The sequence below is a fragment of the Ambystoma mexicanum genome, chromosome 3q, assembly GCF_040938575.1.
Source record: "Ambystoma mexicanum isolate Mex_15411 chromosome 3q, UKY_AmexF1_1, whole genome shotgun sequence".
Lineage (NCBI taxonomy): Eukaryota > Metazoa > Chordata > Amphibia > Caudata > Ambystomatidae > Ambystoma > Ambystoma mexicanum.
In genome coordinates, this window is record NC_090926.1 from 386,242,572 (window position 1) to 386,314,660 (window position 72,089).

Genomic DNA, 72,089 nt, shown 5'->3' on the forward strand with positions numbered 1-72,089 from the left:
CACTAAGCAGGCATCTGCATCAAGGTGGTGTAAGTCCGTCTCAGGGGTGAGCTTCCTTGGTACGTGCTGTGTCTTTTCTGGGCTGTGGTATAACTAAAGTAAAGAAAAGGATGATGTTACTGCTAGACAAGTGTTGCAGGATTAAGAAAATGCACAATTTTTCTACTCATCACATTTTGTCACAAGTCTACAAGAACAAATACATGGCCCAGGACAACTGGATCATAAGATCAAGAAACTATGGCCTAAAAGGAACAAACTATGAGACTCTTTGGGACGCAGAAGTCCCATCACAGCCAGCGGGACTGAGATCCACTCATAAAATATTTCAGACACAGAACTCTATGGAGGGCAAGGCTAAAAGCAACCCTGGGGGCTGCTCCAGCAGGGACATCATGGCACAATGGAGGGGGTGGGGGAACATGGGAGAACATTGCAGGACAACAGTGGGGGTGGGGGTAAATGGCAGAACATTGCGGGACAACAGTGGGGGTGGGCGGGAATATGGGAGATCATCATGGGACAATTGAGGGGTGGGGGTAAATGGGAGTACATTGTGGGACAAATGTGGGGGTGGGGGAACATGGGAGAACATTGCGGGACAACAGTGGGGGTGGGGGTAAATGGCAGAACATTGCGGGACAACAGTGGGGGTGGGCGGGAACATGGAAGATCATCATGGGACAATTGAGGGGTGGGGGTAAATGGGAGTACATTGCGGGACAAATGTGGGGGTGGGGGAACATGGGAGAACATTGCAGGACAACAGTGGGGGTGGGGGTAAATGGCAGAACATTGCAGGACAACAGTTGGGGTGGGCGGGAACATGGGAGATCATCATGGGACAATTGAGGGGTCGGGGTAAATGGGAGTACATTGCTGGACAACTGTGGGGGTGGGGGGAACATTGTGGGTGGGGGGGGCACATGGCACCCCTGCTGCCTCACCGTGATGAGGGGGAACATTTCAAAGTGAGGCCGCCGGGGTGGCTTCAGGAACGGCCCCCCAATGCAAAATAAATGTCGGGCCACCGGCTTTGCACCGGTGGCCCGACCAGCCTACCTGCAATTACTGCGGTGAGACCGTGGGGGTGCAGGGCACCCCCGCGGCCTCACCGTGGTGAGGGAGCATGGGGGGCACATTAGAATTCGAGGCCGCCGGGGTCGGCAAAGTGCCCCGGCGGCCTCATAACTCTGGGGGGGCCGCGGCCCCCCTATGCAATACAATGTCGGGCCACCGGCTTTGGCCCGGTGGCCCGACAAACACAACCTTATTGCGGTGAGGCCGCAGGGGTTCCCTGTGGCCCCACGGCCTCACTGTGATCAAGGGGCGAGGGGAGGCACATTTCACAGCGAGGCCGCCGGGGTCGGCAAAGTGCCCCGGCGGCCTCATGAGTCTGGGGGGGCCGCTCCAGTAGGAGCAGCCCCCCAATGCAAAATAAATGTCGGGCCACCGGCATTGCACCGGTGGCCCGACCAGCATACCTGCAATTACTGCGGTGAGACCGTGGGGGTGCAGGGCACCCCCGCGGCCTCACCGTGGTGAGGGGGGATGGGGGGAACATTCGAAATCGAGGCTGCCGGGGTCGGCAAAGTGCCCCGGCGGCCTCATAACTCTGGGGGGGCCGCGGCCCCCCTATGCAATACAATGTCGGGCCACCGGCTTTGGCCCGCGGCCTCACCGTGGTGAGGGGTGATGGGGGCACATTCGAAATCGAGGCTGCCGGGGTCGGCAAAGTGCCCCGGCGGCCTCATAACTCTGGGGGGGGCCGCGGCCCCCCCTATGTAATACAATGTCGGGCACCCCCGCGGCCTCACCGTGGTGAGAGGGGATGGGGGGCACATTCGAAATCATGGCCACTGGGGTCGGCAAAGTGCCGCGGCCCCCCTATGCAATACAATGTCGGGCCTCCCGCTTTGGCCCGGTGGCCCGACAAACACAACATTATTGCGGTGAGGCCGCGGGGGTTCCCTGTGGCCTCGCGGCCTCACCGTGCTCAAGGGGCGAGGGGGGGCACATTTCACAGCGAGGCCGCCGGGGTCGGCAAAGTGCCCCGGCGGCCTCATGAGTCTGGGGGGGGCCGCTCCTTTAGGAGCGGCCCCCCAATGCAAAATAAATGTCGGGCCACCGGCTTTGCACTGGTGGCCCGACCAGCATACCTGCAATTACTGCCGTGATGAGGGGGAATGGTGGGGGGGGTCACTTACCTGGTGATTTCTCTGGGCCGGGTGCTGGCATCTGCTGGAGCCCGTCTGTTGGCATAGGAAGCGAGGTAAGGGAAGAACTGTTCCCTTCCCTCGCTTCCTATTTCAACACGTTAGGCTGGTTCCTCTGTGGTCAGACTGCAGAAGCCAATAGGCAAACAGCTTGTTTGGCTTCTGCAGCCTGAACACTGTCAAACTTTCTATGATTGGCTGTCGTCTCCCAAACAGGGAGAGGGCAGCTAATCATAGAAAGTGGACTTCGGCTTCGAGTCCCTAAACAGAAACTATTCTGCCGAAGCCGGATAGCTGTATTTCAGCCGAACTTCGGCAGAATAGGGACTCAAAGCCGAAGTTCGGTACAGCCCTAATCTTAACACATAGCCTTCATATATGCTGATATGAAGTTTGTTCCCCTTTCAGAAAAAAACTTACTTGGGGAATCCAACACGGGAGAATATCCAAATCAGAGCCTTGGCAACCACTGGGGCTTTGATGATCCTCAGAGGGATAGCCCCGTGGTACCCTGTGGTGTGGTCTACCACCACCAAGATGTATCTGTTCCCTGAGCTGGTTTGGGGATCCAAAGGATAAACAATGCCCATGCCTATTCTCTCGAAAGGCCACCCAACCACGAATAGTGGAATAAAGGGGGCCTTCATGGCACCACCTGACTTGCCAGAAGCCTGACACGTCTTGCAGGACTGGACACATTCCTTAACTTTTACGCCAAACTATGGCCAGTAAAAGTGCACAAACAACAGGGCCGATTTCTTAGTCACTCCTAAGTGACCCGTTAAAGGAATTTTGAGCTAAATCCAAAAGGTACTTTCTGTGGCATTGTGGATCAATGGCTGCAGAATGAACATTAGAACCAGGTAAATAAAGGGGAAAAGGGGAACATGGGCAGGGCTTCTGTGAGGCACTGCTCATAGCTCTGGAGTTCTGGTCTCAAATATACTGTAGCATGTTAGTTCTGCAGACGTTCATCTCCTGCTCAAAAACAATATTAGCTTCCTCCTTTGCATATGTAGCTCTTGGGTGGAAAGAGTGTCTGTCTTCCAGCTAGTGAAGTGCACTTTAGGGGTTGCCACTAATAGTTATCTTTTGCCATACCTTCTACAAAACTCCAAATGATACCGAGTGATGCAATGATGCTACACCTGTACCTGCCACTCTCCCTTCCTTTAGTCCCTTTCTCCCTAGTGCAGTGCTGTAATGGCCCCTCCGTGCATACCCTGGGCTCTGCTCTCCAAAGATCTCCTGAGGTCCACATATAAACCAAGTAATTCTAAAATAATGACTCCTACCAAACCCTAAGAGGTGAAAGAGATGACTAAGTGTGTCAGAAGGCCATCTGGTGAGGGTGGGATATCCTGATTTTTAATAATAAAATGATGCAGGTAAAACTGTTTCTGAAAGTGAGATCTGCTAATCAGATCACATTTTCAAAATTCTCCATGCCAAAAAGCATAATGCAGACATGTACCTACCTTGCTGTGACCGTTTCCTAATATCCCCAACAGTTAACTTGCAGTGCAGCATGGTAGGTTCAAAGGCCACGTGTGCGTTCCTGAACACAGCGGTTGGAATTAAAGTTCAAGCAAGCAGCTGTAGCTTTTTCATCATCTACACCTCTGGTTCAAAATAATTAAAATGCATACCCCAGAAGCGTGGTGGCAGCTATTAACATTTAACTATAAGTCTTTTCTAGTTATGACATGGTGGCTACTGAGATCACATAATTATGTTGCAACAAGCATTGGATGCAATATTGTTGTCAGCTTGGTGAGCAGTGAATCATGCATAACACGGCCTGGTGTGCATTAGCTGTCTGGCTTGGGTGTATCCACAACAACCACCATGTTGGGCACAGTTTAGGAAGCTTTTCTTCAATCTCCCTGCGGAGTGACAACATTCTCCTCCAAGGAACAGAACCCCCCCCCCCAGGAGATCCAATGGGAACTGGTGCTTCAAAACCAGTTCTGCCATAACCATCTCAACCAGGGTGCTGATTACTGGAGCCCTTTTGAAATAAAGAGATGAATGGGCCAAATTAGCCTGACCAAGAGGAGAGTTCAGCTCACGGAGGGGTGTCACCATCTTGGATACTTATAGGACTCCCAAACTCACTTCCCCCACTTTCCACTTCTTGCAGACAAGGCACACTGGGTATGACATCAGCAGGCAAAGACCACTTGCTACAGCAGCAAGAATTGAAAGCTTAACAACAGTCTTGCTGTGGACCAATCAACTTTAGCATTTTGCCTTCATAAGGGGGCAAAACCCTCTCCTTAGATGATTCATCTTTGGAACACTTTTGACGAAGGATTTATCTGGAAATCTTTGGGTACAGTATGCTCCAGAATTCTCTGACATAGAGATGAAAACAGAGAGCTTGAGGTAAGAAGAAAGCTCTTCTCCCTAACCAGTTCAAGAGGGATATACTTGTCTTCAACCCAAGCCTCCCTATCGCTGACACCCACATCTGCGCTTCCTCCAGACAGAATCTCACCAACATCCTCTTTGTCATTCCCTCTCCAGACCTATGGACCCCTCATATGGTCTCTATTCTCCCTCCTTTCTCCTCCTCTCCCATTAATGGTGACACCCATTCGGAGGTCCTTGTGCTCCCCTTCCAATCCTCCAAGACCATCATCAATGTCTATGTAAATGGTACTGTCATGGTCCAGGGTCCTCAGCCCAATCTCTTCCTTCTTGATAGGTGCCCCCTGCGTCACATCAACTTCCTCCCTTCTGCCACTACTTCTAAAACTTCTCTGGCCTGTATGCCACCTCCGCCTATTACCTCTGACCACTCTCGGGCCTTTCCACCACCTCCACTGGGTTTACCTCTCTTTTGTACCCCACCCCGGAAGTCTTTCAAATGTGGCCACCCGCTCCATCTAGCTACTCTTAACTCTCGCTCCGCTATCAAACATTCCTCTGACATCTGTCACCTCCTTGAGGACCTGTCCTATGCATGCCTGCTCCTCCTTTGAATGCCTAGTCTGCCGGCTCTCTACCTCTTCTGGCCTCTCTCTGACTGTGGCCACCATCTACATGCCACCTGGCCAGGTTACCTTCTTCCTCTCTGAATGGGCTGACATCTCTTCTTCTCTCCTTGTCTCAACCTCTCAACTCCTCCTTGGAGACCTCAACATCCACCTGGATTCTTCCAATCCCTCCTCTGAGCTTTTCCACAACCTATGCAATTCTCTCTCATTGGTCCAAGACACACTGCTGAACACACCTTAGATGTTCTTATCTCCTCAGACATCCCTCTCTATAACCCCCTCACCACTCCTCTCTCTTGGTCTGACCACTTTCTGCTCTCTCTGGACCTTCTTGTCCCTCAAGCAAAGCCCACCCAGCACTGCCACCTTCCTTCTCGGTCATTCGGCCCATGAAACAAGTGTCAGTGGACACCTGTGCCTCTATTTTCTCTGCTCCTCCTTCTCCTGCAGCTGCCTCACACTCTGACACAGCCTTCTCTTACTTTAATTTTCCTATCTCTACCACTCTGGACATCCTTGCCCCTGTCATGAGAATCCATCTGCAGCCTACCTCCGGGTACAACTCTTGGTATGACTCCAATCTCGCCGCCCTGAAACGTAAGTGCAGTGTGGCAGACAGGAAGTGGAGGGCTTCGGGTGCATCCTCTGACAAGCTGGCCTGCTGCCTGCTCCAAAGGCAAGACAGAGAAGAAGAGGGTCCATATCCAAGCCCACGTCTCTGCGGCCTCTAACAACAAAGCTGAACTCTTTAAAATCTACAAAGAGCTGGGCAATCCTACTGCAGTCTCCACCTCTACTGTTCCCTCCCAGGCGCTATGTATGGCCCCGGCCTCTCATTTCACCACTAAAACTCAGGACATCCTGTCCTCACGTTTCTCCTCCTCTCCCCCTACCTCTCTCAGGCCCCCTTTGGCCACCTCTCCCTCACCTCTTCCTTTTTCCTCCTTCGCTCCGACAACACCTTAAAATGTCTCTAGACAAGTCTGATCAATGAAAGTGTCATACAAACAGGTGCTCCCCTGCTCCTCCAGAACCATCAAGGAGCACATTGCCACCCTCGGTCCAGCCTTGTTTGATTTTGATTTTGTCAATCACTCTTTTGTCACTGGAGCTTTTCCTTCTCTCCTCAAGCACTCCCTTGTGCATCCCCTCCTAAAATAGCCATCTGCCGATCCTACCGGCAAACTATCGCCCAATTTCTATGACTTCTTTCTTGGACAAACTCCTGGAAAAGCTGGCCATCTCTGAGCTGGCCCTCCATGCTGAATCTGTTGGCTGTCTCCATGACTATCAGTCTGCTTCAGAGCAGCCAGAGGCACAGAAACTGCTCTCCTGAACACCTAGGAAGATATGCTCTCTAACCTTGATTCCAGCTCTCCCTCTGTGTTCATACTCCTTGACATTTCCTCTGTGTTCGACACGGTCAATCATGCCACCCTGATCAACGGACTCTGTGTAAACCTGGACATCACGGATCAGGCCCTGGAGTGGCTGACCTCCTTCCAACTGGACCATCCCTCCCAGGCCCAAATTGGGTGCTTTCTCTCCACCACCTCTCTCTCCACAAGTGGTGTCCCCCAGGGCTCTATCCTCACCCTGGCTCTTCAATGTCTATTTGGCCCCTCTGGGCCACCTGATCTCCACCTTCTCTTCTAACTTTCAATGTTATGCATATGACACTCAGCTCTATTTCAGGCGTCTAGCAGCCTCCTCTCCTCCAACGCTCATTAATAACTGTCTATCCGTGATTCAGGATTGGTGCTCCTTCAACGTTCTTTGCCTTAATGCTAGTAAGGCAGAGATCCTTCTCATTGGGGCCCCTGCTCCTGCTTTCCCTCTTTCACTCTGGCCGCCCTCCTTGGGCCCGTTACCCTCGCCTTCCTGTGAGGCAAAAACCTTGGTGTCATCTTCGACTCCACTCTTTCCTTCTCTCCTCACATCTCGGACCTTGCAAAAAAGGCCCGCTTCCAGCTGCCTCTCCTCAGAGGTATTCTACCTTTTCTCACTTTCCCCCAGAAGCTCATTGTCTCCAGAGCCCTGGTTCTCTCCAGGCTGGACTATTGCAACAGCCTCTTTCTCAATCTGCCTACCTCTACGCTTCGCCCCCTGCAACTAATCCAGAACAGGACTGCAAGACTTATCCTTAACCGCAAGCCCAGGGACCGTATCTCTCCAGCCCTGAAATCTCTCCTCTGGCTCCTGGTTGCTGCAAGGATCAAGTACAAGACCCTCTGCATCGTCCACAAGGCTTGCTGGGGCTGGGGCCGGCACTACATCCAACTCTCTCTTGCTAAATACCTTCCTTCTAGAGCCCTTCGCTCAGCTACCCCCAACTCTCTGAGGGTCAGACACTTCTCCAGGCAGAGAGTGGGTGGTAGATCTCTCGCCTCTGCAGGTACCTCCCTCTAGAACAGCCTCCCCCCTGCCCCTCTCAGACTTGAGCTGGACCACCTTAAATTCCAGAAGCAGCTCAAGACCCTCCTTTTCTCCTCTGCCTTCTCTCTCTCGCTCCCTTGCTAACTTACCTGTTCTGCTGCGATGACTGGTTGCTTGGTTCCCTCAAAGTCTCACTGGGTACCAGGCTCCTCCACGACCAGTGTTCCTTTGCACTGACTCCTGGCCTACCGCGCACTTCTGGGCTATGACTGTAACCCCTGCAGCCTGCTGTCTCCTGCACTTACCCAGAGATGCACTGCCTTGGCTGCACTTACCCACAGCCATGCTGCCACATTCACACTTCTGCCCTTTTCTCTCCCTTGCACTTCCCTCCTCTCCTTCCCCTTGCAATTCCTTTGCTGCACTTGCACGATCCGAATGACACAAGGCCTAGTAAGATCGTTAGTCTTCTCCTCCCAATGTCCTCCCTCCCTTGTCTTGTGGCACCTAGAAACACTTGTGTACAGGCACGTTATAAATGCCATATCATATCATATCCCCATGGCTTATTTGGGTTGATAAGGCCTACTGCAGCTGAGACCCAGGTACCTCAGACCCTTCTCACTGAAATGACAGAACAATGCAAGTGCTCTCTACAAATCTTCCTGGTTGAGAAGGACAGAAGAACGGACACACCCTGCCCATAAGAAGCTGGGTTAGGTCAACCAACAACCACAGAACCCAGGCAGCGCCCCCTGGCTCTCCCTGCATCTCCAAACTGCCACAGCATCAGTATGGGCACCTTCAAAGCCATCCAGGCTGCATCTCCAACCTCCAGGCTCATCTGCCTTCTCTGCTCCCAGCTTTCGTTTCATGCCAATGCAGAAGTTCTGCCATCTCCACATCTGAAACCCACAGAGGCTTCTAGCATCTCCAACTAGATTCCCTTTTCAAGTTTACCAGAGTTATTTAGCTCTACGCCATCGCTGGTGTAGTATCACAATGCCATGTTGGGCTAGTCGAACCTGCTCACCTCGAAAGGCAAGTATCTGCTTCTCTGCAACCTAGTACACAGAGTCTTGCAATGGTGCCATCTAGACACCACCTGCCATTCCAGCTTTTTCGACCTGCAAGCCATCACCATGGCCAAACAGCAGCACATTGTTGGAGTCCGTTGCTGCCGTTCCCTGACTCAAACCCGACTTGGAGCTTAAAATGCCCCTGGATGTCCTGTTTGATGCTGAAAAGATTGGCGCAATGCTGTTGATCCCCAATGGCTAAGATCTAAATGCAGTGCTTTAAGTGGGGTGGTAAATTGAGGGGGGGGGCTCTTGTTAGGGGGCATGGCCTAAGTGTGAGTGCTTTGGCCACACACCCCAACAAGAGTTGCCAACTCGAGCGCCCCTCAGCCCTTGCATTCAAGGAGTTGTGGTTAAAGAAATGCCTGCGGGAGCCCCTGACCCTCCCAGCCAACCCTTTAACCACACGGCTCCATGAATGCAATAGGCTGCCTGCTGCCTGTCTATTCATTCCAAAACAGCCCTGGTTGGCCAGCCTCTCTTTGTGTTCCTGATTAAAGAGCTAACAGCATGGTTAATGTGCTTCCTGATGCATGTTAGCTCTTTACTCAGAAACAGAAGGAGAGGTTAGCCAACCCAGCCCTCCTTCTCTTTCTGAATAAAGAGACATAATGCAGCAGGTTTAGTTGAAGCGCTGCTCAGTTACACAGCTGACTTCAGGTGTCAGCATTTCGCATGAGAAAAAAGAAAAGGCAAAGCCTTTTCTTATTTGTAATCTGAAATGCTGACACCTACAGGCAGCCGTGTAACCGTGCAGTGCTCAGCTAAATGGCTGCCTGAGAGATCGGCGTGGCTGAGGCTAGTCAGGGTGAGCTCGGGCATGGCCCGGGCTTGGGAGCCCATCTCAGAGACTGGCAGGGTTTCACCCTGGTTAGCCCCCACCCACTTAAAGCACTGCCTAAAGGTGTTTGAAGTGAACCTGTCCCTCTGGTCCGCGCCTTAAAGGACACGAGTGAATTAAGAGCCCCCTTCTCTACCGTTTGAAAGCCATATTCATTAACTATGACATCTTTGATGGAAAACCCTTGTCTACAAACCCAGTGTGCTCCTTCATTTTAAAGTCGGCTTTCCCTGTGTTTTTCCTTACTGGGGTAGGACAGTAGTATTTTTTTTCATTGTGCGTATTTTTGTTAGTTTAAGTAAAGATCCTATTTTTATCGAACCTTGGTTGGATATGCTTTTATTTTGATATCACTAACCTATTGTGGCTTGTATTGCTTCTGTACAATTTCGGAACCCTCTTAAGGAGTATACCCTGTCCTCGGCTCACTTTACCAAAAGAGGCAAAGGAGGTATACATGCCGGGCTGTGCCTGTATCCTTTCATGGACAATATTGCCCCTCGCTCCTTTCCTCTTCCTGAATATCCCCCCCCACCCACCTTTCCAGGCTGGCCATGCCCAAACTACTGACTGTCCAGTCCTCATTTCCTGCACACACACACATTCTGCCCCTACATGACTCTTAAACTCTGAACAAATGGTACCGCTGCATTCTGCATCTTGAGAACAGACAGAGATGTATCCTACTGGGCTCAGCCTTTCCGAAGGTGACTCAGAGGAGAGCTGATGTCACGTGTCCTCCCGATGAGCAGGGAAGACAGATGTGGGCTTTTAGAGGTCAGGGCCGGATGGGGGCATTTGGAGGGCCAGGTCCAGATGGAGGCATTTAGAATCTGCCAGGTCGTTTGAGTGCTGACATATTGGGATATATATTGTGACATTTCATGACAGACTAGAGCCTCAATAAAGTTGGCAAGGCTGTGGAGTGTCAGGGGGTATGACTGGCGCTTGTCAAATCACCTGCCCTCTAGTTTGCCTCTAGGCCTTTAGCCTCTTCGCGGTGGTGAGCATTTCAATTACAGGGAGGCAATGTTTCTGAAGAGAGGACAAGGCCCAACAACTGCAGGGAAGGAGTGACAAACCTTCAGAGTTTCTGGATGGTCGTAGGCAGTGCTTTAATTGGGGTGGTAAATTGAGGGGGGCTCTCTTTAAGGGACATGGCCTGAGTACGACTGCTTAGGTGACCTCCCTAACAAGAGCCCCCAACAAGAGCCCCAGACCTTGCATTCAAGGAGCCATGGTTAAAAAATGCCTGCAGGGATAACTGGCCCTCCCAGGCAACCCTTTAACCACACAGCTCCTTGAATGCAACAAAAGGAGTGGCTGACCAACCTAGCCGGCCTCCTGTTTTGGAAAAAAAGAGACATCATGCAACCTGCTGCATGATGTCTCTTTTTTCCAAAACAGGAGGCGGGCTAGGTTGGTCAGCCACTCTTTTTGCTTCTGAGTAAAGAGCTAACATGCAGTGGAATCCCTTTTTCCAAGCATGGTTAATGGGCTCCCTGCTGCATTTTATCGCTTTACTCAGAAACAAAAAGAGAGGCTGGCTAACCCAGCCCACCTCCTGTTTCTGAAAAAAACTAAGACATCACGCAACAGGTTTAGCCGATTTGCTGCTTGGTTACCCTGCAGGCTTCAGGTGTCAGCATTTCGGATTAGAAAAAAGAAAAGACATCCAAACTGCTGACACCTGCAGGCAGCCATGTAACTGTGCAATGCTCGGCTAAACGGCTGCCTGAGAGGTCGGCGTGACCTGAGCCCCGGGAGGTCCACAGCTCAGGTGCCCATCTCAAAGATATCCGCGGCTTGGCCCCCACTAGCCCCTGTCCACTTAAAGCCCTGGTCGTAGCCTCGTGCTGTGCTGCCACATTACTAGTCAGGAGAATATAACAAAATGGCCACATTGATTGTTGTTGCAGAAAGTCAGTGATAAAGCAGTTCTGTGTTGACTTCCATGAGATGGTGTACTGAGCACTTGTGATAATTATCACAGCACCGTTTTGGAAAGAAAAAAGAAATGTTGAAAGTCGTCTGCCCATCTGTTCCACACCGCTGCTTTATGACAGATGAGTTGCCGCTATGTAACTACACCACAGAGGTCAGAGGGTGGCGCGAGGGAAACAGTCGAGTGTTTGGCAACCATCGAAAAAGTCTATTGAGAGCCAAAAGGGGCCATTGTGAGGGTGGGCACAGGCATTCACAGTGCGTGAACATTCGCCTGCTCTCCCAGCCCCCAGGACCAGCTGGTTCACAGTTTTCAAGAACACGATTCCCTTTAGGGCCTTGCGCCATTCGCCCGAAGTGAAACGCCAAAGTTTTGCAAGCCAGGGAGGGGCCCCGTGCTCCCGTGAAACCTGACTGGATCTAAGGACAGATGTGGCAGCCCGGCAGTGTCCCCTCCTCTTTCCCCCACCACCTCCAATAGTAGACAAAGGACAAAAGGCCGGCTCTAGGCTAGAGACCTGCACCCCCCACATACCCCCACCACAACGGGGCAGACACATTCCGGGATCAGGGCTGAGGACTGCAAAAGCTCCGACTTACAAGTCGCCCCTGGTTGTTTCACCATACAGGAGCCGAGGATCACGGGCTGCTAAGTAGAGTCGCCAGGACCCAGCTTTCTAGGATGGAATGTGTTTCTGCAGAGACTTGGACCTGGCGCCTCATCGTCTGCCACAGCAGCCTGCCAACTGAATGCATTCTGGCCAAAGCCGGAGCTAGGAGGGAAGGAGCGACGTTCTGTTGAGAATTTGGGGGAAAGCCACTCACTCTGCTCGCCTTTGGACTCCCTGGATGAATTCAAGTGTGATCTGAATGGTTGACAGGAGCCGCATACTCAACCAGGACCCTGCTCTGTGGCAACGCTGTTTAAGAAAATAAGCGCCGGGAACAACTTCTCTGAAGTGAGAGAGCCATGGAGTGACCCACCCCTCCCCACTCAAACGCCTTCTTGGAAAGGGAAGCTTCATTCACAGGCTTGTCCCGGAGGGTCATTGAATAACCCACCTCGTACACAGAGCCCTGAAAATCCTAGATGCATTGCGACCCACTCTTGAGGGAAGAACAGCCCCCCCCACCCCCGTAAAAACGATTGAAGGAGCGCCAAGTGTCATAGCCTAGGAGATTAAACCACCATTAACACATATCACCCACGAACCTTCAACACATTTCCTATTTGCGAATTTAGGCACCAAGGGGAGCTGTTGCATTGACCTCTGGTGCTGCGAGGAGCATTCAACAAACGTCAAGCATTGGCTCCTGAGCCTCAGAGGAGCCTTCAACAAACGTCAAGCATTGGGTCCTGAGCCTCAGAGGAGCCTCCTACAAACGTCAAGCATTGGCTCCTGAGCCTCAGAGGAGCCTTCAAAAAACGTCAAGCATTGGCTCCTGAGCCTCAGAGGAGCCTCCTACAAACGTCAAGCATTGGGTCCCGAGCCTCAGAGGAGCCTCCTACAAACGTCAAGCATTGGCTCCTGAGCCTCAGAGGAGCCTTCAAAAAACGTCAAGCATTGGCTCCTGAGCCTCAGAGGAGCCTCCTACAAACGTCAAGCATTGGCTCCTGAGCCTCAGTGGAGCCTCCTACAAACGTCAAGCATTGGGTCCTGAGCCTCAGAGGAGCCTCCTACAAACGTCAAGCATTGGCTCCTGAGCCTCAGAGGAGCCTTCAACAAACGTCAAGCCTTGGCTCCTGGGCCTCAGCGGAGCCACCTACAAACGTCAATTGCTGGCTCCAGCCCCTCAGTGGAGCCTACTACAAACGTCACATGGTATCCCCTGGTCCTGAGAAGAACCTTCTACAAGCCTCAAGCGTTAGTGTCTGTCCCTGAGTGAAGCCTACAGCTAACGTCAAGCGTTGCCCTGCTGGCCCTCAGTGGAGCCCACAACAAGCGTCAAGTCTTGACCCCAGGCCACGAGAAGGGGCTCCACCAAGACACGACTGGGTCTTCATAAACTAGGAGGTGCCTCAAAACATTGCCTTGAGGATTCCTCTGACCAAGGGAAGTCTTCGGCAAAGCTCTCGACTCTCTGAAGGTCAGCAAGAACTGGAGAGCTTATCCAGCACTCACCCGAATGTCTTACGCTAAAGAGTGCCGGTCTGTGCCCACTCTCAAGAGAGGTTGGAGCACCGGCCACCATGCTTGAACTCTAGAAGAGTACCCAGCCCATATCTGCTACCCTTGTGCTGCCGAGCATGGCAGTCTACACTCTCGCCGGCTTCTCGTTGGCCAGCCTGCTGAGCTTCGGCTACATGTCCTGGGATTGGGTGAAGCCCAACCTGTTGGAGGACAGCCCAGGTGTGCAATTCTTAGAGAAAGCTCCTGTCCCGCTGGCGCAATCCCGACCCCCTCACATCATCTTCATTTTGACTGATGACCAAGGCTTCCACGATGTGGGCTACCATGGCTCGGACATCCAGACGCCTACACTGGACCGGCTGGCGGCCGAGGGGGTCAAACTGGAGAATTACTACATCCAGCCGATCTGCACCCCGTCCAGGAGCCAGCTAATCACGGGCAGGTGAGAAGTCTTGGGTGTGGGTGGGACAGGTCTCTCTGAGTAAGTGGGTCAGAGACAGATGGCTGTGTATGGGCAGGACAGGCGGCTGACTCTGAAGGCGGGCAGCAAGGTCAGGACATCCTGGTTGCAGGCAAACGAGACATTTAGGTTGGCAGGTGAAACAGAGCCCCCCACCCCACGCTCCCGCTCTTGTGGGCAGTAGAGGCAGACTCCTAGGAGTGGGGGTCAGAGAAACGGAGGCCCCCTGAGCGCTGACAGGAGAGACTGATACCCATAGATGTTTGCAGGAAAGACTAACCCCGTTTGAGGGAGCTTGAAGAATAGGAAGTCGAGCTGGGGACCGCTGATAGTGGGCAGGAGTAATTCTGGGCAGGAGACTGATGTGGCGCCATGTGACTGGGACACTACTTGGCTGTCCTATATATGTCTGTATTTATATAGCGCACACCCAGCTATAGAGCAACAGAGTGATGTACAAAAGAGGGTGTGGTACAAAGTGGGTAGGGGGGATTGCTTTGTCAGTCTATGGTCGTCATTGGTCAGTGAAGTGTTGCCTGAAGAGTAGGGTTTACCGTGCTTTCCTGAATCAGGAAAGAAGGAGCATGGGATTTACTTTAATTGAAATGAACTAACCCTACAACTCTCAGAATGCATTTCTTTATTTGGACTGGAAAGTCTAGGTGACATTGAATCATCGTGTAATCCCTGCAGGAGAGGTTTGGCCTTCCGATGGGGCAGGTTTTATAGAGCTCCGCATATGCATACTGGGGGAAAGGGGTATTGGCAGAGGACGAAGAGGCGCTTGGGTTGGGGACCTATGCAGAAGTGCTAGATACAATTAGGTGTATTAACGTCAGGCAGATATTTGAGTATGTAGGATGAGTCGAATCTGTAAACCCTGCACATTCGTAAAAATAAATAAAAATAATGCTTGATAACAGTTTGTGGGACGTTATTCAGGGCTTTAAGTGGGCCATGGCTAGCCAGCGCCAAGCCCCGGCAGTCGCTCCCAAGCCGGGGCCCTGCCAGGGCTCAGCCTGACTAGCTCGAGCCAAACCAACCTCTCAGGCAGCCATTTAGCCCAGTGCTGCATGGTTACAGGGCTGCCTGCAGGTGTCAGCATTTCAGATTATCGCCTTTTCTTTTTTATAATCCAAAATGATGACACCTGAAGTCAGCTGTGTAACCGAGCAGGGCTTCAGCCAAACCTACTGCGTGAGGTCTCTTTATTCTGAAACAGGAAGGCTCGGTTGGCCAGCCTCTCCTTTTGTTTCTGAGTAAAGAGTTAACATCCAGCAGGAACCCCATTAACCGTGCTTGGTTAAAGAGCTCCACTGCATTTTAGCTCTTTACTCAGAAACAAAAGGAGAGGCTGCCCAACTCAGCCTTCGTCCTGTTTTGGAAGAGGCATGCCACAGCAGGCAGCCCATTGCTTTCAAGGAGCTGTGTGGTTAAAGGGTTTCCTGTGAGGGTCAGCGACCATCCCAGACAATTCTTAACTATGGCTCCTTGAATGCAAGGGCTGGGGGTGGGGGAAGCTCTCGTGGCGGGGCGTGGCCTAAGCACTCCTAACGGGAGCACCCCCTTATTTACCACCCCACTTAAATCACTGACGTAATTTGACAGGTAGAAAACAGGCCTTTACGATTAGGACTGGTGTCATCCAGAATCTATCGTTTAACAGTCTTTTGCCAGCAACCACGGGAGCAGTAAAGAAAGAGTTCTCTGCAGCGGACTATCTCAGGGCAGGCGTTTGCGCGGCAAAAACAGAAATGAGGAACTTTCCCCCTGGGAGGGTTGTTGTAATTAAGACCCGCCCAATGATGATTCCAAGCCAATCACAGGTTTGGCAGGTTCTGGGCTCTCTAGAGGTTGCAGCTCGTGGGCTACAGCTGTTTTAGCCCGCTTCATACTGAGGGCGCTGCACAAGTCACCGGGCTCCGAGGAGGCCCTAGCGCCCCCTTTTGTGAGGCCCAGGACCACTGGATGCTACTGAGAGGCCACGAAACCATTATAGCTCCGGCGGCGCCTCTCATCGTGTGTGCTGTTATGCTTTGTTTTTGATGCCTGCGTGTCAAGGTCAATGTTGCTGGACCTTGTCACCCTTATGAGTGGTAGACGCCCATTGTAGGCAGTGCTTTAAGGTGGGTGGTCAATTGAGGGGGGCTCTCGTTACTGGGCAGGAGCTAAGTACGAGTGATTAGGCCACCCCCACTAGCAAGAGCGCCCCCAGCCTTTGCATTCATGGAGCCATAGCTAAAGAAATGTCCGTGGGGGTCACTGACCCTCCCAGGCAACCCTTTAACCACGCGGCTCCTTGAATGCAATGGGCTGCCTGCGGCATGATGTCTCTTCATTCCAAAACAAGAGGCGGGCTAGGTTGGCCAGCCTCTCCTTTTGTTTCTGAGTAAAGAGCTAACACGCAGTGGAAGCCCTTTAACCAAGCTTATTTAATGGGCTTCCTGCTGCATGTTAGCTCTTTACTCAAAAACAAAAGGTGAGGCTGGCCAACCCAGCGCTCCTCCTGTTTCTTAATAAAGGGACATCAAGCAACAGGTTTAGCCGAAGCGCTGCTTGGTTACACGGCTGACTTCAGGTATCAAACGTTTCTGATTAGAAAAAAGAGAAGACAATCTGAAATGCTGAAACCCGCAGGCAGTCGGATAACCGAGCAGCACTAGGCTAAATGGCAGCCTGAGAGCTCAGCGTGGCTTCATCTAGTCGTGGAGAGTCCCGGCAGGACCCTGGCTCGGGAGCCCATCTCACGAGACTGTTGGGACTTGGCACCGGCTAGCCCCAGTCCACTTAAAGCCCTGATTGTTGTGACGCTCCTGCACGAATGCCCGTGACATGACTGTGAAGAGCTGTTCAGCACGTGGCTGAGGAACGCATGCTTTGCCCACAATATCTGGGGTTTAGTTTTCACTCTTGTGGGGTCAGGCATCGTTACCTCAAGGAAAGTCCCCTGTGTTTCCTCACAGCAATCCTAACCTTTTTTCATTTTTGTTTTAAATTCTTTTAAACGTTCAAATCAAGCTGCACTCTAAAGGCCTGTGATGGTTGCACTATGAGTGCACATGAGTGCAAGAGAGGACATTGTTTAGTTGTTGTGAGTTAGCTGTTTTGTACGGCTAGGTGCAGGGTAAACTGCGATAGAAAATAGACCCTGCCATACAGTGCCGGATTAAACCGTGTGGAGGCTCCTAGACACTTGAAATGTCACCCCCGCCACCTCACAAATGATCTCCTAATACGTTTTACATTTTCTTCACCACTTTATTTTGATCCATTGTCGCGGGGCTCCTATAGGGAGTGGGGCCCATAGGCTGGTGCGTACTTGGCCTAATGGATAATCCGGCACTGCTTCCATAAAAAGACAAGAATTGTCAAAGCGGACAGTTTTGGCTTTTGTGTAGGCATGGGATACTGCCGCTATGGTCTTTCTGCCCATTAGGTGGCAACAAACAGCTGGCAAGTGGTGTGGGCACCTCGGCATGTAATGACAGAAAATGCATATCTAAAAGAGCCAAAACTGTTGGCTTTGTCAATGCTGGTTTTTAACAGGAATTCATTACATCGAACCAATGCAAGGTCACACACATTGCTTAAAAGTCAAGCTGCTAAAGACACAGTTAAGAAACTTTTATTACACAAATAACTCATTTGAAATTGCCGTAAAGCCATTAGAGAGCCCAAGGGCAGCCCCATGAAAGTTCACAGTTTGATGTTACTGCATGAGCGAACTGGCTCCAAGAGATCCCAGGAGGGTGTGTTTTATGGAATAACCACACCCGTGAGCGTGGCGCCCATGGGCATTCACTGGGTGGCTAAAAAGCCAAACAAGACCCAGAGGGCTGCGTGTTCCTACTCACATTCTATCTCCCTCCTAGCTGTACTTCCATGCTAATAGTTTTGGCATTATATGTAACACCACCTAATAGCCAAAACTGAAAAGGGATTTGTGTTAGAAACTGAGTAATGTAATGGTACTGGGATTTATACTGCCATTTATACTCTCCATGGGCTCTAATGGATTTCCATTGTGTGTGTTTTGAGGAAAGTGTGTGGCGGGCTCTAATGGATTGCCATGGTGTGTGTTTTTGAGGAAAGTGTGTGGCAGGCTCTAATGGATTCCCATGGTGTGCGTTTTTGAGGAAAGTGTGTGACAAACAATGCTTTTTGAAGCCGAGTTACCAGACGCACTTTGCACTATGATGACATCGGCTCAGAACCTTGGCCCGCATTGACCTGGCATGGCAGCCTCTTGGACACTGCTCTATGGGCGAGTCCGAGCTTGGGTAGATGATACCTTTGAACAACCTGAACTGAGCCGCATGCTACAATGGGGATCAACTCATTTGACGGGGGTAATGTCACCCACCACCAGACTGAAATAGTCAGCAACAGTGGTGCACCCCCATTGAGCTGACCGGACTTAAGCCCCACACCCCCCACCTCCTTGAAATTGTGGGCTATGTTGTCTTGATCTGGCTGACCTACAGAGCACGGCACTGGGCTTTACTGTTAACAAAGTCCCTGCAATTACTAATGTAAAGCATTTCATTGTTAGCACCTGCATTCTTATGCATACATGTTTAGGCAATTGAAATCGTGATAGGGGTAGCACGTGCATGCCGGGGAGTAATTGGAAGGGAAGTGAGGTGTCAGGAGACCGCTCATTCTCACAGAAGTCCTTTAGTGGGTGCTTTGAGACTTAAAAGAAAGAGTTAACTGCTTGTAACATTGAAACTGCACTCGAAAAGTCTCATTAGAATGCGTAAAGAACTTAGATGCCCCCACACAAATAAGTTTGCCCGACCCCACCAACTCTGAAGTAAGCACCTCTCCCAACATTTGAAGGGTTAGCCCACCCAGCCCCCAGAATTTAGGTTTCACCGTGCTCCTGGGCAGCAACGTGGTGGGGTGCAGAAGCCCTTTTCCCTGCCCTATGCAGTGCACTAGCCACCCAGGGCAGGTAAACTCGCAGTGAGAAGTCTCCAGATTCCCAGTACCCCGTGAGAGCTGCACGTGCGTGAGTGGTGGTCTTCATTGCCGTGTGCCCTGGCCCTGGAAACATACGCAGCACAGAATGTCAGGCTTACATTTTCATTGCTTGGAAATGCAAACAATAAGGCGCGCTCCATGCAACCAGTTCTCCAGATAAGATAAGGAAGTGGGAGTATGTTACTCCCTTTTATTTAAAGTTGGGAGTAAAATGATTTTTTAGGGAGTAAAAATGTAACTCTAATTCCCAATAGGAGTATTTTTTTGTAAGCGTGTACAAATATGTTTTTACTGGAAAACCAAAATGGTTTTTGTAATAATTTGTTGTTTTTTTTTGCACCAAGCTATTCATGCACATTAAAAGATACAGGTTTACGTATTTTGATCCCGCAGTTATAATAGTCGTTTCTTCCTGTGGTAGTAGGTGCACGGCTGGTCCACACATCTCCACGGAGCTGTGTGAGTGAAAGCATGGGCATAATGTTCTACATTGTTGGCTTCCTATTATTAGTTGGGGGTATTTGTAATACCTTTTTTTATTTTTATGGGGAATATTTGCCTATTTTTAGGGAGAACAAGCGCCAGATACACCCCTTCTCTGTAGGGCTGCATGCAACACATGTTAAATTAGGGAGCAAGCACGGGTAAAACTGAGACTCGCTCCCTAATGCAAATCGAGTTGTGTTGTGTCCCGGTTCCTGGGAGAATACTTTGCGGGATAACGTCTGATTTGAAATGGGGGCCTGCTTCGCTCCGTCCCAGCACGAGCCACCACAAACATGATTGCCTGGGAGGGGGCATTTGCTTATCTGTTCGGGTAAATGCGACCATGCAAGGCTGTGTTTGAGGCTATACCTGTGTGTTTGGGGTTATTTGCGGTCTTTCGACAGCTATGCAAGGTTGTTTTGGGTGAATGGCAGAATCCTGGAGGCCCCTATCCTACTTAATATTTTAGGCAGTGTGTGCTATAGGTCATCATACTGAAGAGCACTCTGCCGAAGGCATTGGGCCTGATTGCCCTATGCCACTGTAATTACCAAGCACTTCGATGATGATCAGACCCTGAGTAACCTCAGGTACAGAAATCGCATTATAGGTGTTGTCAGGTGCACTGTGTCCTCCTTTTCTATTTGAAGCTCACTCTTGATGAGTGTGTACACTTGGATTGAGAGTAGGGGCGCCACCAGGTATGTTGGCTCCCTTGATGATCACACTTGGCCTCACAACCATGGGAAGCCATTCCAAAGCATTTAGTGTAGTCCTCTCTTTTCCTTCCTTGACTCAGCAGAGCTCCTCTCCTAGAAGCTCATATAATGTTTCTTTGCTGAAGGCCACACATTTACCTCAGTTTCCCGAAAGAGCTGCCTTGGATCCAGCGGCAGAGGCGTGGCTAGGAGGGGCTTAGGCGGCTATACCCACGGATCTTTTGATTGTAGCTCCGGATAGAATCTCAGGGTCTACAACCAAAAGACTAGCTAGCCCCGAGTCCCGACAATCCCGAAATTAGTGTAGCCTCCGATCTTTTCCAGACCTAGCAACACCCCTGTCCAGTGGCAGGATTTGTCTGGCAGGAGGAGAGGTGAGCCAAGAGATTACCAACACTATCTCTCATGACCAGACTTCGGCCTTCAACTTTCAATTCACTGAGTGCCTAATACAGGAAAGGTCGCCTTACCTTGCGGCAAGATACCACCATCTGGGGGGAAAGTAGCTCTGGATGAAACCAAGTGCCTCCTTCTTTACCTCTCGAGGGGAAAGGAGACCTTTGATGGTAGCGTTCACATTGTATCCCTTAAATATGCTGAGTTTTGAGCAGGCCTCCTTCTTTCCTGTTGGAAGTGGCCATCCCAGCCCCCCATTTCTATTAAAACGTTCTTATCCCAACCTTTGGCTGCAAGAGAAGCTGGCCATGTGTCCTCTCAGCTAAAACTCTGCCGGGGAGGAGAAACCCCATCTTTCCCCTCTCCACAGTGTGTTAGGGGCCACCAGCATGCTGGAGTACTCTGTCGTGAGTCACTGTGAGTTGACATCTTCTAGATTGAGGGACTGCACACAGCCAAACTCTGCCGTGTATACAGTGCTTCACCAAATACTGCTGTCCCACCGTATCCTGCTGGCTCTGAAACCGTGGTTATTTTGGGGACACGCATATGAATAATTTGTTGCAGAGCAAATTCTCTGCAGGTTCTCCTCTGCAAGGGAAGCAGCCGGAACAGGAGAGAGGTGCACCAATCGCTAAAGGGCGTCTTCATTTTGCAGGGACGGAGAGTTTCCATGAAACAATGAAGCATGCAAACTGGAGGCAGAATGCTTGGACCCCAAGGAGGGGGATGCATTGCCTAGAATCTAAGCGTCAACGCGCCAGCTCTGTCTGGCTTGGATGCCTTGCAACACAGCGCTTCTTACCAAACCTCCGAGTCATCCAGGCGCATTCACAGTCCGATGCCTATGAGCCTCCTTCTTAATGAATGGGGCAGATACGCGAACCAAACGCACCCTTCTCCCGGCCCTGCCCATGCCGACTGGTTCCCTGCACAGTGCAGGAACCCAGAACCAGAGCGTTCGGTGCACCGTGCTTGGAATCTGGAAGAGAGTCTGCAGGGGCCAGCATTCTGATCCCTCCTGTACAGCTGCTTGGTAATTGCACACGGTGCCTGCTTTTCCTGTGCCAGAAAATAACAATGATACCGGGGCCCCCAGCAGAGGTCCGGACCAATTTATGTTGGCGGCCCGCTCCCGGATCACCGGAGCGGACCACCGCAGATGTCGGGATCACCCGGCATTGACCATAGAGCTGCGTCCACGCCGCTCAGACACGGCAGGGGTCATCCTGCTTACTTCCGGATCACCGGAGTGGACCACATGGGCTCGGGGCACTCAGCTCACCGCAGCCCCAGCTCTGGGGGCACCCAGTCGGGGGTTGCACCAACAGCTGTGATCACATGGCACAGCAAGTACAGTGGGACGGTGTTGCTTAGCAGGGGCACCTTCCTGATGCCGGGCCACATGGGTAGGCCCTCGGCATACTGCGTAGCACCAGCATGGTGCCAACCAATAACAGACGCAGGAGTCAGCCTGAATCGCCTGACGAGCCGGAACTGGCTCGTCCCTTTTATTAGGTCGGTCACATGTTTACAACCATGTGACCCAGGCACAAGTCTTGGGAGCTACCATGCTCCCAGGAGGGGTGACCTGCAACAGTCAACATGTGTGTCATGGCTACTTCCATTGCTGGACCCTGTGTTCATATCATATTGCGGGGAATCCCCCCGGTTTCCCCTGCCTTTCATTGCTACCCGCAAAGAATCATTAGGGCCATCCCATAAATAGGAGTGCGGGGCTGTTCGTCTGGGGCACCTGATCATTCGATTGAAGGTGATCCCACTCTCCCTTTGCATTTGGATTGCCAAGTGGGCATTTGGATTGCCCACTTGGCACTGAAGAGTGATGGATGGAAGGGTTGGACACAATCATAACCACTGCTACTGCTGTTGGCAACTCTACAAACCCATGATTTCTAGGTGGGCCCTGCCATTACAGTATATGGAGGATTAGAGCGATCCGGCCCAAGAGTGTGAGTCACATCCCTTCTGCGCGAGATCTCAAGGAACCCCAGACATGCTTCAGCCTAGTTGAGTTTAATCAGCCTGGTGAGGGTTAGGACTATAAGCACAACAAGCTCCAGATCCACTGAGGGGGTGCCTTATGCAGCACTAAAGTGGGACTGATGCATGGTTTGGAGGTTTTCCTAGAGCAATGACAGTGGTCATGACTGATTCAAAACCTTCCATGCTTCACTCTTCAGTGTTGCATATGGCACCCTTGGGCCCAGCAGAGTGACACCCCTTATGCACCACAGACCACTGAATGGCCATCCATGTTTATTCTATGGAATGTACACTTTGTCCCAAGGACATGAGTATTGCTATTGTGTAGACCCTGGTCGGATTTTTCTTTGTTATTTATATTTGAGCTTAATTCTGTACATATAATTCTCTTAGGATGTCTATACATTGGAGAATGGGCATAGACACAGCCCTATATCCACAGACATACTGATCCTGTGGCACAGCGTCCGCTCTCAGCCTCTCCTGTTGCAAAATTTAGCAAGGCTTCTGGTTTTGGAGGAGAAGAAACGTTATCTTCGGAACTGTGAAGGAGGGCGGCTTTCAGATCACAATGGAGTGACAGATATCGCTGCTATTTTATCCACACATTCATATCCTAAGGCTGCCTGAATGAGTACATGTAGTTCATGATTATAAACACTTTAATTTGAAAGTGTTTGTTAAGAAAAATGAAATGAATTCAAGCCCAGTGTGCGTTATGTACATAATGATTCAAACATACAACCCGTTCATCACAGATAGATTTGCCAACAATAAAGATCTATAGTCATGCTTGTGCTCCCAAAATTCTCTTTGTTCTTATTCAAAGCAGCCAGGAACCCTCGTTGATGCGATTTGTCCCCTTCCCATTGATCATAGAGATATTTCAAAAGGGAGCAATAGGAAATAATGTATATGGTTATCCTAGGTTTTGATAAAGTGCTTTGCTCAGTAAGTCCATGGTAACATTATCATGAGTACAATGTATAATTGATTTGATCATTAGAAACGAACTTTGCAAAATCATAGAAAGACACAGTTAACAATGTTAACACAATTAAATAAGCTTATTTTTCTGAGATTTTGTCTCACAAAATGTCCTTCCATCTTGGAAAGGGACGCACTCAGAATATAACCATTGAACGGTTTCGTCTGTGAGAACCAAGACAAGGCACTCCAGGCAGCTTCGAGCACCCACACAGCCCCTCCTTCTCTCGCATTCCACGAAGCATGCAAGGAGACGGGGTGGGTGGGAGGACAACATAAGGGTTTTGTGGGAAAGTGGAAATGAAAAGCGGGATAGAGACAGACAGAAGGAGAGAGGCAGAGAGAGAGACAGCAACAGAGGCCCGGATAAAGGCAGAGATTTACAGAGTGAGAGGGAATGCAGCAAGACTCTTGTTGCACGGATGGAGGGTTAGGCAGAGAAAAGGAGAGGAGCGACATGGCAGCAAGGGAGAACATGAGAGAGGTTGCGATAGAGAGAGGAACGGAGAGGGGGGAATGAGGGTGCGAGGTGGGCTTTAATTTTGAAACATATGCTATTGTAATTTAGTAAGAAACCGTTTTGAGAGAAAAATTGAAGGTGGGGGTCTGCAGTTTTAATTGGTCACACTACTCACTCTACGAAAAAAATGTCTCTATGTTGCAGGACATTTATATCAGCCTGGACAGCTTCAACTATCTGAGGCTTTGGCTGTTTCTGTGTTCAGTTGCCTATGCGAGTCTACTGAAAGTGTCTATTAAAACGTGGGTTGCTCCTGCATGTGATACCTCAGCTTCAGGACATATCTCTCTGGGAGCGGCCTGTTCTGAAGCAGAGTAACAAGTAACCCAAGCTTTAGAAGACTGGCAGTGCAGAGTCTTCTGAAGCCCTGCTTGCTAAAGTGAGTGTTGTGGGCAAGCCTGACTCGTTCCTTTCACTATGGGAGAGGAATAAAAAGAGAGAAATATGCCGGAAGAGAGAGAAAAATATACATAGAGAGGTAGAGAGGGCTGGCTTTAGGCATAGGCAACCTGGGTGATAGCCTTGGGCGCCAAACAAATATAATTTACAAAACTGCCATAACCGTTGCCACACCAGCAGGGTGGAGCCTTTAAAAAGCTCCTTTGTGCTGGCGCGGCGATGGCTGTGGTGCCCTACATAAAAAGAAAGGCTCCCCCGTGCTGGCACTGCAGTGACGCCCAATCTAAGTGAAAAGCTCCCCCTGGCACGCCAGTATGCTGGAGCAGATTTCCTATCACAGAGGGTGCTGCTGTCATGCCAGCTCGGCTCCGCCGAGCTGGGGTGATGGAGGTGCCCCAATTAAGCGAAAAGCTTCCTTTGAAAGGCCTCCCCGAGCTGGCCTGATGGCAGTGCCCTATTAAAGTGAAAATCTAGCCAGTCCTGCACTGGAGCAGGAATCTTTTCACTTTAATAGAGGTCCGCTACAACGCCAGCATGGGACAGATTTTGAAAGGCTTTCCCGAGCTGTCATGGTGGTGCGCCCTATTAAAGTGAAAAGCTCCCTGCTCCCTCACTGCAGCGGGAGGTTTTTCACTTTAACAGAGGGCTGCTGCTGCAGCAGAAATGGTAGCCGTTGAAAGGCTCCCCCAAGCTGGTTTGGTGGCGGCACCCTATTAAAGTGAAAAGCTTCTCGCTCCCTGTTAGGAAAGATTTCCCTTAAGTGCAATTTTCTCTCCATTTAAGGACCCCCACCTAAACATTTTGCTTTTGTTTGGCTAACCTACCCTGACTTTTTCCAGTGGAGCACAGCCTTCAGCTGCGCTCCCCTGGGCTTTTGCTAATTTGTTATGGGGAAACTGACACGTCCTTCAGACTGTCATTACTGGGAAACTATGTTTCCCTTAGTCTTTGAGTATGTTGCCATTTCTTGGTAACTTTTTATCTATGTGCCAAGTACCTAACAGCACTGCGCATAGAAGTCTTTTTGTTTTATGGCCCTAGCCACTCTCTAAGGATTTTTTGGTGTTTGTACACATGTGCCTAGACAAACTGGTGGCAGCAGTTTACTTTTAAAGTATTTTTACTTCGTTTTTATGGACCAATACCGTGTTTGACCCCAGACTGTGGCCAGTGCCGAAAATGGTCACGCCATGAAGTCTTTTGTTCTGTCCTATGGCCATTTTGTCCCTTTGCCTTCCCATAGGTCAAGAGACCCAGGTATTCCTTATTTGGGCATGCAGCCTTCCACTAAAAAACAGGATCTTTTGCAGGATCCAGCATGTCACGAGTGCTAGTGCCCAGGAAGAGGTTTCAGACTGTCTGGTCCCAATCCACACTACTGGTGCCAGTATGTCTGGTAGGCCTGAATGATTGATACCACCGTAGGCCACGATAAGCCCACGCTTGGTGTGCATGAAGGAGAGCAGATCTTCCATTGATTATCCTAGATTTGAGCGCAAAACGAATCTTGGACAAGAGAAGGGGCTCTGCATCCATTCCAGGTCGATCACCTGAAGTTCACACCACCCTACATAGGGAGCCAAGCATCCTGAACGAAAGAGCATCCTGAACAAAAGAGCTGACTTGTGGAACCGCCAGAGATGTGCTGGAAGGTTTGGCAATCTGACCCTGCTCTTGTCCCGTCGGACCCTACTTTTGTTGTATCATACTGTAGAGGAGATGCCAAGCTCGATTCACACTCTTACTGCCCATTTTGAAGTACCAGGAACGTTCATGCCGAAATATGTAACGTATGATGAACAAATAAACCCGCAGAGAGCCGCAGTTGTGCTCTGTCCAGTACCTATCAGAAGAACAACACCTGTTGAAGTGCCAACACCTAAGAAAACCTGGACAGTAAGGTACCCATTGAGAAAACCATATCGACAAATGAGACAGAATGAAGATTGTCAGAATGCATCCCTGAAGAAGCTAAAAAGATACTGAAGGAAGACGAATGGTGATGTCACAAGAACCCGGACTGACACACATATAGAAGACGAAACACCATGGACAAGTAACATCCTGAGCATAAAGTGAAATAATTGATGTCAAAATGTCAGAAATTATGCCACATGCACGATGAAGATATTCAGTTAGTTTAAACGTGTACATATGCAAGGAACCGCAAGAAGCACAGAAATCGTGAGGCTTGCATATGCTTAGTAGTAAAATAGATTGCGGCATGCACCACCTATACATATCTACCTCAAAAGGAGCACTTTATATAAGTATACTTCCACTATGCACAATAGCAGAATCAACCAAAGGTTACTTAAGGTCTCAAGAGGAGAGCTTTGCAGCAAACAAATTGAGAATTAAAGACGGAGAGAAACTCAGACGAAGGCAAATCGTGCCAAGGAGCCAAGGTCGTATCGGCTGAAATAGACCAACAGTGGATACAATTTATGAAAAGAAGAACAGAGTATCCTGTGCAGAAAGGTCAAGATAAGCCACAGAAGGCAGATGGCTGCAGAATTAAATCAAATACACAAATTGCATGAAGAATAAGATGACTTCACGGTGTCGGATCACGTGACCAGACGAGCGAGAAGGGATGAAACTTTCACTCCTACGCATGGACTTGTGCCATGCACAGATATCTTAACTTTTCCAGACCAAGAGGCAGTCTTGAGGCCAACCACAAAGGAATAATTGTCACATGACCACTGAGGTGATGAGTGATTGTAGCAATAACTGGAGGGAAGCTGGGGGTGCAGACGAAATCCCTGAACCTGGCTGGCTATTCTGCACGCTGCTAAGCAAGTGGACAAGTATGAGTGGGGTTGATGCCAACCCAATCATAGTGGACCAAGTAATCTAGGGTCCTATAGTTAATAGAACCAATGAGACGTCACACTTTTAGTGACGTTTACAGTAGCCATCTTGAAGGAAGGGCTTAGATGCCCCACCTGACAGTGTTTATCCAATCCCACTCCCTGTTACCATATACAGATATAGTGCCTATATAAAAGTTACCTTCCTAGAACCAATAGAGTTGCATTCTTAGGTTTTTCAGAGTTACAAGTCAGTGATGACACATTTTTGTTATAAATACTATGTTTTTTCTGAAATTAATTGGAGTTGAAGTGAGAAGAAAGATCGACGATTTCTGATATTCATGAACTCCCTGTTTTTTTTATTTGATGCGAGAGTATTAATCTGCTTCCCCATCCATCTCAAGGGTGCTGCTGCTCATCTTAAAGTGCTGTTGGGTAACCCCTAGCTCTATGGGCCGGCTGGGGTCCAACTGTACAATACCAAGAAGCCCTGCAAGGGCGCTTTGATCCTTTGGAGTAGTGGGACCAACTACTCTTGGCACCTGCTGCTTACCCTCACAAAGAGCCTCTTCAGAAGTGTTCCTGTGTCATCCAGTGAATTGACCAGCTCGAACCCGGGGTATCATACAGGAGCGCCGCTGTCTTGAGTTGAGTCTCGAGACTCTGGGCATTGCTTTCTTGTGTCCTGGGCCCTCTCTCACCAAAACTCATTGTCCTAGCTCCTATGGGACACAATTTATGAGAGTGCGTCATGCATCAAGGCTTTGTGGTCCCTGTGTCTCCCCGCTGTGATGATTGTCACTATAAGTGCCTGCAGACCTGCCCCACGTGTCGTGAGATGTGCTGCACTAGAACTATCCTTTTCTGTTCTTCGAGAGCTGAGCAAAGGCTACTGTCCCGGCACGGACAACCATCCCATCCTGCTGCTGCTGTGAGCCGGAGCATCCTGTAACTGCAGGGGTGAAACCTACTGGCGAAGTGGACTAGACTGGTAAAGTTTGGCCCGGACTGTGCCGAGGGTCAGTGAGTTCTTGCATCACTTACCGGTGGCCCCCTCGCACATCCATCTGTTTTTATGTACGAGAATCCCTGAAAAGATACTCACCTTAGCTAGGCTAGCCTGGCACCCCAGATATTCCCGAACTCCCAATGTCGCTCTTCCTGCAAGGGCAGACCCTCCTCAAGGAGTAGGGCTTTATTCTTCATCGCCTCAACCCCTCCTTCCTGAACAGCACCAACTCCCTGAAGAGAACCTGCTTTTCGCTTTACACATGAGCACGCGTTGTTAACGCACTGCTGTACTTTGAGCATAAGGCTCCTCACTTCTTAGGGCTGGACTGCATAAGAAAAGGATTGACTTTGAAGAACTCCCTAATGCGATATATGTTGTGAACTTAGCCCTTAAGTTGCAGGTTGTGGTCATTTTTTCCCCTTTCATCAAAGTTAGGCTAAATGCATTTTGTATATACGTTACATAGTGAAAGGCGTGTCTGGTAACTGTTTTATTATTACTGTGGTTTATTTGTGTGTAGTTATAAAGCCTATAATAAATGTAATTTTGATATACATCTGTCTATGAGGAATCTGTGGAGTTTTACTCTTTGTGCTCATTTTGGGCTTCCGATCACTCTCACCACTCCCCAGACATAGTCTTGTCTGCCTGCCAAGCTACCGTAGATTGGTCTGGTTTGTCCAGAAGGTTCCCCTGTTCCACTAAACTAGGGTGGCCTCCTAAACTTCTGCCTATCAGGTCAGAGTTTAGAAATCCGTTTTAACACTCCCATTTTGGAGCATAGAGCTTTTTACTTTAATAGGCCGCCGCTGCACAGCAGTAGGGGCAGCCTTTGACAGTCTTCCCTGAGCTGGCGTGGTGGCAACACCCTTTTAAAGTGAAAAGCTTCCCACTCTAGTGTTGGAGTGGGTAGCTTTTCACTTAAAAAGGGTGCCGCTGCCCCAAATGAATTACTCTGGGCTCTCCTTCCCTCACGCAAAACATCTCTTGATGGAAACAAAGCCTGGCATTTTGTATAAAAGCAAAAGAGCATTTTGGGAACATAAAATGCTCTTTGCTTTTATGCAAAATGGATGTTTCAAATTTATAATTGCGGGCATTCTTTTAAAGAATGCCCGCAATTTAAAATTTGAACCATGTCTGTGATAGTGATTCTGCAAGAAATCCTTTTAAGTGAGTAATGGAAGTTGGGTGCAATACTCACCCTTTAAAAATAAATATGTACACTGCAAGGCATACATACAAATGTGGACATCTTTTGAACAGGGTGTGAGGCTGGCTAATTCTGTCTCGTGCCAAGTCTTCTGAGGGTGGGCTTGGCAATAGATCTGCGAGTTTCCTGTGTTAGCCCTGGTCCTTGGGACAGAAAAGCTTCTAATTCTGGCACTGGGAGCTTTTCTTTTACTTAGGGCTCCACTGCCACACTGGCATGAACGAGCCTTGAAGAGCTGCCCTAAGCTGGCCCGCTGGTGGGGACAGCGCACATTTATTTGGGGGTGGGGGGCAATAGGTGGCTGGATGACAATTTTGAATGCTTGTAATCATCGGGTATATTGATTTCTCCTTGGTAGGCTTTTGTCCTCTGCCATTGTATGTCTACTGTGCTGCCACGTTAATGAAGGTTTAAATGTAAATAGCCTGGTCTCCCAGCTGCGAAATCTGACAGGATCATGGTAGCACCTCTTTCCCATCAGACCCCAGTACTTGGACATCAAGGAAGAGTGCTGCCTTCTACCGGCAACCTCGTCAAGACTTAAGCCCTCCCAAGGCAGGGGCTGGTGCCACCCCATTTAAGCAAAAAGCTCCAGTGCTGAAGCTGCACATGCCTTCATGGGGACGTGGGTTGGGGTGCCACATTTTGTTTTGCCCAAAGTGCTCCCAGAGATAAGGCAGACCCTTAAGGTGACGATAGTGGGGGAGAGAGAGACAGGGGGATAGGGTGACGGACAACCAGATCATACTGACAGATTGACTGTGATGAATAAACTTCTGGGGCACCAGTGGTCCAGGGATGAATATCGGTTTCTAAACCATCAATCAGCCCCACACCTCTAGTACACCAGAAGGGATCCGAACAGATTTTAAACACAAGCAAATCATAGACCTCTGTGTCCAATTTTGGTAACGTGGATGGAACGGCAGGCTTATCTCTGCAAGGTTGTGTATCGTTGGTTAGTTGCAACACATCAAAAATAAAATACAATTATTGCTCAATGATAAAAGGGACTGTCCAGTCAAGACTGTATGAAAATATCGACTTTATTATTATTCAGCAGACAGTTCTAGCACACTACAAAATACAACCCACCCTGTAAAGGAATTCAGAGGACAGACAGTTTCAAGAAGGAAAGGGGATACACTCTGGATACTGACAGGAGGGTAGTCCGTAAAGTAATTCATTTCAATAGTTCAAGAATACTTGGTTTCAATACAATGGGATCAATCGGTTGTAAAATGTCACTAGGGGCCATCGGAGAAGGACCAGAGGGACCGAACCACAATGTACCTTGTGCTTGTAGAGGTTCTTGGTGCTTGACAGGGTTGAGTCAGTTTCAGAGTGCTTTGCAGCTTCTGTGACATTGTTCAAGACAGGAGACAACTGCATCAAGCAGGCCGCAGGCAGTTCGGCGATTGAGGCTGGACAGGGGCCTGCAGGCTGGCCAACAGTGTGGCTCGTGTTCAGGAATCACTGTCTCAGTGCTGGTTGGTGGGTCTGAAGCACTGGTCGAGGTGTCTCAGACGGCGTGTGTGACTGCTGCATGACAACAGTCAGGGGTGCAGTCGTTTGCAGCTCGAGGGGCTCGACTAGCTGGAGAATGTCATTTAAGGTGGACGCTGGTTGATGCTTGTCATGCACTCCCCTAGCTTCTTTGCCGGGCTCGTGACATCCCTTAAGGTGGACAGCTCAAAGCTGAGGAGAGTGTTGCAGGCAACGGCCTTGTCCTTGGTTTGGTTCAGAGACTTGCTGGCATTTGCCACCTAGGAAGCCTGCTGCAGAACCTAGCAGAGCATGCTGTGTGCTGGCTGGGTACCACTTCTGGAGCTGCTGGAGGGTCCTCTGGATTCAGTGTTTACCTCTGTTGGGGAACTTTAAAAGTATTTTACTTCGTTTTTATGGACCATACCATAAGAAATGTTTAGGGGAAGGATCTTGCTTCCCTCTTGGAAATCCTGGCCTTCCTTCCCTGGCGAAAGCTCTAAGGCAGACTGTACCTTCAGCCAGGCTCCGAATGAGTTCTTCTTGTGCCTCCTTGCAAATTCTTCAGATGATCAACCAAAAGAGGGGCTCAACCCTCTTTTAAAACCAAATGGGCCCCAGTGATTGGTGTAAGCTAAGTCTACCTTAATGAACGAATCCTGGGTCTCACCAACAATCTTCTGTCATGTGTGAGGTCATAACCAAAGTGCTTTGCAACAGGAAAAATAAAGGGGTAAAAACATGTACTACTAAGTCCCACCCATCTTCCTGTCTGTTGTGGATCAAAGGGTCTGTCTGGTTAATTGAGCTGTATGTGGTTCCTGATTAAAGGCAGGTCTCACTTGAAGTTGTGGTGAGAACAGACTTTCTGTCTCCATCAACTCACGCACTCCTACCATCTGAATGGGGTCCCACTGCGGGGGTTACCTACTGTAAACTCATGTACCAGACATTACAGCTCACTGTCATTGATACTAAGAGGCGGGCGCTGGGTTTGGGTTGATGCAGATGCAAATCAAAGGTGATGGGGTTTCCTGTCTTTTGTTAGTCCTGTGACCAGGCCTCTCGTGGGCCTGCTTAGATGTAACTCTCATCAGCATGCATCACTGCCACCAGCAGGGCCAACAAAGCATATGGTGCATCCATGGAGCCTTTGCTATTCAATTAGGCTGGTCATGGCAGGATGAAGTTTTTGCCCTCCCCCTTTTGAGATGCCTTCATGTACTCTTGGGTGTCACATTCCAGCTAAGTGTGACAGGGAGGACTGCGCATGTAGGCTGTGTCCACCTAGAGTACACAGGTGTATGTGCATGTCATGCAGTGAACATAGGAAAATGTGTGCAGATTAGCCCCACACATTTTCCAGAGGTTGATGTACCATCATTCAATTTCATATAAAAAGAATTTAAAAGCCTAAGTGAGCGCACACCCACTGTGCGGATGGTCGAATGCCTCACAGTGACTGTGCATGTACCACACTCCACAAAGAGAGAGACAGTGAGAATGCAGCCAGAAGGTCCACATTTACAGAGGTTGAAGTAGAGAGAGAGAGCCCAACCATATTGACACAGAAAAAGAGAGAGAGAAAGAAATCACACCAACAGAGAGGCAGTGGGAGTTTACCAGTCCACCCTGAAAGAGAGACAGGCAACGCACCTGACAAAATGAATGAGAGAGAAATAAAGGGGAGAGACATAGCTATTGGAAATGGGGGAGAGAGAGAGAGAGAGAGAGAGGGAGCACACTTGATTGACATACTGCATGCCACGCATAGCCAGGGAAACTCGTATTTTATTTTTGCATTTTAATTTCTGGGGTTTCCTTACCGTTCTTACTGTTTGGTTACTGTGCTACCCATCCAGTCGTCCGTACCCATCATCTGCAGAGAAGTGATTCCACTGTGAACTGCCCAAAATAGTCCTTGGCATTTCTGTGTGTCAGTGATTTCTCTTGACGTCACAATCACTCAGCCTTGGATTGGTGGATATTGGATCGAGTGCTTTCTGCATTCGTTTTACTGGGCCAAGTCGAATTTCTACTGGGAGATATGTAAGAACTGGCTGGGGACTGCATGGGGTCTCTTGGGCATATATACAGAGCCTTGCCTATATCTGAGTGGGAGTCTGTGGGAGCCACACAGCAGTTGTTTAAAAGCTGCCTTTGATGTGCTATCTGACGCTCTGTCTGGTGTGATGCGATCATACACCGGGGCAATGAGAACACCTGTTTGGGTAAAGCGGGTGAGCAGGGGGTTGAGGGTTTGCTTGGTGTGACTTATATTGCAAATGATCTGATACAGATTTCACTCCAGGCGTTGTGTCTTTGTTCTTTGTTCACAGATATCAAATCCACACGGGCCTGCAGCATTCCATCATTCGCCCACGGCAGCCCAACTGCCTGCCCTTGAACCAGGTCACCTTACCACAGAAGCTGCAAGAGGCCGGCTACTCCACGCACATGGTGGGCAAGTGGCACTTGGGCTTCTACAAGAAGGAATGCCTGCCCACCCGCAGGGGCTTCGACACGTTCCTCGGCTCCCTGACAGGAAACGTGGACTACTACACCTATGACAACTGCGACGGGCCCGGCGTCTGCGGCTTTGACCTGCATGAAGGCGAGAACGTGGCGTGGGATCAGAGCGGCAAGTACTCCACGCTCCTGTACTCACAGCGCGTCAGCCGAATACTCGCTGCGCACAACCCTCAGGAGCCCATTTTCATCTACGTGGCTTTCCAGGCAGTGCACACGCCACTGCAGTCCCCCAAGGAGTACATCTACCGCTACCGCAACATGGGCAACGTGGCCAGGCGCAAGTACGCGGCAATGGTGACCTGCATGGACGAGGCAGTGAAGAACATCACCTGGGCTTTGAAGAAGTATGGCTACTATGACAACACGGTGCTGGTCTTCTCCAGTGACAACGGTGGCCAGACCTTCTCTGGTGGCAGCAACTGGCCCCTACGAGGCCGCAAGGGCACTTACTGGGAAGGGGGCATCCGCGGACTGGGATTTGTCCACAGCCCCTTGCTGAAGCGCAAGCGGCGCACCAGTCGGGCCCTGGTCCACATCACAGATTGGTACCCAACGCTAGTGTCTTTGGCGCGGGGCAACGTGTCTGACACGGAAGGCCTGGATGGGTACAACGTGTGGCCTGCCATTAGCGAGGGGAAGTCATCGCCACGAACGGAGATCCTTCACAACATTGACCCGCTGTATAACTATGCTAAGTCTGGCTCACTGGAGGAAGGGCAGGGCATCTGGAACACAGCCGTGCAAGCGTCAATCCGGGTGGGAGACTGGAAGCTCCTAACGGGGGACCCAGGGTACAGTGACTGGATCCCCCCGCAGACGCTGACCAATTTCCCCGGGAGTTGGTGGAACTTAGAGCGGCTGACCGACGGCGTGCCCAAGTCAGTCTGGTTATTCAACATCACCGCGGACCCCTACGAACGCTATGACCGGTCTGAGCAGCGACCGGATGTTGTCAAGGCTCTTCTGATGAGGCTGGTCCAGTACAACCGGACAGCACTTCCTGTCAGGTACCCGGCTGAGGACCCCAGGGGGAACCCGGAGTTGAACGGGGGAGCCTGGGGCCCTTGGGCTGGTGAGGAAGAGGAGGATGAGTGGTGGGGAGAGGGCAATGGGCTTCTTAAAAACAAAAACAAGAAGAAGAAATGCAAGATCTGTAAGCTCAGGTCCTTTTTTCGAAAACTGAACACACGGCTCATGTCGAACAGGATCTGAGCCAGTGGCGCCCGAGGGATTGCGGCCAAGACGAAGCCCAGGCTGGGTGGAGCTGTGCGGAGAAGCGTTCAGTGTCTGGCGCATGAAGAAGCATGACTACCGGCTCCTCACTGAGCACACGCGCATGTACCATGCATGTGCTGCACAGGAGCTGAGAAAGGTATACCGATGCCAGGATGAGATATGTAAGCCATGAAGAGGCACCGGGCCCCCGTGACATGATGAAGTACAGATGAGATGCTATGAATTGCACTGGACAAGCCAAGGCAAACATGACATACTGACATGTTAACAGAACCAAGCGTGCGTACTAAAGCACATGCACAGAGTGGCTTTTGATGTCTGGCGACATGCTGAGAGAAGCCTATACTAAGCACTGCGGGGCATGTGACATGCTGTAATGTACAATTGACACATACTGAGGCATGACGAGAGAGGTTCATGACATGATGAAACCCCAAATGTTACAAATACTAAAGGTAACACAACACATGATCGGGTGGGGCGGTGCATCCTATTACTTGTTGGGCAAACACTGACATGTCTAAATGACACACTGCAATGTTATGTTCATAGAGGGAGAGGTGGTCAGCACCAAGACACATTGGAAGGCATATCAATCAGCAATGGGTGCATGGAGACTGCTGACAGACACGGATGGACATGAACACAAGTCACCCAAGGGAGGACATGTTTCCTACATAAACCTATCTGGGTTTAGCTACACACATACAACAGTCACAGGTAGACTGAGGTTAAAACATGCACTGTCACGTATGAAAATGGACATTCACACATGGACTGGCATGCATACCTTCTTGTGTAGGCACCTCATCCCCCCCCCCCGCAGTGCACTCTGGCACTTCCAATGGCCAAATGCTGCATCCCACAGACTACAGTGACGCTTTAGCACCATAGGGTGCCAACCTGGGAAGTCATACCCTTTCTCAGCACCCTGTCATAGTCTCTATGGAAAGGCTGCGCCCTCTGCGTAAGTATGTTAACACCTCAGCATCATTACCAACTGCAACAGAGGACTAAGTAGCCTGGGCGAAGTGGGGGCCAGCAGCCCAGGCCTGTCCTCAGGGAGTTCCCCTCTGCAACCACAACTCTGCCTAAAGACCAAGCATCAAGTCCCCTGGTGGGACCCCGCCCGACCTCATAGGCACAGGCAGGGGCGAGGGTGGCAGCAGACTAGAACCCTTCTCTGTCTGGAAGGAGCGGTCACTTCCGGTGACGGATTTCCGCTCCAAGAACCACTTAGGAATGGATAGAAAGATGGCTGACTGCTGTGCCCGCTGGTGCCAGCTGCTGAATTCACATGAAGGCGAAGCTTAGGCCTGTCTGCTGACAATAGGCAGTCATGGCCGCCACCTGCCTTGCCGACAGGGCTACTTGCGTCAGATATGACGGGCCCATTGGGCATGGGGTTTGACTAAGCATGTGGCTGCCTTTGCTTAATCCTGCCAGCGCCACTCGGAGAGTGGGGATTCGGCAGCGAAGCAAGGGCTTGATAGACCTTCTGCCCGAAGAACCTTCAGACTCTGCAACTCCTTAATGGCGGCCAATCCGTCTGCATTTCCCAGTCTCCCCCACTGTGTCTATCGGTGCAACTCTTGCTTGCTTGTATCACCTCAGACGATCTGCAACGTCACAACATTCTTTGGAAGAGAATGTAGCTATGTATCACATTTGTATCACAGATGTTCATAATTTGTTTTTTTTTTAAACCAACTTTATTCAAAACAATACCATATACAGATGTTAGCACAGTGGCTCCTGGGAGAATAGCATTAAGGAGAGGCCGGATGAAGGGAGACACATTAGTGCTGGATGGCTGTCGCCATATTGGGGGTCATTACGACCCAGGCAGTAAGGGGTTTACGGCGCCGGTTAAGGTGCCCGGAGCCGGCAACCCCTTACTGCCTCATTACGAGTCTGCTCGCGGGAACCCGCTAAGGACGTCTGGTCAGACCAGACGTCCTTAGCAGGTCCCGCAAGCAGCCCAGAGTGCTAACAACGGGCCCGTTAATTACGGGCCCGTTGTTGGCACCCTCCCCATTGTGCACTATGGGGGCTGGAATGGGAATGGGGATGTGCTGGGGTCGGCTTTTCTGAATGGGGAAATACCGGGCCCTCCAAGGTTGAAATGGCCCGGTAATTCCCCATTCAGGGAACCCGGACCCGGTACCGGGTAAGGGGGTAGCCATGCCGCTAACAGCGGCATGGTTACTCCCTACCTCGTAATGACCCCCATTGTCTTTTGCTTCCTCAGTCACGCATTTATTGGGAATGAAATGGCCCACTTGTATTTTATTCCTTCCCGCCGGCCCACTGGTTACACGTCTCTGTCTGCGGAGTGGTGTGTGAGCAAACATGAGCTCTGTACTTTGCCTGTTCCATGCTGATGCGAATGCACCTTTATCAACATGCCAAATCAGCCTTCAAAATGTTCTGCTCTTGCAGAGTGTCACGAGGTGGAGTGATAACTACAAAGGACGTAGCGACCCTGGGTCTGATTTACGAAGCAGTTTCCTATGGGGTTTTCCCATTGAGAAACGCTTTTGTGAATCTGGCCAATCGGCCTCATTACAAGTTCAGTGGTTCGGGAGAAAAGTGGTGGTAGTTCTGTTACGGCCATTTTTTGGAGGTAAAGGAATTGTCACCGTTTCCCCCACACATCCAGATTATAGCTTTTGGTGGATTTACTGCCGGCGGTATTAGTGAGTGGTAAATCCTTGGATTTTCAGAGGAAAAGTGGCAGATTCACCCCAGCGTGTTGCTGCGAGTAGATCCTCCACTTTACCCCAAAAAATCGATGGATTTACCACCAAAAATCCCCATAGAGTCCTACGGACTCCAAAAATGGGGAATTACACCGCCCTACGGCCAGTTGTAATCCCATGGTAAACCCACAGGACCAAGTGTTGGTAACAGTGAAAGATTTTGACTGCAATTTAGAGAAATGACCACTAAATTACTGCCAAACTCGTAATGAGGCCCAATGTGTTGTTTGAAATCACAGGTTTATTGGGGTGTGCCACAAGGAATGCAGCTAAGGGTCTTAAGGGCAGTGTCTGTTTGCCCCGAGTTCTTGAGGTAAAGGTTGAATGTCTTTCAAACGTCTCTCCTGGTCTCCCCCCAGCATCACTCACAGTCTCCTGGCCATGTGAAGGATCTCCACCAGCGGGTGTATAGTGTTCACCTTGGGTTCTCTGACTGCTATATCTAGGTGTTGGTTACACAATTTACAGTTCTCTCTGTGGGTGGACCAGGAAGTCCACAGCTCCTACAGTCTCCTGGGTAGGTTGAGTTGGAGGCTTCAGAGGCTGGTGTCTAGGCTCCTTAGCACCTTCCCATCCAGGGGACCTGGTCTAAATTCCCACCAACCCACTATCAGTGGTCTCCTCACTGCCCCCAAGGCACCAGGGGTGTAGTTCTCCTCTCTGTTCCTCCCTCTCCTCTTCTGGTCTTCGTTAGGCTTCTCTTTCTAGCCAGTTCCTCCTCTCGGCGACTGTACTGATCAGAGCCTTCCCACCCCCCTATGTTCCTCTCCTCACTAGCACCTTACTGTATTGCTTTACCTCGGCCACTTTATTTCCTCCCACCATCCCTTACTTTGCTTCTACTTCCAGCCACCCCCTTGAGTCCTCTTTTCACCTTCTCCACCTTGGGTTTTATGCTTTCCATCACATCCTTTACTCCTCCTTAGCTCGTACTCTCTCTTCACCACCTCATTTGCTATTCCTCTTGCCTCCTCCTCTTTGTTTCTTTCACTTTACTCCATCTTCTTTGCTCCTCTCGTCACCTGAAACCTTCTGTGTGTCTCCAGCCTCTCTTTCCACTAACCGAATCCAAACTCGCCCAAACTACTTCTCCAAGCACCAAAAATCATGTTGCCTTCGGGCTCTCTTTTCTATGCCCCTGTCCCCAACCCTTTGGCTGGGCTTCCTGTGAGGGTTGGCATATATGTACAATTTCTTTCACTGGTATGGGATTGAATGTTCTCCACCCGATTCTTTATTTCTGGCGATTGATTACTGTGGCCCTGCTGCATCTGCCCGACTGAGCCTACTTACGGATGGTCTGCCATCTTGGATTGACTGCCAGTCGCATGAAAGCGTGCATGAGTGCGAGCTCTGTGCCGGATCAGCAGAGCCGGCCTTGCTTTTGCAATAGCCACTTCCTGGATTGTTCTCACTGTTCTTGTAGCAAAGCTATTTTCCCAAGTCGGTGCTGACATACCTTTCAAATGCTGGTCTTTACTTAGATGGCACTCAAGTTCTTAACTTCATTAACACAGTCTGCATGGTTCTGTATGGGCCGGGTGTTACTGTGGAACCAATGTGACAAGACCCTGTCTCCTCACTTGTGGGCTGTGGGGCTGAGCAGGTGTTCTCTGCTCACAGCTGCTGAACCATGCATCAGGAAGGAGTGGCAGTACCTGGTCTCCATGCTCATCCCCTTACTAAGCCCAAAAGTCAGGTAGTGGACATTGTCACAAGGGGCACTGGGCTAAAGAGCACCTATTTCACCAAATAGACTGTCTTTGAGCTACTTGTCATCAATAAATGTAACATTTCTATATTTATTGACAGGCGTTCAAAGATGTCTGACTCATCTGCTGACATATAATGTTGATCTAGTGGTCCTTCTTCTACTTCTTATTAACACTTTTGGCGCTGATGCTTAGAAGACGTGGATTTCCAGTTTCTTTCTGGATGTCAGCAGGTTTCCTCAGGGCAATTGCTGAAGTCTGGGTCTTTCATATGCAAAGTGTCTTATTTTAATGGGCCCCCATTTAGGGTATTTTGATATGGACTTGAGATCTTCATAAGGAGAATGGTGTTCACAGGGAACTGTTGGTTTCTGGGTGACCTTTAGATGGTAGGATACGTTTCTGGAAATGTGGCATTAGATGGCATATTAGGGGCTTCACTGTGGTTCTCCCAAATATTGGTTTTGATGCACTGGGAAGCATGGTATGCAAGAAAGCAGGGCGTATGAGGAGCGGCGGGTGGTGCTATCCATGGATCCTTAACACAGCCCCCCAATCCCGTGGCCCTCTAAAGTTTCGATGCATGCCTCTCTGTGATCTTTGTAGGATCTTGGGCACCTGCGTTCATCTTTATGCTGAAAACCATTACATTAAGCTTGGTGTTTCTTCAGGGACCCCGTTTCCCCTTCTCTTAGGTCAAAAAGAATTGGAGAGAGTATGCCCATCAGAAAACAATGTTGCAGGGTTTCTAAAACCCACTGGTTAACACTTGGCTTTCAGATACCAGTGTCCCCTTGTTCTTCAGCATTTTGACGTACTCTCCTAGGCAGAAGTTACATTCGGATGGGTTCGCTCTGACTGCCAGAACACCTCTCGAGCATAAGTGATTCAGTGAAGGTAATTGCTTCAGCCAGCGATGCGTCCTGGCTCTCTCGGGTTCTGGACTTGGATTGTGTCCTGGAGCTCTGACCAAGACTCCATCCTTCCTACCAAAATGTGAGCAGCCAAAATGATTCTCCATTTGATTGGTTCCACCACACTGCCCTGGGATTAAATCTCCCCTGACGGCCTCCTCTTCACCAGAGGATTACTGTGAAGCATCTTGTAATATGAGCAAGACTCTTTTTGTGGTAAATGCCCCACTGCCCTGCAAAGGGAATGGATTGGCACATTCCTTGAAGTGCCTTGCACGCTACTTCTGACGGTCCCTCGCTTTGTTCGCTTTGGCGTTGCTGGATATTCGCTGATGGTATTGAAGCAACCTCCTTTGACTTTGAGCTATTCTAGAGCATATTGGATAAAAAAAAGTCCTGGAACATTGGGACGTCAGTTCACAAAAGCAAGCCTACTACAACACTGTTATTAGTAATGTATTACTACGTGAAGAGTATTTGACTCACAAACAATTCCTGCATGCGTGCACATAACCTACGTGTTGGTGTCTGTATACATTGATGACCTGCCTTCCTAACCCTAGCTGCATCAATGCATTTCATAAAGGAAGCACTGAGGATTTCTTAATTTTTTTCTATTTTTTATGGTGATTTGTTACCTGTAACGCTGGACCCTTATGGACACTGCTTATACAGCACACATGACCATCCTCCATAACCCACACAACACTGACACCAACAATAACACTCCCACACACTCGAGGCACCGATTCTTACCCATGCGGTTACAATGCACGAGGCCTCCCACAATACTAGCACATGCAAAGCAACACACAGAGACGCCAGTTCCTCCTGGTTCTGAACCTATCCTCTCACCCTATCTTCACTTCCTCTCCACCCACTTCTCTTGCAGAGCCACACGAGCACCTGGAGACTGCCCCCGTGTGGTAGGGATGCGCGGTACAGATCAACATAACATAACATTTGGTTACAAAAACGTACACATTTTATACACATGATAAAAAGGAGAAAAGAAACCCGGCAAATATAAATTTCACAAATAAGTACATCGTCAATGTTAATAAAAATGAATACATTACAGAAAAAAGTAGAACAATAAAAAGAAGGAAATACTAAAACTACAAAAGAGAATAAAGCGAGAAAATAGATAAAGATCTTATAAGTCTTAAAATTATTGGGGTCTAATATCCTTGGACATTTTTTTCACCCAAGAAGCCATAGATCTTCTTCATTATACGTACTACGGCTATGATAACAGACCTGTGCGTGCCAGCCAGGGGGCAACTCCACAGAGGGTCATTGTTATTGGACAGGGCTTGGTGTATCCTAATCACAGCGGTTCCTGCACACTCTTAAATGAGATGTTTCCAATTTTCCTTATTTGCCTGATTATTAATGAGTCGGCAGAATCTTAAGGAGTCGACAATACCTCTTCAGGGCCCCACACTGTCTAGGGTACATACAATGTTTCATCAAAATCTCAGAAAGATCAATTCTGCGTTCTGGAAAGATGGTTAAATATGGTGGCATGGTGTTGAATCTTCTCAATATGTATTTGCAATGGTCATATACCATGTATTTCCTTATGCTATCATGTCGCACGAACCAATCCCCTACCGATATTGGGGTTTTGACCCTGTTAGGATTATGCTTTAGATCTTACCGATGGGCACCAGTGCAGTTACCACCCGATCTGGCCCACCGGATTGGGTGTTCTTGCTATTAGCACCCCGAATTTTAAATCATTTGCGGGAGCATCAGGATTTTGAAAAAAAAGGCATCTGTTTCCAACGGCCTCACCTTTCTCTCCATAGTGGTGGCGCGGGAGCACGGGAATCTCTTGCTTGAAGGGATGCCTCGCAGGTGGTGTGCCACCATTATGGATGAAAGGCATTTTTCTATGAAGCCTGAAGCTCTCGCACATGAGCGAGAGCTTCAGGCTTTAGCCGGGGGCCGGGGCTGCCAGTGGAGATTAGTGAGCCCCTGCAGGGCCGCACCTCAGAATTAGATTTCTGAGCCTGCTGGGGCTCAGCCCGGCCAGCCCCGGTACACTTAAAGGCCTGGCTACTCTATGTAAGAGGTGCCCTCTTTCATGAGAATATGGTCCTGAGTGTGCAAGTGCCTAATGTATGTAATCCATGCACACGTTGCACACATATCCTTTCTACTTAAGCAATGAACATGTACCTCCCATAGTTTTATGTTGTATAAATTGCATCAGTTAGCCGCGGCTTTGTCATAGCTTAAAGCTGACTCGCGCTGGAAGAAAGCCCTATGACGCTGCTCTTGGTGTTTTACGGTTGTGTTGAGTACTGTAGGCTTTTCCGAGGGCTTTGTTCTAGTTCAGGTACTGAGTATTTGGCACATGAGCGAAGGACATGTAGTGTACTGGCTCACCTTTCACTTGTGAAGCAAGGAAACTGAAGTCGAATCCGCCTTTGCTTAGTAGACTAATGAGCTGCCTGGGAGTTCGCCTGTCTCGCAGTGGAGCAGAGAGTCGGCTGACATGCTCTGTGCACCTCAGGGCATTTGTTGGGAATGGGACCGAGTAGCCTGGTTTCTACTGATAGCAGCTAATGCCTAGAATTGAAATCTTGACTCCTTAAGCTAACCAACATTATGTGAGCCCGGGCAAACTCGTGTCATCTTTCTGGTCGCCATCTCTCTAACTGTCCATACACCATATTCTTCTGATTCCAAAAATAGTTCCCACTCCATACCCAATACAGCATTCATGTTCCAAATAATTTTCAATATGCTTATCTTGCTTCAGCGTTCATTCTTTTTTGGCAGTTCGCCTCATGTTTTAGTCGCCCTTCAATGCAAAGGCAGTTTGTTGAATGGGGCGAGCTAAATCATTGCTATTTCCTCCCCCAAACATATTTCAGTGCGCTTTTGCTTTATGTCCCCATTGCTACTGCTGTGCGTGCGACCCACTGGATAACTCATTTGGGAATCCTTTTCCTGAACTCACTTTTTGAGGGGCTATGGGGCTGCGGTGGGCACATGAACCCACTGAGCGATGATGTTCTGGGACATTATGTTAAAACGACAGCAATGCATACATGAGTATATGTTTGTGTTCAACTCAAAACATGTTATGTTTTGTCAGTTTAGTGTGTTTGTAATCATGGCGTGCCTTTATTCCTCAGCTGGCAGTTGTCCTCTGTCTGGGTTATGTGTGTGGCTGTGGCACAGCTGGCACTGGTCCTTACCTGATGGTGGCTCTTCAGTTTGGTGGGTGCTTTCCATTGCACTTAACTGGAAATGCTCCCAAGAATTCCAAACTTAGTGCTAAAATAAAATGTGTTTTGATATAGCATTTTCAGGACATGTGCATTTATTGCATTCAACTGTTATCTCAGCTACAACGACTGAGTTTACCATTTTGACATGTGGGTGGGGTGTGTGGGCGGAGCTGTGTGCAATTGGGCGGATTCCTGTGCAGTTGTGGGCGGGACATACACCTCAGGGTTTTTTATTTTGAAATGTAGGAAGGTATGGCCAAAGCTCTTTCCGTATATAAAAGGCTAAACTTCAGTATTATCTACAGAGTTTCTCTCGGAGTCGCGAAATAAGAACTAGCTTCGCAGCTGAGCATGCTCATCCGTCTGTTTTTTAAACTTAACACTGGGTGGCGCCATTGTTCAACCGATAGGTGAACGGACATATTCTCCCGTACAGTAACAGTTCGCAGTGGATGGATTTCTGCTTAGTAGAGCAATGGGGCAGATTTGATGGCTTCTTTTTCTTCCATAACGATGGCTGCCACCGCCTTGCAATTTCAGTGCGCTCTGAAAACCTGCTGTTGCAATTACTGAACTCAATGGCACTAACTGTGGTGCTTTAAAGTGATGAGTGGCGGACCTGCCCTCGCGTAGAAGCAACACTCCAGGTTTCTGGGGGTAATTAGTTTCCAAGTATAGATACGCGGTGTAATCATCGGGCCAATGTTGGACTGATTAACATAGCGGGGAGATCCCCATTGGACACCCCCACCTCCTTAGGTCAGAATAATAGTACATTGAAATGAATACACAGACAACTTTTTTAAAGTTCTTTGGAAAACACAAGGTCACAGTTTATTTGGAGCAAGACAACTTGGGACGGTCCCAGCCACATCACAAAAAACAGTCAGATACGGGTGAACCATGTCACCTCTTTAGCCACTGGCCAAACAGTCAGATACGGGTGAACCATGTCACCTCTTTAGCCACTGGCCAAACTGACAAAAACTGCTGGTTATTCCAGCTACACTGGTACTACCAGCAGGACACTCAGGGGCACTGACCAGGAGATTGTTGGCCTAAAGGCCTAAGTAAGGGAGTCAGTGCCCGTCGAGGGATCGGCTCGAGCCCGGCCAATCCCGAGCCGCTGCAGCTGCAGCGTGAAGTCCCTCATTGGCTAGGACCGCCCCGATACTCCGCCTGTAACAAGAGAAGAGAATTAGGAACAACTCATACAACACACTAAACTTATCTTATCACTAATTAACTCTGTTCACCTTATCACTCCTATTGATGATGCGAAAGCCTCACCCTGATCCTACTCTACCACCGGTCTGCACGTATTAACTCCCAGTTACTACCAGTAGGACACTGTCCCATATATGCCACTGGCACAAGCTGACAACGCTTCTGGTTACTACCAGGAGAACACTGATTACTACCAGTAGGACACTGTCCCATATATGCCACTGGCACAGGCTGACAGCGCTTTTGGTTACACTCCAAATCTTACCGACCTTCGACTTGTTTGCCCCAAGACTTTACTATCAGGCGTGGGTGGGTGGGGATTAACACTAGGCGGGAGCTGCAGGGCAAAAGACTGATGGCCTGCCGCTCCCGCCCTTATAAGTGTCCCCGGGGAGATCTGACCGGAAGCCAGGTCCCCGGGGACACCTCTTCCACCTCGCTGAGGTGGGAGGAAGAGGAGAGGCATGCCCAGCAACCGGAAGGGGGTGGCCAGAGGGGACAGCCCGCTATGTAGGCTGTCCCTCTAGTGCCCCCTGCGGGGGCCGGTCAGCCTCTTAGCGGGGAGATCCCCATTGGACACCCCCACCTCCTTAGGTCAGAATAATAGTACATTGAAATGAATACACAGACAACTTTTTTAAAGTTCTTTGGAAAACACAAGGTCACAGTTTATTTGGAGCAAGACAACTTGGGACGGTCCCAGCCACATCACAAAAAACAGTCAGATACGGGTGAACCATGTCACCTCTTTAGCCACTGGCCAAACAGTCAGATACGGGTGAACCATGTCACCTCTTTAGCCACTGGCCAAACTGACAAAAACTGCTGGTTATTCCAGCTACACTGGTACTACCAGCAGGACACTCAGGGGCACTGACCAGGAGATTGTTGGCCTAAAGGCCTAAGTAAGGGAGTCAGTGCCCGTCGAGGGATCGGCTCGAGCCCGGCCAATCCCGAGCCGCTGCAGCTGCAGCGTGAAGTCCCTCATTGGCTAGGACCGCCCCGATACTCCGCCACGCTTTGATGGTGGCTCCCGCTGCCATCAATGCCCCCAAACCTTAGGACCTTACTTCTCCTTAAAACTTTCCTAAAATCTACATTGTTACCATATTCACCATTGGTTTACTGCAACCAGCCCTCCTTAGCTCACCAGGCGGCTACTACCAGGAGAACACTGGTTACTACCAGTAGGACACTGTCCCATATTTGCCACTGGCACAAGCTGACAACGCTTCTGGGTACTACCCGGAGAACACTGGTTACTACTAGTAGGACACTGTCCCATATATGCCACTGGCATAGGCTGACAACGCTTTTGGTTACACTCAAAATCTTACCGACCTTTGATTTGTTTGCCCCAAGACTTTACTATCAGGCGTGGGTGGGTGGGGATTCACACCAGGTAACTCGTGCGCCACGTCACCTGTATTTGTGTGGGCAAACGTCCGCGACCTAACTTGGCCGGATTGTTGCCCCCCAAATGACTTAACCGCCTTGGTGCCCGCCTCCCCTGGAGTCCCCAGCGAATAGCAGGCAGCAAGGAATGCCACCCCATTCCAGGAGTGCCGGCCACACACACCCTCGGTACCCTTGAATCCCAGGTTGTGGCCGATCGTCCGTTTTTTTTTTTTTTTTTTTTACACGTGTCACAAATGAGTGGCCGATCAACCACACTGCGTCATCTGCGGGGAAAAAGCATACCGCACCATAAGTTTTTTGATCCCCCAGGATCCAACCCGCCCAACTACCCAGCCCGGCCCTTGAGTGCTCATGGTATCTAGTATTCTTCTGGGAATGCACTGTACTGGGGGCGGACATACAATCGATAACTGCCCGACTCCCACCTCCCCACCTTCATGATCGCCCGTGGAGACATGCCCTGCTGAAAGGCAGTGGTAGCTGCGCCTATCCTGAAACTATGGGTAGACCACCCCTCCCCCTGAATTCCCAAGGCCTTCAAGGCCATTGTCAGCACCTTGCGAAATTGAAATACAGAGAGGGGGGAAGTGTCGACGTGGGTTAGCAGGGGGCCAGCGCTTGTAGTTCTTATTTGTATAACCTCTAGAAAAAGTGCACAGGGCAGCAATACGCCAGGGGGGGGGCCCCATGTAGGCATATGTGAAAACCTTTTCCTTGCTGATCCGTCTTGCTTTTCCTCAACCATATACTGACCCCTCCACCTGAGTCTTTGTGGAACAGGGATACATCACCCAAAGCAATGTCCCCCCCCAGATGTGTCTTTTTTGGATGCAGAAACTAGCTCACTAATCCTAAAGGCCCCAAAAAAGGCCCATGCAAACGCCAACCTGAATAGAGCCGTTTCGTATTCGCCGAAGCATATGCTAGGTAATATGGCCAACAACCTCACCATTAACCCAAAGTCAATTGGTTTGCGCACGTCCTCAGACCTTGGCTCCGAACGGGCCCAGCCTTTCCATGCCGAGCGCACACAAAACCCCTTTGTGGGATCACCCCTCACCTCCAACTTGGAGTGGAAGGCAACCGCCGCCAGGTGCGACGCCGCCCAACTCTTTGACAATCCTTCTGAGTGCGCCCAAACCACTAAAGTGTGTACCTGTTCCTCCGCGGTCTGTTTTTCACACTGTAGATAAGAAATCACCTCTTGAACTTACCATACCTTGCTGGTATCTGCATCTTAATCCGGGCATGAGTGAGCGCTCACTCAACTCTGCGAGTGCCCTGTCCACACCACCAACTGCCACCATTCCTTTTTGAACTGTGCTCCCTCAAGCTTGCCCTCCGGGTGGGCATTCCGGAACTTGGACCACTGAAAGCGAGAAAGAGCGTCAGCAGCAACATTTGCAGTGCCCGGCACATGTCGAGCCCTAAATTCAATGTTATGATATAAACATACTTCCACTAGTTTTCTGAGCAAGCTCAACATTGCTGGGCAAGAAGCAGACTGTAAGTTAATGGCCTGGACTACTGCATTGTTGTCGGACCAAACCGAAACCTCTTGTGAATCCTAGGCCACTACAATGGGGAACATCTCCAGGACCATTATGTTTTTTGTTCTGCCCTTCTTGCAACTCCCTTTATGAGCCCCTAACACCATCATTGTTTAATCCCACCAGCCGACCAGTAAGGCGACCAGCCTGCCTGAACTACATTGTTCAGCCATAATACCTGGCAGCTTGGCCACCAGCCAAAGTGAAATCGTAAACCCCTTGAATTTACAAAGACCAAGAGGACGCCGAACCTAAAAATGGTGTCCTAGGCGACAGGCTGCTGACTGGTCCCTTTTCTTCTAACAAAACAATCGCTTCATGAACATCAACAGTGACTGCCGCACAAGGTTGTGAACCTCGGTGCTGCACCAAATGGTCCCGAAAAATCTGTGCCGCACCATTAACCACTGTGGCTGCACCCTCAAAATAAATTAATTTAGCATTTTATATAGCGTTACAAACCCTCCGGTATCTGAGCGCTGCTTATTATTGCCCAGCGTGTGGTGCTCATTTATCGACCTCGGAAGGATAAAAAGGATGAGTTTGTCCCTGCCGGGATCCATTGTCTTTCAGCCTTGAAGCCTGAAACCGTATTATCCCACAAAAGGTTCCTAATCTTTGACCTTAAACTTATGCTTTATGGCGGCAGCTCTGAGATCCATTCGTTCCACCTTACATTATAAATTCCACTTCCATCTCTTTTGAAAGCTGGGGCTACGGCCGAAAGTAAACAAAGGAAAGTAAAAACGAAGGAAGGAAACATAAGCTAACTTGCCCCACCTATGCCCATGCGGCAAACCTTTCCAGTATCCACCCCACATCAATGGCAGTTAGAGCCCCACCGATCGATGCAGCCTTACCCGGAGAGCAGGGAACCACGGGGCAACATGGTAAACTTATGCCTGACAGACGGCATTGTCTGGGTGGCGGGGTGGCATAGTTAGCAATACAGCGTACTCACGACCCGACAAGGAAATTGCGCTGAAATATGAGACATTGCCCAAGTAAAGCCACACTTAGGACACCAGTCTAACATGCTTGGGAATTGCACTCCCTTCTGCGGTGCTCGGGACAATGTGCCTGTAATGAGCGACTAAGACACCTTTGCATGGCACTCCAAAGCAGTAACACACAATCGTCCATGCAATGACGGTTTTTTATTTGAACCCAGTGTCTCTGACCGATGCAGCATGAGGGCATAACACCAACCATTCACCCTTGCGGCGTGGTTGAAATATACCGATGCACGGTGCTTGTCCCATTGTTGAAAGAGGGTAGTGGGCATACATAGCAATGCAGCGCCACACACTAGTTAATATTCCGCTATCGCGGCCAGACAAGGAAAGTGGCTGAATTATATGGCACACTGATATAAAGCCACACATAACCAAACATGTGCTAAACGCGAGGCCTCGTTTATACCTCCCCCAACCAAAGGTGGTCCTTATTTATCCACCTCGTGAGGGTGAAAGGCAGCCTCGGACTTGCTCGGGTTTCAAATCTGCGACCTGTAGAGAATCTACAGGTCGCCTCAGCAAGCGCTGCACCCACTGAGCTTCCCTTCTGGCTTGCATCATCGTGTAATCCCAGTTAACGCCCCCACCCTGTTTTCATCACTCGAAACAGATGGACCAATAACATACGCCAAATAAATGAATCCACTCTAAAAACTCTTTATCCTTCACAATGGCGCGGAATAATAAACGCATGCCAAACCCACCGACATGTCCCACGGCGAGCGGTACAAGTGGCGCGGCAGCCAAAAAAAAAAAAGATAAAATGTCAGATAAACCATAACGCCCATTTCATTGCACGTGGCACGGCGGCCCCGTGGTGCCTAAACATTGAAAATTGCACCACATCTTACCACCCCTAAAGGTACAGGTTTGCACCGCGGCTGTACAGCAATCATTAACGAACGATCGTAGATTCAACACACACCCAGCATCCCATGACACGTGGCGCGGAGGCAGGGCCAACAGTTTGAAATATGTACGCACCTAAACATTCAAATAAGCTCCACGGCCTACAACCAAAACAGACGGGTTTGCACCGCAATAATTACCAGTGGCACGGCGGCCCCAACTATCGTATGTTATATAAACTACAACCCGCATTTTATTAAAAGTGGCGCGTCGGCCACAACTATCGTATGACCAACTACAACCAACCACCAGCATTTCCTTGCACGTGGCGCGGCGGCCTCTTAAACATTTTAAGATATATGCGTGCCAGAATATTGAAATCTCGCTAAAGAAACGTGCGTACGACTGGCGCGGCGGCCCAACAGCTATCGTACAATATGAAAAATTATGATCTTTTTAAAATGCCCCTTAGGTTCCGGACATTGGATCACGGGTCTCCCGGCATTACAAGCCCAAGCCCTTACCGCTTGAGCCACTGGCGGCTTTGCTAACGAACCGAACTCAGGATCTCCTGTTTACTAGACAGGCGAGACAATTGGCGCTTGTAAAGGCTACAAACCCACCCCCCTGTACAGAGCGCTGCGGTTTGGTTCGAACCCCCAACCAATTTAGATAATAATTTCGCACTTCTATGGTGCTGTGAACCCTCGGATCTTTGTGCGCTGTCCCACCACTACCCACGGTGTGTGGCGCTCCTCCATCGAGCCCGGAAGGACAAATGGCTGCCCCGCCGGGATCGGAACCCACGTCAGCAGACTCTGGCATGGATGTCAAAGCATTGCTCTACTCGCTGTGCCACTCGTCAGGTTAGATACTAATATTTTTGGGACTATTATAGTGCTATGAACCTTCTGGGTATCGGAGGATGCAAAAGTTTGAGTTTGGCCCGCCGGGATGCAAAAGTCTGAAAAGCTACTTCAAACACCAGAAATTCTTTGTTCACGAAATTAAACGCGGCACAGCGCCTTATATAAAAAGAGCCGGTCATGTAAGGCATCATTACTACCCTGATGCACGGCGGCCCTGTTAACATCCCAGCAGTTCGAAGGCCATCCTATAAACAGAAACCACATAAAAATCGGCCTTGAAATAAACGCGGCACAAACGCATGAGGCACACAAATGCGGCACGGCGGCCAATAAAGACAGAACATGCCTTAAACCGAAGAGCTAACCACTGGGCTACGGAGATCCTATCCGTTAAATCTTCCCCAGTGGATACACGAGGCCCGGTGGCCCTGATAAATGCATGCGGCGCTGATACAAACATAAAATGCGGCGCGCCATTATATAATCAGAACAACGCGGCACAAAAACATAAAATGCGGAACATAATAATCGGCAATACATCCCCTGGAGATAGCAGACAGGGGATTAGAACTCAGGTCCTCAGCACTCAAAAACCAAGGACTTACCACCTGAGCCACTGGAGGCTTTAGTACCCGAGGCACATAACTGCAGCACATCACTGCGGCACGGTGGCCATAATACAAACTACTTCAACAGACCCGATACGTGTGGCTCTTGAATATAAACGCGGCACAGCGCCTTAATAATACAAAGAGCCGGCCATGTAAGGCATCTTCATTACCCTGCTGCACGGCGGCCCTGTTAACATCCCCCGTTTCGAAAGCCATCCCATAACAGCCAGAACATGCCCCAAAACTTTCTTTTAGATAAAACCTTTCCTGGTGGCACATGAGGCACGGCGGCCCTGATACATGCACGCGGCGCTAATATTCACTGCGGCCATGATACAAACATAAACAGCGGCGCGCCATAATAAAAACGAACGTGCCCAGGAGACTCCGCACCTTGCATTAGAACTCAGGTCTCCAGCACAACACGTCCAAGCTCTTACCACTTGAGCCACTGGTGGCTGTGCTAAACAAACATAAAATTGGGAACATATAAATCTGCTTTCCGTACACGCGGCACAGAACTGCAGGACGATGGCCCTAATGCAGACCGAACCCTCCATAAAAATGCCTTCGTGGTAAAAAATCATTACGAACACACGAGGCACGGAGGCCCTGATATTAAATGCGGCCCTAGTACAAACCAAAACGCCACAAATTCCTTTGTGGTAAAAATTCCTTTGTGTACCCACGAGGCACGGCGGCCCTGGAATTAATTAATTTAAAAATCAGGGGACAGACGCGAACCGGCGACCCTTTCCATACCAGCTACAACAATTACAGCCTGTGCCACGCGATCGGCTATGCAGCACTCGGCGGCCCTGAATTACCTAAGGCAACACGGTTGACCTCCCCAGTTCGGCGCGTCCCCACCACGCAATCCATAATTTAAAAACAAAAGGAGATTGTGAAGGGGGGGATGAATGACGGTCGGCCCCAGCGCTGAACGGCGTATGCATCAGCAGATACTGCATTCCTCGGGTCCGCTCCAGCTGGCGCGGCGGCCAGCGAGCAGACCCTTCTCCCCTCCCCCCGATACTTACCAACTCCGTTGATTAACACTAGGCGGGAGCTGCAGGGCAAAAGACTGATGGCCTGCCGCTCCCGCCCTTATAAGTGTCCCCGGGGAGATCTGACCGGAAGCCAGGTCCCCGGGGACACCTCTTCCACCTCGCTGAGGTGGGAGGAAGAGGAGAGGCATGCCCAGCAACCGGAAGGGGGTGGCCAGAGGGGACAGCCCGCTATGTAGGCTGTCCCTCTAGTGCCCCCTGCGGGGGCCGGTCAGCCTCTGCCCGTTTACTTTCACCTTTCACCGGCAGTGGGCTTCTGAGCTGAGAGGGGAAAATGCACGGATGTGTACAACTCGAGTAACCCACGTGTAGAAGAGACATTTGGTGCATGGAGTGGGTGGCAGGAAAGGAGGGGCGCTGCACTGGAAGCTCAAGTGGGGGAGGGAGCAAAGCAAGAGCCAGTTACACCAGTGGAACGTCGTGTTGCAGGGTGCTAGTTATTCACACACCATGAAGTGTATTTGCTTCACGCGAAGAACACAGGAGGGGGTATGGAGTGACAACAGAGGTGAGTGACAGTAAACGAAACATCGCAGGGTGACGGTGAGAGAAACACACCCGGGCAGCCACTACTGAAAGGGAAGCCATTGAGCCAGAAAGGAAAAGGAATCCGGAAGTGCCAGTGAAAGGAAGACGAGTGCAATGGCTGACAGGCAGTGGCGTCGCTAGGGGTGGGATCATGGGGGGCCCGGGCCACCTCTCTCAAATCCCGGGCCCCCTTCTACCGCCCCTGCCCGGGTCACTCGCTGCACTGTCTGCAGTGCTGCCTGACGTCAGCTCGCAAGGCAGACACACACGCCCGTAAGGCTGTGGCTCAACAATGACAACCAGTTCACTTCACCCTGCAGCCGTCCCATCAGAATGTAGTGCAGGAAACCGCTAATTATGGGTCATTAGTGACTTAATGGCTCTGCCTACATTCTGATGGGAGGGGAGGTGCAGTGGAGTGTGGTAGTTGGTGTGTACAAAAAACTCTCTATAGGAGTGATTGTGACGTAACACATTCCCTTTTATAGGCAGCCCGCCTACTTTTGTCTGTGCCCCCCCACTCTACTTTCGTCTTTGGCCCCATCTGTGCCCCCCACTAAATTCGATTCCTGTTGACGGCACTGCTGACCCGGGAATCAGGGTGCTGGCAATGGAATGCTTCTGTCATAGGGGGTACCCCTAATGCGCCTGCCGTGTCCAAGGGATTGTGGCATGGGCTAAGCCGCTGTACGTGCAACCAGAAAGGGAAATCAAAAGGCAACAGATGGGACGGATTCCCGCAACGCTTCGGAACCTCGCGGCTCTGCTCTGGGCTGCATTCCTGTTATCTTGTTGCCATTGGAGACGGCAGGTGGGCAACCAGACGGCAATCAGTCTTGGCCCCAGGGGTCAAGTCCTGAAAAACAAGTGGGGGGGGGGGGACTCAATAACATACCAAATTGAGTATGTCTTCACCATAAATTAGCAAATCAAGGGGCCCCCTGAAAAAAGTGGGTTGACGCCTGAAACAAGTGGGGGACTCTGTCCATCCGCGTGCACCCTCACCTTGAGCCCTGCTTGGCCCTGACCGGAAAGGAAATAGTGCATTGTTTTGTAGACTGCTACTGACATTAAAAGTGGGGGTTGTGGCTAACTATATGGCAAATATTCTTGGCCCTGACCGGGAAAGGAACAGTCCAGGCCAAACTTCACGGTTATGTCCACAGGGCACTAGATCACAAGTAATGGACACCCACCTGAGCATACTCAAAAGCCAGGCTGAAGAGCCTAGCCAGTATGTTTTTTTTTTTTGGCGGGATGTGGCTTCACCGTTTTATTGGGCAGTGGGCGTGTGTGGCGTTGTTGGGAGGGTATACTGCAGCTATGCCAGCCCCTCTCAAGTGAAGGTTACGGGAAAACAATGGGCCCTGAAAAGCCTGTAGAACTTCAGTGGGCCTTCTTGAGTTGTACCAGAAGTGACTTCCATCATATGGATTTTTGGGTGGGGAGGGACCTCGCCGCACCTTGCATCGAGTAGACTCCTGGGTGGGGAGGGACCTCTCCGCACCTTCCATCAAGTAGACTCCTGGGTGGGGAGGGACCTCGCCGCACCTTCCATCGAGTAGACTCCTGGGTGGGGAGGGACCTCTCCGCACCTTCCATCAAGAAGTCTCCTGGGTGGGGAGGGAGCCCACGAGCATGACTTGTGCTTCTGGACTCTCTGGATCTTGGATAGAGGCGATGTTGGGAAACCTCTGTAGATGCCTCTAAAGTAGCCCAGGCCTGACCTCGCTGATATGGTGATTGGAGACATTGGGCCTCATTACGAGGTGGGCAGTACAACCAGTGGGTTGCTGCCAACCTCGTAACACTGTTTACGCCGCCTGACATCTCTGTGCTACCGGGATATCAAAGGCGGCGGTGGAACTGTTATTTCCATTCCCATGGAGCGCCATATGACTCCATGGGAACGGGCAACCTGAAGCAGCTGCACCGTTGGCAATGGTGCCAGTGAAAAGTGTGCCAGTAGGGACCTGGACTCCATGCCACTACCGGCAGACTCTTAGTTTGGCGGTCTGGAAAAGGTGCCGGTATGTTGCTGCCGGTACCTTTATTTCCAGACCACTAAGCTTGTAATGAGGCCCATTTTTGTGGAAAAGCTGAATTAAGAGGAGCGCCCCTTAACACATTCAAAGATGTTGGAAAGTAGTTTTACTAACTGCATTTACTTGAGATATAATTGAGAGAGCACTTTCAGAAACTAATCCCAGGTCAGAGACCTTATCTGCAGGATAGCGAGAATGATCAATGCTGTCCTGCCAGGTGAAAGTCCAAGGAGTTCCAATAACATGGCTCATAAACCGGATCTCCTACTTTACTCCTTTAAGGCATAGCTAGTTTTGGTGCATTCAGAGCCGGTCATGTTCCGGGTGGGTCATCACTTGGTGGTCATCAGCCCAATCTTCTACCAGGTTGATAAGGAGCTGGGCACCACCTGTGCATATGTGATACGCGATGTTGTAGGCTGCAATGCCGTAGCAGAGGAGCGGTTTTGCTCATGTTTAATAGGATCTACACATGGGGCCAATCCGTGAGGCCCTCTGCAGAGGTTGCTGGTGATCTTGGTTGAAAAGGGAGCCTCGGTTGACTTGGTGGCTGGGTGCACTTCTCCTGGAGGAGGAGAGGCAGGCCTAAGCTACGACTCCAATGCCAGCCTGAGTGGCTAGGTGGTCAAGCACCGCACTGTCACTGGCGATGTCATAGGTTCTTCTCCAATGTGGCCAGCGTAGTCCAAAACTCGATTGATAGTCATCTATGCCAATGGTCCTGCAAGTGTCAGGAAGGTTGCCAGTGTTTTGCCAAGGCATGGTGTTCCTGAAGTGGGGTGCCATTTCACAGGATCACTGTTTTGCTTCTGCAGGGGCGGAGCAACAGTTGCTTGTTTGATCGAAGAACCGAGCAGTGATGGCGGCTCGGACCAGAGGGGCAGGGTTGCGTAACTCCGTGTTACACGTGTCCATTTTAGAGGAGAACATCTGGATGGGGGAGATGACTTCGGATTTGTAGTTGAAAGTCTGTTGTGAAGTGGAGGAGGGAAATGGGCTTAGATGGCTAGGACTGAGGCCTGCAAGAATAGGTGGTTTGGAAAACTTGAAGGTGGCCCTAGAACCTTGAAGTGTGTCATTGAAGAAAGACCCCAGGCCCTTGCCGGGGCCCTGGAATGAAGCAAGCAGCGACTGGCTCTGCTGTGAGGCCTCCATGTCTCTGTAAATAATGATCCGTTTGTGCTGGAGCTCTCTGCATCGGAGGTGCAGGCCTGGTCATGAACCCTATTTACTATGAAACACAAACACTGTTCTTGTGTCTCTGGGTGTGGATCGGGTGTGGATCGGCGAGTTTGCGGTCAGCCTTTGCAATTTTCCCTGCCTTTGTTTAAGTGCTCTTCTCTGATACTTCAATTGCAAAGATTATCAGCGACCCTTCTGTTCATATTTCTGTGTGTATGGTGAGGGGTGGGGGGTTCTGTCTTTGTGAGACATGAGAGGCTGTCTTATTTCGTGCCCACGACTGCACTCAAAAATGTAGGCCACAATCTCTGATAGAGGTGCCCAAGTGGCGTGTTGTTGGGGTGTCAGTGCTAGAGCAAAGGAGGCTAGGGGGAGTTTGCTCAAGTTCCTGGAAGGAGGGGTGACCACCTACTTTGGGGTCCAGCTGGCTGTTGATGGAAAAGTGGAGGGTGCATGCTGGGAAGGTGGAGTGGCAGCTTTTTGATGGGTGCTCAATTATAGCATAGACTTTGGTGAAACACCGACGTATGATTTTGCGTGCACATGTCCAAAGGATTCATGTAGCAGCCCTTGGATTTCCTTGCAGGAAGGGGAAAGGGTGTTGTAGCTTTTGTCTCCATCCTTCTAAGGATCTTCCAGTTGGCTGGGAGGAACCAGGTCGCAATGGGAGCCATTAGGTGGTGGGAGTTTCTGGTCATTGGGTCTTGCAAGTTTGCAGTGTGTTGGGTGGAGGATGTGGCATTGAGAAAAGGTCCTTTTAAAGCACTTGCTGCGGGTGTGGAACAGTTGTGTTCTTGGTGGGTCCTATTAATGCCCTGTTTGGGAGAGATTTCTTCCGAGTGCAGTGAATGCTGTCGGTGAAGGATGGACAGGGTCTACTTGCTGTGCCATTGAGACAGTTGCTTTTTCTGCTGGTGTTGGGCATGGTGCCAGTGGGCCGAGAGGCATTTCTCCTTTAATTGGTTCAGGTGCGAATGTGATGCTGGAGCTGGACCATTCAGGAATGGAGATGAGCAGGCTGTTGGGGGCGCCAGTGGTGTGCTGCAGGCGGAGAGTGTGTAATCATGGGCAAATTCTTGATCTTCCAACATGTGGAGATTGGGAATGGCTCCAAATGCATTGCCTGGCGGGTGTCTGGAGTGGCCGATTCACCATGAATCTAGTGTTGCAAAGGGCTTAGTTCCTAATTCATGATGGGAGTCAAATATGGAAGAGCCTATAGGGATAGTGGGAGCTTTGCCGACCAGCGGAGGGCTGTGGAAGGTATTAAAGCATGGGCAGGAACCGCCACTGGTCCAGTTCGAAGGCAGGCTTCTGCTTTCCACTGCGCGCACCCACTTCTGGTACCAAAGCCCAACTTTCATAATAATGTATGTTCTTAGATAGCACTTCACTTTGGATTCCTCCTTCTTCTAAGTCCGGTTATAACCAGTGTTAATAATACCTAAAATAATGGTACTCAGGTTAATGTTCTCAGAATGATGAAAGGCTGAGTCGTCCTTCCTGCAGTATCCGATCATGTGAAGTACTGGCTGGCCCTATGTGAGAGGCTAGCTATCCAACTCTACTCTGGGCTATCTACTCCCCCTGCATTAAAAGAGAGGAAGTGATGCCCAAAGAGAGGAGTCTCATCAAATGAGTGAGACTCCATTTTCTTTTTCCAACTGGCACCTCATTTATCGACCACTCTATAGCAATACAACCAAAAAAATTCACAATTTGTGTCAACTTTGGTGCCGTGGAAATAATGTGACAGTATTACGGTATAACAGTATGTTTCTGCATCAGGAAAGTACAAGTTTGCTGGTGGCGTGGAGGAACTACCTCTAGCCAAGAGCTAGGGATAATTTTTCCCCCCTTCTGGCAAAAATAGCCGGTATTACCGGCACCGGTATAACCAGCCAGTAATACCAGCAAATACATGCATGGAGTTCTAGAGGACTCCATGGAATGGGGATTTACCCCGTTTACTGGCACTCATAATCTGGCGGTAAAACCGCCGACCGAGTGCCGCTAACAGTGTCACCATTTGCCAGTATCCTAGAGGAATTACCGCCAGGATGCCGGCAAATTTATAATGAGGCAAATCGAATGCCTTCTCTCAAAAAAGTGCACATTTGTAGAAGAAAGCACAGTGCATTTACTACATGCGAAAAAACGAAACTGCACTCACCCCCAATATATTTCGTCTGTTGGCACAGATGGTATTTGAGCATGAGCTCTTTGGTTCGACGCGAACGCCCTCCACCCGGCCCCTCCACCCGCGGATTTTCATTGGGGGAGTAAATAGACCCGCACTACACTGATGCACGGTTAGTTTCTATATCTAGCACTTCCTGGTGTAGCTGCACAGTTTTGCGGCAGGTGAGCTGTTGCCATCCTCAAAGTATATATACACAAGTCCAATGTGACATGCCACCAGTGTGCCCTTTAACTGTCATGTGTTTTTTTCTCTCGTTATGGTTCAGTTTTTTTTGCCAAAACCTGGATCCTCTGACATTATGTTGTGGACGTATATTTTTTCCTTTGGTCGTTTTTTGTAATTGTGTATAATGAGACTGTTGAAATAATAAAAAAAAGTGTCCCGTTTGTACTCGTGGATGTTGTGTTTGTTAAAGGGGCGCCGGGGTTTGTGGCATGTAATTGGGGACTGGCTCTCTGTTGTTTGCTCTGGATGTTCTTTCCCCCAGGCAGAGATGGCGCCGGGAGTCTCCATGCTCGAATCCTGCCCAAGGCCCTCCATGTCCCTGCAGGCGAGCGAAGACGAGTCCGGCTACTTATTGGAGTCCCTGACTGTCAATCTGGATGCAGCTCGCCTCTCCTTTCAGAACATGATTTCTCTGTGAGGATATTTGGAGATTTCCTACAGTTTTGCTACTTGACCCCATTGTTTCCTAGCTCCAACCATACAACAAAGTGCAATTAATTGTGATTGTTTCATTCCCAGGATCTAATTACCATGTTTTGTAGACTTTAGTCATAAAGTACACGAATCACATGGTAAACCAACATGCCAATATTTTAATAAATCCCTAGAGAACCATGTTATGAAAACGGAGCATTATTGTTGCTTCATTACTTAAATTATAAATGGAAGGAAGTACTAAAACCCTAATCGATTTGACTCTAAAAATGTCCTCTGGGTTTTACTAATGTATTTGAAGATTGTAATGCACCAAACAAAAGAAACAGCATGTAAGGCCCCCTGCTCTGGTCCTTCTTTGACACAGACTTGCACATTGTAATTCATGAGAAGGAGAATGTTTAGAATTCTGTTACAATGCGAACTGTTTTTGTGTAAAATAAGCAGACGTGAAATTTTTCTGGAAAGCGGCCTGAGATATATGGTTGACTCGCCTCTCCTATCGAGAACCCCTCTCACACAAATACCCTACACGCAAAGAAAGATCAGGCAATGGACTAAAGAATGACACCATCAGAATGTGAGACTGCAAACATTTTTAGCGAACACAGCCCAGTACTTTGCAGTCAATTGAGATAATCTGTCCAGTATCACAGTATCATTCGTTGGCAAAGCTGGGATTTGAGCCTCAACTCTTTGGTGCAATTTCTCTAATCTGACTGTGTAACCTCCTCCACCCCCCAACTAACACATTGGCCCTCATCACAAGGTTGGCGGAATGGGTTTACCTGCACTGGTAAAGGTGCCGGTAAACCCATTCTGCCCTACCACGAGGTCTCTTCGCGGGACCCGCAATGGGCACCTGGAAAAAGAAGGCATCCAATCCGGGTCCCACGAGGACACCAGGGAGCTAACAACGGGTCCGTCATTAACGGGCTCGTTGTTAGCTCCATCCCCATTCCCATTGAACCCTACGGGGGCTCGAGTGGGAATGGGGATGGACCGGGTCCGGGTTCCTCGGACGGGGAATTACCGGCTCCGCCAAGGTTGCGATGGCCCGGTAAGTCCTCATTTGAGGAACCCGGGCCGGAATGCGGTAAGGAGGCAACCATGCCGCTAAAAGATTGAAAGGGCCGGATGAGGGCCATTATGACCTTCTTTGCGGGTGGTAAATAGACCCGTACTACACTGATGTAACATTAGGTTTATTACTACCGATTTCCGGTACAGCTATGTAGTTTTGTAGCACGTTAACTATTATCATCAGAGTTGATATGCACACATTTATCAATCAGAGAGCGAGGAAAGGCGGAGGCAGCCTTCCAGGATTTGGGAAGCAGGGCAAGCTCCTGTTGTCCCCCGAGAAAAGACACTGCACATAAAGCAGTGCAAGACCGAACACTGGATTATCTTTTAAACCATGGGGGCACTCATACTGAGCGTGGATCTCAACTTCACTTGTTGCTCGTTATCATATGTAATCCTCAAAGAAAAGTAAAACTGCCACACAAGTTGTGGTGTATTGAATGCACAAACGGTATTTACTACAGTGAACACAAAATGCATTAGGCAATGTATTGATCCGATCAGAACTTAGTTGTCAACAGAAGCCTGGCAGCAAGAGACTCAGCAGCACACTGCACTATGCCATGACGTGCCACCCCTAACCATCTCTGTATGCCCACTCACCATCTATCCAATAATCGAGTGTAACCTCCCAAGCATGTAACTTCACCCGATCATCGTCACGCCATGCAGTATTGCATGCCTCCTGTCTTGCCTATAGAGCATGGAAGTGGCACCCTTCCAAGTTGGTGCTTTACAAAACGAGCAAACACAAGTAAAAGACACACATGGCTTGTGGTGTTTATCTGTTATAAACATCAGCACTGAATTCTTTGCATCAGGAAGGCAAGCAAGAGCCCCTCCCAGGTTTGGGGAGAGGACACTCGCGTTGTTTGCTCTCCCACTGTGACATCACTGTCTTCAGTTCATGTTTTGTGCAAGAGATTCAAGTTCCATGGCTAAATGGTGGACACAGCTCTGTTTCTGAGAAGTATAAATGCATCCTGGCAACAAAAAGTTGGGTGCAAAGGAATTCCATAACAAAATCATGGATGTGAATAGTAGGACGAGGTTGCTGTCAGAATCCCCGGGCCTTCATCCTGCCGGTAATTCCGGTGGATTAATGCCAAGCAGTATTACTGTTTCTGCCGCCTGATATTCCTGCATTACCGGGAGATTAAAAGAAGCTGAAATACAGGTAATTCCCCTTTCCATGGACTCCCATAGGACTCCATGAGGGTATAGCTGGTATTTCCGGCACGGGTAATGCCGGTGCCGGTACCAGTGCCAGAAATACCATCTGTTTAATGGGGGTGCGGGCCTGAATTACCTCCAGCTTTTGGCTGCAGGTTAGTCATGTAACCACCACCAGCAAACGTGCAGTTTGCCGGTCTGGAAAACCGTTGGTAAGCATTTTTACTGGCACTTATTTCCAGAATGGCCAACTTACAATGAGACCGATTTTTATTAGAGTACCACGTTGGGCACAGGTGGTGGAGGATGATGCAAGGTAAACATTTACGGGTACTCTACGGTGTATAAATCACTTTAAGAATAATGAGCTGCGTTTGAGGGAAGCCTGAACTGCAGCTTTTGCATTTGTCTCATTGAACTGTCCTTCCAGTTCCTTCCAGAAAAGATGTGGAAGGGGATCATGAACTCCTCCTGCCTGTAGTGTGTCTGTGCAGGATGCTTCCACGCCCGATGCTTGTGCTGTACCTGTGATGTGTGCAGGGGAAGCTTGCACTGCGGCTACCCAAGTTGCACCGGTTCAGTGTGGGAAAAGTGTTCAGTTCTGGTGCCCAGATCACATCTCTCTCCAGGTGTGAGGAACGTGTGGATTGCGGCTGTTTACTCTGTACCTGTTCTTTGAGTGGGAAGGTCACTGCAATGTTACTGTCAAAATATGCCAGTGCTGTGTGGAAGGAAAGCCTGCACCACAGGGGAGGAAATAAAGGTTTCATGACCAGGAGCAAAAAGCAACCCCTGGGTATCTATCATCAACCAATAACTGCTCTCATGATTGTGTCCAACTTCATCGCCTCCGCTAAGCACTCCAACCTATCCTCTATCCTAATTCTCCTTGCCCTGTCCACTGCCTTTGACACTGTCGATCACTCTGATCTCCCTTAATACTCTCTCTCTTCTTGGGATTCGCGATCAAGCCCTTGCCTGGATTGAATCCTACCTTGCACCGTGCCAATTCAGTCTCCTGGAGCAACACCTCTCAACTCACTCCTCTAACTGTTGGTGTTCCGCATGGCTCTGTCAGCTCCTCTTTACAATCTACACCTCTGTTCTTGGGGCACTAATTTCCTTTGGGTTCTCGTACCAACTATTTGTGGACGACACCCAAATCTTCTCTTTCCTCTCCTCTGAAATCTCTATCAAAATGTCCAACTGTCTCTCTGCCATTAAATATTGGATGGTTTCACACTTTCTGATGTTAACCTCTACCAAAACACAGGTGCTCTTCTTCCCTGCCAAAACTCCCTCTCATCTCTTCCTCTGCTTATCCACTTCCCACCTGACACTCTCCCCTACTCTTCTCCAACTAGAAACTTCTGTGTAATTTATGACACTTCTCACAGCGTCTCTACTTTCATCTCCAAAACTGGCCTCAGACTTCTAAATATTAGGAAAATCAGGCACCTCCTTCCTTTTAACACCGCCAAGCATTTCTTAACCACTTTTGTTTTCTCTAATCTGGACTACTGCGCGAGCATCCTTTTGGTCTCCCCAACTATGCTTTCTGTCCTCTCAACAAGATCATTAACTTTGCTACCAGGACAGTCTTTGAACTCCCTCACTTCACACCTACTTCCACGTATCGTCATCAGGCTGGATGGCTGACAATGCAAAACATTCTTCTTCTGGTTCACAAATCTATCCATGGTTAGGTACCACTGTATCTATCTTCCTCTCTCCAATCCTACATGCCTGTCGTAATCTCCCCTCTGCCCCCTTGACAACTCTTGTGGCACCTTGCCCTCCCTGTCCTTCCTCTTGCTTCCGCTCTTTCTCTGTTGCTCCAGTGGAGTGGAATTCTCTACCCCAGACATCCGAGAAACAGTCCACATGGATTTGTTAAAAAACAACCTTAAAACCTACCTCCTCCCTCAGTTACCCTCTTAACCGACCCCACATCTGTCTGCTAGATTACATTTTCTCCTTGCCTCTAACTTGCCTCTGTCCCTCTCTTCCACTGCATTGTGGGGTGAAATATCCCCTGGATGCCATAAATAAAAGGCCAAAGTCAGTGGGGGACATGCCCCTAAGTAACAGGCCTGCACTGGAATAATGTGGAAAATGAAGCTGTGAAAACAAAGTGAGAAGGAGTGAAATTGAGCCTCAAAACATCATGAAATTTAAGAATGCCAACTGCCTGGCATAAGGGAAAGACATGTGGCAAGGTTTGCCAAATTATTCAAGAGCTGAAGTAACATTCTTAGAAACCACAGTCCACAGAACCCTCAATGGGATGACAGCATTGTGTGCAGTTGCATTGAAGCAGATTGCTTTCTGTCATGAGCATTAAATAAAATGAATAATTCAATTTTTCCCTTTAAACTAAAGTAATGTTCATCAAAATGTGTGCAAAACTGTCCAATATGAACTTGGTTTCTGTCCATCATGAGCCCATCACAGAGGAGACAACAGTGTACAGAATCTATAAGCGGATGTTCAACTGCAGCAAAATGAAGATCTTTCACGGCTGAAATCAACCAGAATGACATTTTGATTTTGCCTCTAAAGTGGCACTCTGCACAGCCAAATGTGAACCAAAAGTCCCTAAAAATGTAATTATGATGCCCTAGTTTAACCACAGTATACAGGGACATTTATCCATGTTAAAATTGTGTGCCTTTCAAGAGTCATTTTAAAGTGAAAATGTGAGTTAAAAGGTAATCTTGTCTAAGTGGTTTGCTTGCCATTGGTTTAGTTTCTCTCTGTTTGTGATTTCCTCAAATGTGAAACTAAATTCCAAAGCCCAGGTTGTAATGGGGATTTAGGCCTGTCTCACTGCAGACACGAGGGCCTCCCTTTAAAAATACAAACTTAAATGCTTGTAGAGATCAAATTTGTGATGTGTACGAGATAAAGGCAGCTTTGTTCCCCAGTTTTTATGACCCAGGTCACTTAGCAGGAAAAACAAAAGAGCAGATGAATCGACTACCCCTTCCTTTTTGTCCCTAAGTGTCTCCAAGTCAGTGGATTGGCAAACGGTTTAACTACAAGATCTCTTTAGTCCAACACTCTGATCAATGAACATCCAATTTTTATTCAATTTAATACATTTTGTAAAAAAGACCTAACACAAGATCTTATATAAATGATATACATTTCTAAACACCATAAAGACTATACAATTGTCACATTCATTCTCGTGTCTGTCTCTTCAAACACACAACACAGTGTAGCATCAATTTATATACATAAAATGCAAAAACATAATTAAAAAGACAGCAATTCTTTTTGGGACAGATACTTTCTTTCTAAAATTTTTGGGAATCAAGAGCAACCATCAGTATCTATACTAACTCCCTCATTATTAAATACAAGCGTTATCTCAAGAGAAAACTGTTTCTTCCTTTGTTTATTTTATACATTCTCTCTATATTACTGCATATCATTTTGGGGTGTAATAGATTTTGCAATTTATATAAAACACCTGTTCAATATAGATATGGGTAGAGAAGAAAGGAAAATTCAATGACAATTTCCTCTGTTTTGTCGACATATGTTTCGGCCATTTAGACTCATACAGTACACTCTCGAATGCTGTTTGTCTGGTGAATGTCGCCCGCCTTCAGGACAATGAAAACTGTTTTTTATAAGAATGATATTCTTCCCAAATGTGATGCTTCCTAGCTTTCGATCTGTAGTTCACTATAATTGCTTATGGATGTTGAGGAAAACCACATTTCCATCTGACAACTTGATATTTAGTCCAGAAATTCTGGTCTTGAACCACACCTTTTAATTCTGCCCAACGTCAGAGATTATATGTTTGTTGTCTTCATAATAAATGTCTTCTTGGCAGTCCTTGCTTGCTACTTTCTGAGATTATCTTTTTTCAAAATAATGATCTTGGATGCCGCTCACGTTCCAGCCCTTTCAATCTGTATATTAATGCTCTGGTGCTATTTTTCTCCCTTTTCGTCTCTCGTTTCATCTCTCCAGGTCACTTAGGCCACAATAATCTTTGCCTTAGCTGGTCATTAGCTCTTGGAATGTGAAAGCGTATCTCAACACAAGACCCCTTTTGGCATCACAGCCAGTAACAGGCACATGTCAAGAGGGCGGGGGGCAAGTTTAAGGAGTGGTTTGACTGTCCATTGTATAAATGGGGAGAGATGGTTTTCATTTTTTTAAATTAGCAATATTTGTTGCACAATAGTCATGGTACGATTTCTGAAAAGGTGTCCACAAGCTACTTCTCACCATCTAAGAACGATTTTGGTGAGACCAACATACCAAAAGTTATTAATGAAAAATGTATGTGGCCCTCTGTATGAATGTGAGAATGGCAAACATGTGATACAACATTTAAAATCTGATTCATATGTCGCACCCCAATGGACACATTTTTCATGATATAATTCTGGAGTAAATGAGGAAAAACTGTAATTCTGCAAAGGAATGACATACAAAATCCTGAGTAGTGTCATTTGACTAGCTGTAAAATATAGGTTTAAAAAATGCCTTCATATGTGTCAAAATATGGAGATTAAGGGCATTTGTCATGCAGTGAGATTTCTATGTCCCTGAACGAGACCAAGCCCCCTTGTCGAAGGAACATGATGGAGTGGTCTCCTCCCCTGGTGCCCCAAAACACTCCTACATTTTCTGGACCTATCAGCGCACAGATGAAAGTGGACTAGTGACACAGAACCAATCAGTTCTGTGGGAACAATAACACACGAGTGATGTCATTTACCCTATAAATAAGTCACCCCTCCTCAAATTAGGACTTTTATGCCCACTAACATGTTAGATGAACCGCTGCCGAACTCTGATCAATCCCAGCACTAGCAGTGAGGCCTAATCTTGCAGAGGAACCAAGAGACAGAGTAGCTGACTTGGGATTCCTTGGAGGAGAGAGGAAATCCTTGTCTGACCCCATTGGCTGTCCCAGCAGTGGTGTTCTGACATTTCCTGATGTCCAGTCCAGACCTCTCCTGTAAGTAAGCTAAACCCCAGAAACCATAGAGTGTGTAGTCCCAGTATTCTTGTAGCATTGTATTAGATAATTCCCCCTTACAAAATCCCCATTTGTCTGTATTTCAGTCATCGTCCTGTGAAAAATCCCAATTTGCCTGTGTAAATCCTTAGTATATTTCTTTAAGCAAATCAATTAATTTCCTCATTTATTCCACAGGACTTGTATGATTGGAATTCAAAACCAACCATCTTTTCCCAGTTTTTTGGTAACTGGTATAGTCATAACATGCTGCCCCAACAAATGATTCCCATAGTGATCTGAGAAACAAATTTGTCCCTGTGTTTAAATTGTGCCCTGCTAAATGAATTTCCATCTGCCGCTGTATTTTCCCACTGCATCTGTCACCCTAACCAAAAAACGATTTTCCTTTTGTGAGCGACCCCAATTCCCAGAGCCTACCTGTCATTTGCAGCCTCAGTAAAAACGAATTTCCATTTGCATTTCTTTCCCATTGCCCATGTGTTGAATATCCTCTTGTGTGCTGACTAGTATTCTCTAAAAGCCTAGCCTGTCTTTCTAAGTATAAGTAAGCAAATTCCTTGTATTTCTATTTCTATCCCATAGCAGTTGTGAGAAATAATTAAACACTCAATTCTTCCATTGTGCTCTAAACATGGATTTGCCCCTTCTTTGCTGGCTCCCCATATTGTTTCTCTGGGCACCACCCCAAAACCGATTTCCCCCCTGCATTCCTACTCCCTGCCACTGCCTTTCATTCAAAGGAATCAAGTTAAATTGATGTTTGGGGGTTGAGTGTCACAGGAGGAGTGCTTAACGCCTGTGCTATCATTAGGTGTTGAATTGTTCGACTTCTGTTTTGTGATTAAAACAGGAAGTATTTGTGACTGTATATCTTAACCCGGTCATTGCATTTTTGTGTTGCCACAACATTGATGGCTGTTGTAATTGGTTGATTCTAATTTGACATTAAAAAATAAATTAATAAATATCTTATTTTTTCACACCAGCCTGGTTCCTAGTCCATTGGGACACAGGTGTTTGTGGAGGGTGTGTGCTAGACGGATTGGAGGCCTTCTCAAAAGAATCAGAGGGATAACAAAAATTAAAGCGTTTTTATTGTGCGCCACATTTATTGTAGGGGAACCCTGGTTTGCGTGTGCCATGTAATAAACTGTGACAAATTGGGGCTTGTGCCGTGATTGAGAAAAGTGTGTTCACCCGTGACAGTGAAACAGAGCAGACTAGTTATTGAAGGTATTGTTACATTTAGTGGATAGAAAGCTGGGTTGCATTGTGAAGGCACCATCCAAACGTGTACCCTGAGTTCAGGGCTGTGTGTGTAAATGAAATATTTTGAATACAAACTAAGCAGAAGCAGGGTTGAGATTTTGCACTTGCGTAGAGAACCCATTAGGTCCAGAACACATCTCATAATGAGCACCGTAGAAATTAACATGGAAAGGAAGTCCCTTCTATCCAAATCGTTCATAAAGGTGAATGGGCAGAACAAGAGTATGAAGCCGTGGCAAACTAGAATGATGCAAGAGGTTACCTCTATAAATATGGATGTGTGGCAGGATAATGGCCTGTTACATTAAGCCCTGACAGATTTTTATGTGACGCAGACCACCAGAGATGAGCAAATTAAAATGGCCCAGCTCACAGCATATATGTACTTCCATATGATGATAATGGAGGAAAGGTACCTGGAGAGAGTAGCCTCTGTGCAAAATCAATCTAAGCTTTTGAATTAAGCACAAAGACAGGTAAGGCAAGTAGAGGAGAAAGTGCAGCAGAGTAAAAATGCTGAATTAAAATTAGACAACATGATTCAGCAGCTAAAGGACGAGTTGATGGCACAGCAGAAAACAAATTTAGAGCGAGAGTCCCAATTTGCTGCACTGAGAGAGGAATGTCAAGAAGGGGTTGAGAACCTGAGAGAGAGTCAACTAAAATTGAGTCAACAAGTGGTGCACAAGAGGGCCTGCTTAGAGGACATCTGTGAATTTCAAAATCAGATTAAGCAATTGAAGAGAAGAATAGCCGGTTTTCCATAAGGGAGGTCCATTCCCAGGAGAAATTGATTCAGGAGAGCCAGAATTTGAGTGCTATGAAATGGCAGATAGATCACCTCAGTGAACAGAATAGCACTTTGGGTCAAGAGAAAAATGCCATGTGCCAGGAAGTGTGCCAACTAAAGACAGACCTGAAGAAAAGCGAGTCATGTTTCCAGGAACTGACTAACAGGAGGGTAGAAAATGAAAAATGAATGGGACATGTGAGACAAGTAGAATTAGATCTAGAGCAGACAAAACAGACCAGAAGTGCACAAAATGAGGAGATTAGACTCCTGCAAAAGAAGAGGTCTGAGTATACCCAGATAGTACATGCTGCACAGAGGGAAAATGAGGCCCTTTTTGAGGAGAACAAGGGACTCCGTGGCCAAGTAGTGGCACAAAGCAAGGTCATAGAAGCTACTCGTGCCCTGGTAGAAAAGCTCAAAGCTCAGGCCTCTAGATACCACCAAGAAATAGGGGCTGAGAAAGATAAATCAGACAGATTAGAGAAAGAAATGGTGAGATACAATCAGGCCTTGAGGAACCCCGAACAGGTAGGGTATGGAATGGCAACCCCTGACCACAGGGGTTTTGTCCTCTTTACCAGGGGCCTCAAGCCAACTCAGAACATTATATATGCAGGACACTGCTAACTTCATGCCTACCAGCTCACAAGAACAGGGAAACATCAGGCAGCTGGACTCAATCAGGCCTAGTCCAACTGAGCCAGAAGGCCAGTCCCTATCAGATATTGACGGATATTCATCTTTATTTAGGTTTAAAATATCTTAGCAAATACATCCGACCAGGAGGGCTCCTATGATGAGAATATCAGGGAGCTAGACTGGCAGAAACACAGGTTACAAAGGGACCATCTGGTTCACTTTGCAGATAGAGAAGAATCAGAGTCCAGTCCTCAAAAGAGCATCTTGAATAACATTCAGGGAGATGGGGGCAGTTCTACGCCACAGGGAGGAGCAAGATGAGTATTTCCCTGTGTGAAAGGGGGAGCCCAAGGGAAGTGACCCAGAGAGCCCACAGTACCCCAGGGGATAAGATAAAAGCCATCAGAAGTTTCGTGACCACCTACCAACAACAATTGAAAATACTCAGTATGGGAGCATCTGGAGCTGTATGACCAGACCATGATGTAATTTGGCACAAAAAATGATCACAATTCCATGGAGTTTTTCAAGTGGACATTCTCCCCAGAATACTCATGCTTCTTTGCTGGGCTGGAGGATCAAAATCATCAAAGGTGGTCTACCTACAAGGTGCAGTACAGAGAGGACCAGGCACCTAGAGAGTTTTTGCAAGAATTGAAGCAGGCATTTGCCCAGACCTCTAGACGGGTGCGCAACAATAGCAGAGAATTTATTAATACATATTTTCATGCCCACCCTAAGTATATCATGACCCAATTGGTAAGGGACTTCCATGAGCAAAGGACCATGGATTGGGTAATAGAACAGGCTACCTGGATCTATGAGATCCAATAGCCATTTGAAAACAAAAATAACCCAAAAAATCCCAAACCATCTAACACCCCTACTACTGCCCAGGTGGCAGAGGTGAAGAATACCCCCATTTCTGCCTAAAAATTCTCCTCCCGCGAATAAGCCAAATGAGAAGCAAAGTAGACCCTCTGATCAATCCCATCCAGGTGGTAGCCAGGCAGGGTATCCAACAAATGGGTCACATGACTCTGCCACCTACATTAGCCTGAGATACAAGGGTAGCAGACCCATCTTGGGGTATGTATGGACGTCCCCGGTACAGGGGGTTCCAATCAGGTAAGTACATCCCCAGGGAACTTCCCACAAAATCTCCCGCAGGAGGGAAGCAATATTGCACCCTCCAAATTAAGTTTCTTCCCCAGTTACCCTCCAAACCCCAACTTTCAGAGCCATCCTCCTCTCTCTCCCTGCTTTCAGGACTCTAGAACCCCAAATCAGGGAGAAGGGAGACCAAGGATGGAGGGCTACCAGGGAATCCCTCAATAACTGAGCTACTCTTGGAGAGGGGACAGCTACCCTTCCAGAGAGCAACAAAGGTATGACTCTAGCACCCCATACCAACCAATGAGGATGTCGCAACTGGAGCGCCAGGTCCAGAGTCTGACCCAAGACCCGAGTTGCATGTTGAGGGCTCAGCAGGGCCCTCAAATGAACATGGCTTCCCAGAACAGCTCAAACCCAGGGTCTAGTACCCCGGAGCAATGACAGGGAGAAAACCCCAACAAGCTACCGGTTTCAGAGGAGGAGGCCGGGGGTAAGAGAGATGCAAAGCCCTAGAGGAAACTTCCTTTCTGACCTGTGAAAAACACCTAGAAACCTGTGAACCCATACCCAAATCTCATACCCACGATAAGCTGTAACCTAGGGAACAGAGGGTAAGTGGGAGAAACCAAGGGACAATGAAAACCAATTTGTGGAGGAAGTCCGCGTCATCCAGCCAGAAGGGGAAGAATTCCTGGAGGATTCAGGGAAGAAAATGTTCTCTTTCAGGGATGGAGGGATTCCTCCCAAGGAAAAATGGGTCCCAAAAGACCCTAACTCAGACTGGGTAAGTATGGGGACTGACCCAGAACCACCAATTCCTGCACCCCAACTATGTCGCCCAGAGGACTTTGAAATCAATGAGGGATACTCCCCCAAAACCAGTTCAAGTGACTGTCTCCAGGAAAAGGGGGACAGCAGAGAATCAGGGGAAAATGGGGATTCCACCATCCCACAAGTATCTGGGGGCCAAATTTTCTTTAAAGTTTTCCGGACTTCGACACAGAAAACCACCCAAGATTACAGAGTGTCAGAGTTCAAAATAAAGAAATTAACTGCCGGATTGGCCCAACATGCACATTTCTTTTGCCCACTTTAGGAGAGAAGGCAGATTTTTTGCCTCCATCAAGGTACAGGGTCTAGGTGCATTTTCAGCGCTGGTGGATACAGTATCCCAAGCCACCCTTATGTCCAAAAAGGTATTTGACCAAATTAATTCAGGAAGGGGGAGAGTCACGAAATGCCCCTGACATCTCTTCCTGGACAACTAAAATACTTCGGCAGAAAAAAAAGGTTGAGGGGACTGCGGATCTGGAGATCAAAATTGGGCAACATAGGGTGAAAAACCTGGTGATAGTCGTCACTCCAGAGGGCACACCTTGTCTCCTGGGGAATTACCTCATCCGGAGGTTATCACCCCTAATTCACTGTGTGAACAAAGTCCTCTGGACACAGACTAACGAGCCAATAAAACTGAAACGAAGCACAAACTACGTAAGTTTAAATGGCACATGCCATATGATTGAACAATGGTCTGACCAAATCACATTCCAATTTAGGAACAATCAAGTCCCCGACGTCACTGTCATCTCGGTAGGAGAACAAACTGGTGATGGGAACCCTTCTCCATTTTTGAAAATCAACCTTCCTTCTAGTTTCAAGTGGCATGCCACACTGGAAGGAAATACTCTGAAATTTTATACCGATCCACAGTCTGAAGAAGACCCAAATCCCATGACAAAAAATGATGAAAAACCAGCTCAAAGTTTGGCTGATATCCAGAAAAAGGGTGAACGGTTGTTTCTCCACTTTCAGGTAACTGAGGGGGGACTGTTCTCGACGAGTATGCCTGAATAATGGAAAACACTTCATCAGCGAAGCTTTATTCAGGAAACTCCCAAAAGATCAGTCCATTCCCACATTTAAGTTGATTGATAAGTGGGAAATTGGCCTGAAAACTCCCATTTCCAAACATCTCCTGACTAGCAAGTGCATGCTAAAAATGTCAATTGGTGACGAAATCATAGATAGATATACCTCCGGAAGAAGATTTTCACCAGCCAAGGGGGAAATTCCTTGTTGTACTCCTCCTGCCCTTATGGGGGGAAGAGGTAACCTGCAACATCAGGAATGATAAGGTGGTATTTCAAGCCAACAGTGGCTACCTTCCCTCCTTGAAACCTCCTATCCAGGCCAAAACCAGAACAAGAGATCTCTCCACTCAACTGGAGGGTATTGCAAAAATTGCAAAACCCGAGGTATTTTCAGGCTTCAGGCAGATGATTGAAGAACG

At 48.8% G+C, this 72,089-nt stretch overlaps 1 protein-coding gene and 1 long non-coding RNA gene across 2 annotated transcripts; one reads left to right on the forward strand and one right to left on the reverse strand.

Moving 5' to 3' along the window:
* The first annotated feature begins 11,829 nt into the window (after positions 1 to 11,829).
* ARSI (arylsulfatase family member I) lies at positions 11,830 to 43,557 on the forward strand. The gene is made up of 2 exons (XM_069654049.1): positions 11,830 to 14,032; positions 33,419 to 43,557. Exons 1-2 carry the CDS (start codon positions 13,707 to 13,709, stop codon positions 34,821 to 34,823), a joined length of 1,731 nt encoding a protein of 576 aa, XP_069510150.1. The 5' UTR covers positions 11,830 to 13,706; the 3' UTR covers positions 34,824 to 43,557.
* A 734-nt stretch (positions 43,558 to 44,291) lies between these two features.
* On the reverse strand, positions 44,292 to 52,192 carry LOC138582616 (uncharacterized). The gene is made up of 3 exons (XR_011305053.1): positions 52,065 to 52,192; positions 47,344 to 47,498; positions 44,292 to 44,662 (listed from the first exon to the last, which is right to left on the reverse strand). It is a non-coding gene; the product is annotated as an uncharacterized lncRNA (long non-coding RNA).
* Positions 52,193 to 72,089: the final 19,897 nt, after the last annotated feature.

Coding starts and splice junctions, on each gene's coding strand:
- ARSI (XM_069654049.1), top strand. CDS start 13,707: ATGGCAGTCTACACTCTCGCCGGCTTCTCGTTGGCCAGCCTGCTGAGC. Junction 14,033..33,418: donor AGCCAGCTAATCACGGGCAG/GTGAGAAGTCTT, acceptor CTTTGTTCACAG/ATATCAAATCCACACGGGCC.